The sequence below is a fragment of the Lolium perenne genome, chromosome 2 (genome assembly GCF_019359855.2).
Source record: "Lolium perenne isolate Kyuss_39 chromosome 2, Kyuss_2.0, whole genome shotgun sequence".
In the NCBI taxonomy this organism is placed as follows: Eukaryota; Viridiplantae; Streptophyta; class Magnoliopsida; order Poales; family Poaceae; genus Lolium; species Lolium perenne.
Genome location: NC_067245.2, coordinates 316,619,749 through 316,691,837, shown reverse-complemented (window position 1 = coordinate 316,691,837; position 72,089 = coordinate 316,619,749). Strand labels below are relative to the sequence as shown.

Here is a 72,089-nt window from a genome sequence, read left to right as displayed (position 1 = left end):
ATATAACACCTTGGCCTTTTGGTGCTTATCATGTTTTGCTCACGGGAGAGGTTTCAGTCAACGAATCTGACACGCTCAGAAACGTATGTATTTTGCAATTCATTTGCGTCTTCACGCATCACTCATTTTCCAAATGAGTCGGCATTAATCGTATATGTTCGGTCTTCTGGTGGAACCTTAATTCCGTGGTCTGAAATATGTCACTAATATTGTCACATACAATATAGCTTCAAAGTTTTGACACTATCGGAACTACACCAAGTTCTCAAAGAACTTCTCGACTTTAACATCCTTAGTCATTGTCAAAACAATGACATACTCTGCCTTCGTTTGTAGAATCCATCACAATATTTAGAACACATCTAAATCTAGCATTGTGCTACCTTTTAATGAACACTTAGCCTAACTGAGATTTGAAATTCATTTTTATATGTGACCAAACTAATATCGGTGTAACACTTTACAACGATTCGTTTTGTCATTACCCCATATAAAACTATATATATATCCTCGGCTCTGACAAAGCACTCAGGGATATTTTTATTGTTGTCGAATGATCATGATATGAATCATATCACTCATGTGTTTTTACTCATTGAGTGTCAAATACACTCAAGTCTTGTTTAAACCTCCAGATGGAAAAGAACACCTTCTTAACATTTTCATATTGAACTACTTCAATATTCATTCTATGTACTTTGACTTAAACTTATTATGCGTTTCAATCTATCTTCATAGATCTTGACGCTAAATATGTTTTTAGTCCATATCCTTTCATTGAAGTTAATTTTCAATGAAACCTTCTAATTACATCAAGTACATGATTATATTATTTATAATCAACGATATGTCATCTACATAAAGTATTATAAACATGTCTCAGCGCTCCCACTTAATTTCTTGCAAATGCAAGTATCTTCATCATTTCTGATGAAATACAAACTCTTTGATTATTTCATCCAGGGAAGATTCCAACTCCGTGATACTCACTTCATCCCGTGAAGTTTGTATACCTTTCTAGTATTCTACGGACTAGCAAAACTCACAGCTGTATCTTGTATACACCTTTAATACACACTTCTGTTAAGGAATGTATTTTGCCATCCTACTAACATATCTCATAAAAGAAATATGTAGTGACTACTAGAACAATCCGTATAGACTATAAGCATCGCTGCTGAAGATCTAATCTTATCGCAGTCAACTCTTTGAACTTTGTCGTAAACAAACTTTCGACAAGTCGAGCTTGTTCAAGGATATTCCATCCAAGTCCATCAATTTTATAGATTCATTTACTTTCAAAAAGTATTCACCTATTTTGGATTTAATGGCGCTTAGCCATTTTAACGGAGTCAGGGCCCATCATAACTTCTTTGTATGTAGTTGGTTCATTATTGTTCAAAATCAATCCTTTGTCCACAAATCATTTATTTGATCACAAAGTAAACCATACCTACAAGGTTCAATGGGTACTTCGATCTCCATGACTAGAACTCTTTGTAGACATGGGAGCTATGATCTTCGTGGCCGCTTCCGGAACCATTTCCGATGCTGCGCTACTCTGATCATCATGCTCAGGTTCATAAACCTTATCAAGTTACATTGTCCTCCCACTCAAATACTTCGCTAGAAACAATTTCTTGGAAATAAGTAAGAAACATCGACAAACACTTTTGTCTTTGTCTCCATAGTGGAAAGAATTTCCAATAAATTTTCTGGGATAACCAACAAAGACATTCATCCGATTTTGGTTGTAAACTTATTTACTTATGCTATGCATACCAAAATTTAAGAAATGACTATTAGGGTTTATACCCATGCCATAACTCGTATGGTGTCATTTCAACGGATTATGATGATGCTCTATTTAGTGTAAAAGCGGTAGTCTCTAAAGCATAATCCACAAAAATATAATGACATCATTTTATTTTATCTCATCATTAATCCAACAAGGTTTGGATACGTCTCTCGGATACTCCATCATCACTATGATACTCCAAGAAACGTGAGTTGTAGAACAATTTCATAACTCTCTTAGATGTTCGCTAAAACTCATAATTCAAATATTTCCACCATGATCCAATCATAGATATTTGACTTTTCTATTACGATGATTTCCACTTCATGCTGAAATTTATTTGAATCTATTCAAATGTTTCAAACTTCTTCCTTATTGAATAAATATATCCTTATATATACACTCAATTCATTGTTGGAAGTTTTCATGAAGTAGAAGAATCCCCCGCACACAACTATGCTCAGTGAACCACATACATCATCATGTATGTTTCCACTAAGTTAGTTGCTCGTTCAACTTTTGGCCTATGAACGGTATTTCAGTCATTCTCTTTAGAAGAGATTTGCAAGCGCCAAACAATTCAAAAATCAAGTGACTCCAAAAATCCATTTGCATGGAGTTCCTTCATGCGTTTCTTTCTAACATGACCTAAATGGTGGTTCCACAAATGAGTGAAATTCACATCATTTGCCTTATGGAATATTAGCGTCAGTGTTATGCATGTGTGCTTCACCATAAATATTTATAATAACTTATCCATCGTACATGGAATACTGTCATAATTTGAACAACTCATTGTTTTCATTTGACTAGAACAAAACAACAATTATAAAGTTCTTTATTATAAATCTGAAGGGCTAGGTAGAATGCCAACGACGAACACAATAACACTTTATTTTGTTCCAGACGTGCATTCCTACCATAATTCTTGTCAATCACTTAGGCCATTGCATTCTTGTATTGCGTTGTTTTGTATGACACCTCATACCAACCAATATGGTACAAATACCCAAGAATTTCATTGTGTGACCAATCAAAGAATACATTCATAACATGTATATCATCTATATACACCTGAGCTAAACTTTCTAGTCTTTTCTTTCTTTCTGCCAAAAACTTTTGTAGTTTCTCTTTTGGCTTTCCTCATATTTCAGAAAACACTTCAACATCAATAACTTTTAGGTTTGTTGGTCAATTACCAATAACCTTGAGGTTCTTACTTTGAATTTGATCATCTCATGACAAGTGTTCTGGATTTCACTATTAGTAACCTTTTAATGTGATGAACAATTTCACTCATAATTTTTTTTTATCCATCAAATCATGACGTCTTTCCGAGACCATGTCTGTACATGCTAGGCTCGTAAAGTTTAACCTCAGTATTCGCATGTGCAAATCTGGCTTGCACCCGTTGTATGCACACGTAGAATCTATAACACCCGATCATCACGTGATGCTTCGAAACGACAAGTCTTAGCAACGGTGCATACTAAGGACGATCACTTCATGGATATGCGAATATTGTTAGTGCCCAACTAGTTGGAGGATTGGGACGCCTAGCATCTTCAACCTTCGTACATTCCCATAAAACTGATGAGTTTATGTAGTCTCACTAAATTATATTCTATCATCTTGTAATAAGGTCTTAGATATCACATATATCTCACACCTTGCTTATTTCTGAAAACAAACTTTCCAGCTGCTTTCTTTTCAAACGGATTTGAACTTCAAGTTTCATGGAGACAAGATGATTTTAGGTACTAATTGAAACCATTGCTCTAATGTGAGTTTTACCAAAAGTTTGCAATAGGACTTAATCATTATTTGATTCTTTAACAATACGGTACCAGTCCATAAAGTTACTTGTCAGATTTTAACAGTATTTCTATCTCAATTATAAGACTAGCGCATGGTAGATAACGGATGCCAATTCTACAAATTTAATTCAAAATAGTATTCAGACTATGTTCATGATAATTAGTTCATGTTTTAATCTAATTACTAATGAACTCCCACTTAATACAACATCCCTCATAGTTGTTTAGTGGCACACGATCCATATCCACTACACCAAAACCGATCATCACGTGAGATGATGTAGCTTCAATGGTGAACATCAACATGTTGATAATATCATCCATATGACTCGTGTTCAACCTTTCGGTTTCCTGTGTTCCGAGGCTATGTCTGTACATGCTAGGCTCGTCAAGCAAACCCAAGTATTTCCGCGTGTGCAACATGGCTTACACCCGTTGTATGTGAACGTAGAATCTATCATATCCGATCATCACGAGATGCTTCAAAACGACGAACTGTAGCAATGGTGCATACGAGGGGAGAACACTTTATTATCTTGATATTAATGTGAGGGATCATCTTATAATGCTACCGTCGCAATCTAAGCAAGATAAGATGCATAAAGGATTAACATCACATGCAATTCATAATGTGATATGATATGGCCCTTTAGTCTTTGCGCCTTTGATCTTCATCTCCAAAGCACGGACATGATCTCCATCATCAACGGGCATGATCTCCATCATCGTCGGTGTAGCGTCAAGGTCCATGGCGTCATCTTCATGGTTGTTCACCACGTGTAGCAACTATTACAACTACTTTGAAATAATACTACAACATGAAATATAAAGACAACCATAAGGCTCCTGCCGGTTGCCACAATACAATAATGATCATCTCATACATATTCATCATCACATCATGGCCATATCACATCACCAAACCCTGCAAAAACAAGTTAGACGCCTCTAATATGGTTTGCATATTTTACGTGGTTTAGGGTTTTCGAGTAAGATCCAATCTACCTACGAACATGAACCACAACGCTGATACTAGTGTTGTCAATTGAAATAGTAAATTGAATCTTAACTATGGTGAGAGAGACAGACACCCGCAAAGCCACTTATGCAATACAAGTTGCATGTCAAGCGTGGAGCAGGTCTCATGAACGCAGTCATGTAAAGTTAGCTCGGGCTGCTTCATCCCACCATCCCGCAAGATGCAAAGTACACATAGCAAGAGACAACAAAAACATCAACGCCCACTGCTGACGTGCGACAGGGATTGCAACGGCGCAAGAAAGTAGCTTCTGTAACACCCCAAATTTCAATAAAAAGAAAGTTAGAGAATTCCAGAAAGCAAATTTTCAAACCAACAAAAACTTTTCTTTTTGCATATAGTACCATGCATAGGACTTGTGCATTTGAGTGATATGCCATGATGATTGCTTTTACTTGTATTTGCTATACTCTAAAACCCTAGTGTGATCATATGAAGATCACCAACCAAATAAAAAAAGAGGATGAAAATCCATAAAATGCAAAACCCTAAAAACCCTCACATATGCCCTATGGCATTTTTATAAATTTTGACCCTAGACCTATTTGGTCTTCACCATTAGTTGAATAAGGTTATTAAACACTTATTACAACCTTTGGAATCAAAGTTTCACAATTCAAATGAAATTCAAACACAATTCCCACTCACATATGATAATGGTCAAAACTGAAATTTATAGTCTGATCACCACTTTGAGCCCCTGCAATCCAATTTTCCCAAACCAATTCTTGCTAACTCTTTGCACCATTTCAAAGTCAACATCAAGGTGAACAACTTTGATGAAGATCACCCTGCCAAATTCATCTTGGATCAATAGCTATGCTCATCCAAAGTTGCAACATTTTAACAAGTGGAACAATCTCACACTTGTCAATTTTTGCAATTCTTGAATTCTACTTTTTCCACCACCACCTCAAATCACCTCTGGTCATTTACAACTAATACCAACACTCACATTTCAAAAACTTTCACCTTTTGAATTAATCCAAATTTGGACAAATTTGCCATTTTCCAAATATGGCACTATTTGCACTATTTGCAAATAGTGAATCTACTCAACCCCATCTACCCTAACCTACCCCATTTGGTTCCCTGGTCCCCTTAAACCCTAATTGGTGTATAGTAAGGCTAAGGAGAGGAGGAGAGCAACTAGGGCATGGCCATGCCGGCCATGTCCCGAGCCCGACCACCTCCCCCTCTCTCCATTGCTTCTCTGCCCTGGCCCCCTCGCCACCATGCGCCAACAAGACCCCTACGCCACCCTAGCATCGCCGTTGTCAAGCTCGATGACGACACACGCCGGAGACAGCGCGCCCAAACTCGCCCTGCATGCCGTGGACGTCGCACGAGAGCGCGCCCTGGACACGCGCCGCGCCACTACCTCGAGCACGCCCTGGTCCCTCCCTCGACAGGTTGAGCACCGCCGTGACACCTCAGCCCCGCCAGACACGTGCCCAGTCCCAACCCGTGACCGCCGGCGCCGGAGACGATGAATTGTTCCCGTACGCGCCGCGGCCGTCGTGGAAGCAATGCGACCAATCCAGGAGCCGCCCGACCAAGCCAACACCACTCCTAGCTTCGCCTGGGAGAGGAGAACCCGACAGCACCCTCGCCTAGCCCAACCGCTCGCCGGAATCGCCGCGAGCATGTTGACCTCGCCGCAGCCCTCACGGTCACTCGCTCGCCTATAAAAGGAGAGCTCCGTTCGTCGAATTGAGCACACCAGCACACTCCCCTCTTCTCACTCGACCGCCTGAGCCACTCCACCATCAACATTCGCCGCCGTAGCCACCCAATCGCCACCTCACTGCCGACGGACGCCGCGGAAGCTCGCCGCCGATTGAAGCCGATCCAGGAGTTGCCGCCGGTACCAGTCGACTCGCCGTCGTCTACACCTTCACCGCGCACACTGCCAACCCTAGCTGGAGCCGCGGTGAGCTCTCCGACCCCCTACCCTCGCCGCCAACCTCTCTGCCTCTCGCCGGAGAAGACGATGCACCAGCGCCGTCCGATCTCAGTCTAATCCTACGTCCCACGTTGAAACTTACCGATTCGGGTTTTAAGAGAGACTGACGGGTGGCTCCCACCCTGTCAGCAGGCCCGCGCACACTGGATGCGTTGCTGGGCCGTTTCTCCATTTTTCAAACCGTTTCGGCCCAGTTAGTTTCCCGCCGGCCTTTTTAGTTCAAACTGAGTTTAATTAATTCAAATGAATTTCAATACTGCCCAAACTTTGAAATTCAGTATTTTCAAATTGGCTAAACCAAATTTAGTGAATTTTATATTGTTAGAAAGCCACTGAAATTCTCTACAACATGCCACTGGCCCCATGGTCAGATTCTTTGTAGAATAAATATGATAAAAATAACAAGACAGGGACTTTTCCCTATTCAAATAATTCTTAAAAATCAACCAAAATAGATATTAAGTTATTTCCAACTCTAATAGCTCACATTTGACTTACACTAATTGTTTATGCAATAAAATGGTGTGGTCACTTTGCATGATCATGCCATGGTTTAATGAATGGATATTTTGACTAGTTTAACTAGTTGATATTGTCCAAAACTATTAAAGTTAAATTGTGTGAAGTCTTACACTTCATTTAAACTTGTCTCACATGGATTCATGGGATGTTTGGACCCCTGGTCCCAAACTCTCTTATATGAATTACTTGAGATTTAAATCAAAGGTAGTGTTATTTAAATGGTATGAGGTGACCCACCTCTTTTAAATCATTTTCCCAAATGATGATGATGATGAACATTTGACTTAGGTCAATATGAGTTCATGCATGATTGTTGGAGAAATTAAATCTTAAGAAGATTTCAATGAGAGGAAATTATTTCTCAAGAACCCTATGGAAACTATCATTTACATATGGAATACAAAGAAGTGAATTCTACTTAAACCCCACCACCCATGCAACCTAGTTTATTTACTTGTGTGCATAGAGTAGTTTGTGTGTTCTATGTGATGTATGGAATAGCCATTGAATTAGTGAGTAATTATACTCGTATTCAAATTTAGACGGTAGCACCGGAGAGTACGCCGAAGAAGAAGGTTGCTACCAAGAGGAGGAGGAGGAACAGTTGGAGAACTACCAAGGCAAGCTAATATTCTTGCAAAGTGCAAAGCCCCTTGGGGCAAGGCACCATGTTTCTTACCTTTTCGTATATGAACCCATCCCAAGTTCTTACTTTACAAGTTTTTACTTGTTTTCTAAATGAGTTACTTTTATAGTTAACTTTGGTCAAAGTACAAGTTGGTTACTAGAGTAGGGAGTTAGTCTTCTCCAAGCAAAGCAAGTTAGCACCCCTCATGAATTAGAGCTAGTGCCAATGAATTAAAACTTGACTAATCTAGATGGGAACAAGGTGAATTTGAAGGATTTTTGAAACCTTGGAATGAAGATGCATTCCATTGACTGATTTTTGAAGGTGAATATGAACAAGAGAAGATGGTGATTTTTGATAAAACAATGATGTTGGTTTGAATGCGATACCTTTCCAATTATTAAGTACCCCCACAATACCTGATTATGGGTAGGGCTTAACTGGAAGTTTATGCGTCTTAGTATGGGTTCCCTCTAAACAAGCGTCATCGGGGTTATGCCGAAAGCTGCCTCTACAACAAAAGAAACGATATGATATGATGCGAAATGAGGTGAATGTCTGGCCCAAGCCCTGTGCAGTTCCCAGGCTGACTGTCTGTCTTCACTGGGAGGCCAAGCTCCTCTGCAGAGTGTAAACCTATTCGAATAGCCGCGTCCACGGTTACGGACGGTTGGAAAGGCCATACAGTTTCCGATGTCATATCTTTGAAAATGATGTTGAAAAGGATGATGGTGAAATGACTTGTGGTGGATTGAGTTGAAATCACCACTTGAATGGTGGGAATGACACTAATGTTCCCATTTGAGTTAGTTAGCACTTGAGTAAGCCTTTCTCAAACTTTGTGAACTAAAACTAGCTTTATGCAAATAAACTAGAGCTTAGCAAACCATACCAGAATGTCTAGCACTTACATTAGTATTAGTTTGCGAGTACTCAATGTACTCACGGCTTTGTCCCTGGCTATTCAAATGGCCAGAGTATGAAGATGACCAAGGAGATGACCAGCAGGATGCCTACGACAACTAAGCGCCTTCCGACGTCAAGCGTTGGCCTGTGGACTAGAGAGTCCTTGTATCTTACGCTTCCGCTATGTTGAACTATGAACTTGTGTTTGTTCGTTGATCAATAGATCAACTATTCGTGTAATATGGATCATGTGATTCCAAATTTGTAAGACTTATGGTTTGTAATGAATGATGACTGTGATACTTAACTATTATGCCTCGCAACAACAATATTCCTGGGATTGCGATGTATGACATAATAGGCATTCGGACTTAAAAATCCGGGTGTTGACAAGTTGGTATCAGAGCCATTGTTTGACCTTAGAAGACCTTAGTTAGAATGGGCGTTCTGAAAAACTTAACTTTGAAATCAAATGAAAGAAAATATTTGTGAAAAGTTCCTACACTCTTGTCTTTGAGACTTTGCCAAAATTTGATGAATCATGTTCTATCTTATTTGAATCAACTTAAAATTTGGCCACACTTTGCACTCTCTAACTTACTCATCCAATTCTCTTTCAGATGGCACTGAATGAAGCCATCAACACCAAGTTTTACCAGCTTGGGAACGGAGGAAGCTTGATCTTCGAGCACGACCTCAACGCCCTCTCTGACTTCCTTGGGCGCCCACACCCCGAGTTTCACGGGGTTCAGCTGGACGACACGCCCGGAGGAGAGTTGCAGTGGGTGATCACTGCCGACTTGAGGGGCAAGATGGAGCCTCCCACTTCGGAGAGGATCCTCTTCTCCTTCCGCGAGAGCAACTGGCTCGACGGACTCGCACGTGGCCTACAGGAGGCACTTGCGCGCCTCTGTGGACAGAACGTGGTGAGCATCCTCGCCTCTCGCTACGCCCACCTTGTGAGGCGTGATGCCGCGGGAGTGCCCATGGAGCTGCAGCCGCACCCTGAGTTGAGGCACCATGCTGAGCACCTGGACTTCATGCTCTACCAGACTCAGAGGGACCTCGACGCCACTCGCGCTTACGCGAACCAGACCCATGCTCACATCACCGAGCAGGGTGAGGCGATCAAGCTACTCAACAACGACCGCAGGAGCCTTCGCCAGCAGCGTGCCAAGAAGGACGCTACGATTCGCCGCCTTCGCGCCCGGATCGCGTCACTTGAGGCCACTGTCAAGGCCCAGGAGGATCAGATTCGTCAGCTGGAGGATGACGATGGAGGCATCGACATTCAGGGAGGAGACGCCTTTCTGAGCGATGACAACGACTTTGAGGAGGACGAGAACACCGAGGAGGAGGACTACGAGTTCCTGGAGGCAGGACCTGACGACTACGTCCCGATCGATGTCGATGATGAGGAGTAGTTGGACTAGTTCACTTATAGTAGGTGTGAGTTGTATCCCGTCCTTTGTATCGTAGCATGAGAATGGTTCTTAAAACCATTGGAGTATGTGTGTAGTTTGTACTATGTGTTGCATGAATGAATGAATGTTATGTTTGTCATGAAAATATTACAAGTTTTCAAATATTTTTCAAACTTAACCAAACTGAACCATAGAATGTTCCCTCTTATCTCATAATCTTCTACATCTTCAGATGGCCCCTCCGAATCGCACCAACGACGCGATGCTGCAACTTCTGCAAACCATGCTTGCCGACCGGGAAACCGAAAGAGCCGAGCGCCAAGCCAACCTCATCGCCTTGCAGAACATCGCCAACCAAGGCCATGGAAATCATGACCACCCCGGATCCAAGCTCAAGAACTTCCAAAACACCAACCCTCCGGTGTTTAGCAAGACCGAGGAGCCCCTCGACGCCGACGATTGGCTCCAGACTATGGAGAACAATCTTGAGGTAGCCGGAGTGGAAGCCAACGAGAAGGTGTTGTTCGCCACTCACTATCTCGCTGGACCAGCCCGCGCTTGGTGGACAAGCACCCGTGCCATGAACGGAGGTCAATTCATGACTTGGGAGGATTTCAAACTCAAGTTCAGCAAGTACCATGTACCCCCGGGTCTTATCAAGAAGATGAGGGATGAATTCCGTGAGCTGAAACAAGGTCGCATGACGGTGGTTGAATACCGCGACAAGTTTCTCACCTTGTCAAGGTATGCCCCTGATGAGACCGACACCGTTGAGAAGAGGAAGGAGAGATTCCTGAACGGACTGCATGATGAGATGCAGACTGTCCTCGTCAACATCCCCTTCGCCGACCTCGAAGCCCTTGTTGACTCCGCCATCCAGATGGAGGGCAAGTTAAACCAAGCCAATGAGAACCGCAAGCGCCGCATGGCGAATCAGAGTGGATCAAGCCACCCCCAGAAGTTTCGCCCTAGCTCAAGCGGAGGTTTCACTCCGAGAAACAACAAACCCCAGATGCAGAACTCTCGCCCCGGTTATCAGAACCGGAGTGGAGGAAACTCCAAGCCAGGAGGCTACAACCACAACTACAACAACAACAACTACAACCGCGCTCCACCCCGAGCCCCTAACAACAACAACACCAACACCAACACCGCTCCCAGAACCGGAAGCAATGCCATTCCCGTTGCGAACAAGCAGGACAAGACCACTATCACTTGTTATGAGTGTGGTGTAGTGGGGCACTACTCCAACGAGTGTCCCAAGCGTCTTGCCAAGCTCGCCGGCAACACCGCTGCACCTGCTCAGCAGCAACGCCGTGTCTCCACCGGCAAGAAGTTCGCCCCCAACAACCCCAACAACCGCAACGGCCGCCTCTACCACATGAACGCCGAAGAAGCCCATGAAGCACCAGATGTGGTACTGGGTATGTTTTCTGTCAACCACATCCCTGCCAGAGTGTTGTTTGATTCCGGAGCATCTCATTCTTTTGTCACCGAAGACTTTGCATCAACAAGTAAAATTCAACCTCTCAGTTTGAAACATGTTATGATAGTTCAAATCCCCGGATCAACCACCAAAGCCAGAAAATTTTGCAAAAATGTACCAATCAAAATCCATGATGTAGATTTCTTTGCAAATCTAATCATACTTGGAACCAAAGGTTTGGAAGTTGTCCTAGGAATGGACTGGATGTCCAAGCACAATGGATTGATAGACTGCGCCAAGAAAGCCATAACCATGACTAGCAGCACCGGTATCGTAGTTGAGCACGTCTCTGAAAAACTACCCAGAAAATTTACCTGCAACCAAAGTGTATCCAAGCCAACTCTGGATCAAATCAGGGTCGTTTGTCGCTACCCTGATGTGTTTCCGGATGATCTACCTGGTATGCCCCCGGATCGGGATATCGAGTTTATCATAGAGTTAATCCCCGGAACTGGACCCATCGCCCAGAGAGCTTACAGCATGAACGCAACCGAGCTTGTGGAGCTGAAGAAGCAAATAGATGACATGTTAGCCAAAGGTTTGATTAGACCAAGTGCATCCCCCTGGAGATCCCCCGTCTTGTTTGTCGACAAGAAGGATGGTGCAAATCGTTTATGCACGGACTATCGTAAGCTTAACGATGTCACCATCAAAAACAAATACCCCTTACCCAAGATCGAAGACTTGTTTGACCAACTCACCGGATCCCGAGTTTTCTCCAAGATAGATCTTAGAACTGGATACCACCAACTGAAGATCCGAGCCACCGACATTCCAAAAACTGCCTTTACCACCAGATATGGGTTGTATGAGTACAACGTCATGTCATTTGGACTGACCAATGCCCCCGCTTATTTCATGAATCTCATGAATAAGATCTTCATGAACTTTTTGGACAAGTTTGTCGTTGTATTCATCGACGACATCCTCGTCTACTCCAAGTCCGAAGAGGAACATGAACAGCATTTGGAGATTGTCCTAGAAACCCTTAGACAGCACAAGTTGTATGCCAAGTTTAGCAAGTGTGAGTTTTGGCTGGAAGAAGTTGGATTCCTCGGACACATCTTGTCTGCAGGAGGAATTGCCGTAGATCCCGCCAAAATCAAAACTGTTATGGAATGGAAAGCCCCAACCACACAAACCGAGGTCCGCGCTTTTCTTGGATTAGCCGGATACTACCGCAGATTTGTAGAAGGTTTTTCGAGCATCGCTCGACCAATGACCCAACTGCTGAAAAAGGACAGAAAGTTTGAGTGGACCGACAAGTGCGAAGAGAGCTTTCAACAGCTCAAGAGTAGACTGACAACAGCCCCAATCCTGATCATGCCAGATATCGCAAAGCCCTTTGACGTATATTGCGACGCCTCCAAGACTGGACTTGGATGCGTGCTTATGCAAGAAGGCAAGGTTGTGTCCTACCTTTCAAGACAACTCAAGCAACATGAACAGAATTACCCAACCCATGACCTCGAGCTTGCAGCCGTGGTCTTAGCCTTGAAAGTTTGGCGTCATTACCTCATGGGTAATCGATGCGAGATCTACTCCGACCACAAAAGCCTCAAATACATATTCACCCAGAAAGAGTTGAACATGAGACAATGTCGATGGATCGAATTGATCAAGGATTACGACATGGAGATTCACTACCACCCCGGCAAGGCCAATGTGGTAGCGGATGCTTTGAGTCGACTGCCGTGTCAGTTGAACTCCATGCTCGCAACCGAACAGCCCAGCTTGCACCAAGAGTTTGAACAGTTCAGACTTGAACTTGTTAGTGAAGGATTCCTAGCCAGCATAGAACTGCAACCCACCTTGATTGGTCAGATCAAGGAAGCCCAGAAGGACAACGCTAGCATTGAGGGAATCAAGAAACAGATAGCCGCAGGAAAAGCCCCCGGATTCACCATAGACGAAGCCGGAGTGCTTTGGTACAAGGAACGTCTCTGCGTACCATCGGACTCTGACTTGAAACAAGTCATTTTGCAAGAAGCCCATGACACCCTTTATTCAATCCATCCCGGAGGTACCAAGATGTACCAGGACCTGAAAGAACAATTTTGGTGGCACGGGATGAAGAGAGAGATCGGTAGCTATATCGCTAAGTGTGACATCTGTCAGAGAGTCAAGGCAAAACATCAACGACCCGCCGGACTGTTACAACCCCTCCAGATTCCGGAATGGAAATGGGACTCCGTAGGAATGGACTTTATCACCGGACTGCCCAAATCCAGCAAAGGCAATGATTCAATATGGGTAGTGGTCGATAGATTGACCAAAGTCGCCCATTTCATCGCCGTCAAAACCACCTATCAAGGCCCCAAGTTAGCTGAACTTTACATCTCCAGAATAGTCGCTCTGCACGGAACCCCCAAATCGATAGTATCAGATAGAGGATCACAGTTCACCTCAAGGTTCTGGCAGAAAGTGCATGAAGGACTAGGCACTCGCCTAAATTTCAGCACTGCCTATCACCCTCAGACCGATGGACAGACTGAGAGAGTAAACCAGATACTGGAAGACATGCTTAGAGCATGCGTACTGGAATACGGATCCAAGTGGGAAGACTGCCTACCTTACGCAGAATTCTCTTACAACAATAGCTATCAAGCCAGCCTACAGATGGCCCCCTTTGAAGCCTTGTACGGAAGGAAGTGCCGTACCCCCCTGAACTGGTCAGAAGTCGGGGAGAGCCAAGTTTTTGGCCCTGATGTTCTTCGTGAAGCCGAAGAGAAAGTCCACAAGATCCGAGAGTACCTCAAGACTGCGCAATCCAGACAGAAGAGCTACGCCGACAAGAGACGTCGGGAGATGACCTTTGAGATCGGAGACTTCGTCTATCTCAAAGTATCCCCCTTGAAAGGCATGCAAAGGTTCCAACTGAAAGGAAAGCTTGCACCCCGCTATGTCAGACCTTTCCAAGTCCTTAGCCGCCGAGGTGAAGTATCTTATCAACTGGAGTTGCCTGAAGAAATGTCGGCTGTGCACGACGTGTTTCACATCTCACTTCTCCGGAAGTGCCTCGAAGTCCCTGAGAAGACCGAAGTGTTCAAAAACATCGATCACAGATCGGTGGATATCAACAAGGATCTGACTTACCGCGAAGTGCCGATTCGCATATTGGAAGAGGCTTACCGAACCACCCGCACCCGAAGCATCAAGTTTCTGAAGATCCAATGGAGCAATCATACCGAGGATGAAGCCACATGGGAACGCGAAGACTTCATGAAGAAGGAGTACCCAGATCTCTTTAGTACCTAACTTTCTTTTCGATCTCGGGACGAGATCTTTTGTAAGGGGGAAGGGTTTGTAACACCCCAAATTTCAATAAAAAGAAAGTTAGAGAATTCCAGAAAGCAAATTTTCAAACCAACAAAAACTTTTCTTTTTGCATATAGTACCATGCATAGGACTTGTGCATTTGAGTGATATGCCATGATGATTGCTTTTACTTGTATTTGCTATACTCTAAAACCCTAGTGTGATCATATGAAGATCACCAACCAAATAAAAAAAGAGGATGAAAATCCATAAAATGCAAAACCCTAAAAACCCTCACATATGCCCTATGGCATTTTTATAAATTTTGACCCTAGACCTATTTGGTCTTCACCATTAGTTGAATAAGGTTATTAAACACTTATTACAACCTTTGGAATCAAAGTTTCACAATTCAAATGAAATTCAAACACAATTCCCACTCACATATGATAATGGTCAAAACTGAAATTTATAGTCTGATCACCACTTTGAGCCCCTGCAATCCAATTTTCCCAAACCAATTCTTGCTAACTCTTTGCACCATTTCAAAGTCAACATCAAGGTGAACAACTTTGATGAAGATCACCCTGCCAAATTCATCTTGGATCAATAGCTATGCTCATCCAAAGTTGCAACATTTTAACAAGTGGAACAATCTCACACTTGTCAATTTTTGCAATTCTTGAATTCTACTTTTTCCACCACCACCTCAAATCACCTCTGGTCATTTACAACTAATACCAACACTCACATTTCAAAAACTTTCACCTTTTGAATTAATCCAAATTTGGACAAATTTGCCATTTTCCAAATATGGCACTATTTGCACTATTTGCAAATAGTGAATCTACTCAACCCCATCTACCCTAACCTACCCCATTTGGTTCCCTGGTCCCCTTAAACCCTAATTGGTGTATAGTAAGGCTAAGGAGAGGAGGAGAGCAACTAGGGCATGGCCATGCCGGCCATGTCCCGAGCCCGACCACCTCCCCCTCTCTCCATTGCTTCTCTGCCCTGGCCTCCTCGCCACCATGCGCCAACAAGACCCCTACGCCACCCTAGCATCGCCGTTGTCGAGCTCGATGACGACACACGCCAGAGACAGCGCGCCCAAACTCGCCCTGCATGCCGTGGACGTCGCACGAGAGCGCGCCCTGGACACGCGCCGCGCCACTACCTCGAGCACGCCCTGGTCCCTCCCTCGACAGGTTGAGCACCGCCGTGACACCTCAGCCCCGCCAGACACGCGCCCAGCCCCAACCCGTGACCACCGGCGCCGGAGACGATGAATTGTTCCCGTACGCGCCGCGGCCGTCGTGGAAGCAATGCGACCAATCCAGGAGCCGCCCGACCAAGCCAACACCACTCCTAGCTTCGCCTGGGAGAGGAGAACCCGACAGCACCCTCGCCTAGCCCAACCGCTCGCCGGAATCGCCGCGAGCATGTCGACCTCGCCGCAGCCCTCACGGTCACTCGCTCGCCTATAAAAGGAGAGCTCCGTTCGTCGAATTGAGCACACCAGCACACTCCCCTCTTCTCACTCGACCGCCTGAGCCACTCCACCATCAACATTCGCCGCCATAGCCACCCAATCGCCACCTCACTGCCGACGGACGCCGCGGAAGCTCGCCGCCGATTGAAGCCGATCCAGGAGTTGCCGCCGGTACCAGTCGACTCGCCGTCGTCTACACCTTCACCGCGCACACTGCCAACCCTAGATGGAGCCGCGGTGAGCTCTCCGACCCCCTACCCTCGCCGCCAACCTCTCTGCCTCTCGCCGGAGAAGACGACGCACCAGCGCCGTCCGATCTCAGTCTAATCCTACGTCCCACGTTGAAACTTACCGATTCGGGTTTTAAGAGAGACTGACGGGTGGCTCCCACCCTGTCAGCAGGCCCGCGCGCACTGGATGCGTTGCTGGGCCGTTTCTCCATTTTTCAAACCATTTCGGCCCTGTTAGTTTCCCGCCGGCCTTTTTAGTTCAAACTGAGTTTAATTAATTCAAATGAATTTCAATACTGCCCAAACTTTGAAATTCAATATTTTCAAATTGGCTAAACCAAATTTAGTGAATTTTATATTGTTAGAAAGCCACTGAAATTATCTACAACATGCCACTGGCCCCATGGTCAGATTCTTTGTAGAATAAATATGATAAAAATAACAAGACAGGGACTTTTCCCTATTCAAATAATTCTTAAAAATCAACCAAAATAGATATTAAGTTATTTCCAACTCTAATAGCTCACATTTGACTTACACTAATTGTTTATGCAATAAAATGGTGTGGTCACTTTGCATGATCATGCCATGGTTTAATGAATGGATATTTTGACTAGTTTAACTAGTTGATATTGTCCAAAACTATTAAAGTTAAATTGTGTGAAGTCTTACACTTCATTTAAACTTGTCTCACATGGATTCATGGGATGTTTGGACCCCTGGTCCCAAACTCTCTTATATGAATTACTTGAGATTTAAATCAAAGGTAGTGTTATTTAAATGGTATGAGGTGACCCACCTCTTTTAAATCATTTTCCCAAATGATGATGATGATGAACATTTGACTTAGGTCAATATGAGTTCATGCATGATTGTTGGAGAAATTAAATCTTAAGAAGATTTCAATGAGAGGAAATTATTTCTCAAGAACCCTATGGAAACTATCATTTACATATGGAATACAAAGAAGTGAATTCTACTTAAACCCCACCACCCATGCAACCTAGTTTATTTACTTGTGTGCATAGAGTAGTTTGTGTGTTCTATGTGATGTATGGAATAGCCATTGAATTAGTGAGTAATTATACTCGTATTCAAATTTAGACGGTAGCACCGGAGAGTACGCCGAAGAAGAAGGTTGCTACCAAGAGGAGGAGGAGGAACAGTTGGAGAACTACCAAGGCAAGCTAATATTCTTGCAAAGTGCAAAGCCCCTTGGGGCAAGGCACCATGTTTCTTACCTTTTCATATATGAACCCATCCCAAGTTCTTACTTTACAAGTTTTTACTTGTTTTCTAAATGAGTTACTTTTATAGTTAACTTTGGTCAAAGTACAAGTTGGTTACTAGAGTAGGGAGTTAGTCTTCTCCAAGCAAAGCAAGTTAGCACCCCTCATGAATTAGAGCTAGTGCTAATGAATTAAAACTTGACTAATCTAGATGGGAACAAGGTGAATTTGAAGGATTTTTGAAACCTTGGAATGAAGATGCATTCCATTGAATGATTTTTGAAGGTGAATATGAACAAGAGAAGATGGTGATTTTTGATAAAACAATGATGTTGGTTTGAATGCGATACCTTTCCAATTATTAAGTACCCCCACAATACCTGATTATGGGTAGGGCTTAACTGGAAGTTTATGCGTCTTAGTATGGGTTCCCTCTAAACAAGCGTCATCGGGGTTATGCCGAAAGTTGCCTCTACAACAAAAGAAACGATATGATATGATGCGAAATTTGGTGAATGTCCGGCCCAAGCCCTGTGCAGTTCCCAGGCTGACTGTCTGTCTTCACTGGGAGGCCAAGCTCATGGGGAGAGGTGCTCATACTAGGATTCGTAAGTGAAAGGTTATGGTTGATGATCCGCGTACTGTGTTACGATGATTCGGGGAAATCCCGACGGATGAAATCAAATGTTGTGGCACAAGTGTGCAACCTCTGCAGAGTGTAAACCTATTCGAATAGCCGCGTCCACGGTTACGGACGGTTGGAAAGGCCATACAGTTTCCGATGTCATATCTTTGAAAATGATGTTGAAAAGGATGATGGTGAAATGACTTGTGGTGGATTGAGTTGAAATCACCACTTGAATGGTGGGAATGACACTAATGTTCCCATTTGAGTTAGTTAGCACTTGAGTAAGCCTTTCTCAAACTTTGTGAACTAAAACTAGCTTTATGCAAATAAACTAGAGCTTAGCAAACCATACCAGAATGTCTAGCACTTACATTAGTATTTGTTTGCGAGTACTCAATGTACTCACGGCTTTGTCCCTGGCTATTCAAATGGCCAGAGTATGAAGATGACCAAGGAGATGACCAGCAGGATGCCTACGACAACTAAGCGCCTTCCGACGTCAAGCGTTGGCCTGTGGACTAGAGAGTCCTTGTATCTTATGCTTCCGCTATGTTGAACTATGAACTTGTGTTTGTTCGTTGATCAATAGATCAACTATTCGTGTAATATGGATCATGTGATTCCAAATTTGTAAGACTTATGGTTTGTAATGAATGATGACTGTGATACTTAACTATTATGCCTCGCAACAACAATATTCCTGGGATTGCGATGTATGACATAATAGGCATTCGGACTTAAAAATCCGGGTGTTGACAGCTTCCTTGTGACGGTAAAGCACTCGTCCATTGGGAACCCCAAGAGGAAGGTGTGATGCGTACAGCAGCAAGTTTTCCCTCAGTAAGAAACCAAGGTTTATCGAACCAGTAGGAGATGAAGGCCATGTGAAGGTTGTTGGTGAAGGAGTGTAGTGCGGCGCAACACCAGGGATTCCGGCGCCAACGTGGAACCTGCACAACACAATCAAAATACTTTGCCCCAACTTAACAGTGAGGTTGTCAATCTCACCGGCTTGCTGTAAACAAAGGATTAAACGTATGGTGTGGAGAATGATGTTTGTTTGCAAAGAACAGCAGAGAACAATGATTGCAGTAGATTGTATTTCAGATGTAAAAGAATGGACCGGGGTCCACAGTTCACTAGTGATGTCTCTCCAATAAGATAAATAGCATGTTGGGTGAACAAATTACAGTTGGGCAATTGACAAATAGAGAGGGCATAACAATGCACATACATATCATGATGACTAATATGAGATTTACTTAGGGCATTACGACAAAGAACATAGACCGCTATCCAGCATGCATCTATGCCTAAAAAGTCCACCTTCGGGTTAGCATCTGCACCCCTTCCAGTATTAAGTTGCAAACAACAGACAATTGCATTAAGTACTGTGCGTAATGTAAACAATACAAATATCCTTAGACAAAGCATTGATGTTTTATCCCTAGTGGCAACAAAGACATCCACAACCTTAGAACTTTCTCACATCGTCCCTGCATTCAATGGAGGCATGAACCCACTATCGAGCATAAATACCCCCTCTTGGAGTTACAAGTATCAACTTGGCCAGAGCCTCTACTAGCAACGGAGAGCATGCAAGATCATAAACAACACATATATGATAGATCGATAATCAACTTGACATAGTATTCCATATTCATCGGATCCCAACAAACACAACATGTAGCATTACAAATAGATGATCTTGATCATGATAGGCAGCTCACAAGATCTAAACATGATAGCACAAGAGGAGAAGACAACCATCTAGCTACTGCTATGGACCCATAGTCCAAGGATGAACTACTCACGCATCAGTCCGGAGGCGGGCATGGTGATGTAGAGCCCTCCGGTGATGATTCCCCTCTCCGGCAGGGTGCCGGAGGCGATCTTCAGAATCCCCCGAGATGGGATTGACGGCGGCAGCGTCTCCGTAACTTTTCTCGTATCGTGGCTCTCGGTACTAGGGTTTTCGCGACGGAGAGAATAAATAGGCGAAGGGGCAGAGTCGGGGGACGCTCGAGGGGCCCACCCCATAGGGCGGCGCGGCCAGGGGTGGGGCCGCGCCCCCCTAGGGTGTGGCCGCCTCATCGCCCCTCTTCGTCTCCTCTTCGGACTTCTGGAAGGCTTCGTGGAAAATAAGACCGTGGGCTTTTGTTTCGTCCAATTCCGAGAATATTTCCTGTGTAGGATTTCTGAAACCAAAAACAGCAGAAAACAGGAACTGGCGCTTCGGCATCTTGTTAATAGGTTAGTGCCGAAAAATGCATCAAAATGATATAAAGTGTATATAAAACATGTGAGTATTGTCATAAAACTAGCATGGAACATAAGAAATTATAGATACGTTTGAGACGTATCAAGCATCCCCAAGCTTAGTTCCTACTCGCCCTCGAGTCGGTAAACGATAACAAGGATAATTTCTGAAGTGACATGCTACTATCATAATCTTGATCAATACTATTGTAAAGCATATGAGATGAATGAAGTGATTCAAAGCAATGGTAAAGATAATGACTAAACAACTGAATCATATAGCAAAGACTTTTCATAAATAGTACTTTCAAGACAAGCATCAATAAGTCTTGCATAAGAGTTAACTCATAAAGCAATAAATTCTTAATAGAAGGTTTTAAAGCAACACAAAGGAAGATATAAGTTTCAGCAGTTGCTTTCAACTTTAACATGTATATCTCATGGATAATTGTCAACACAAAGTAATATGATGAGTGCAAATAAGCAAGTATGTAAGAATCAATGCACACAGTTGACACAAGTGTTTGCTTCTAAGATGGAAAGAGGTAGGTAAACTGACTCAACATAAAGTAAAAGAAAGGCCCTTCGCAGAGGGAAGCAGGGATTACTCATGTGCTAGAGCTTTTTATTTTGAAAACATGGAAACAATTTTGTCAACGGTAGTAATAATTCATATGTGTTATGCATAAAACATCCTATAAGTTGCAAGCCTCATGCATCGAATACCAATAGTGCTCGCACCTTGTCCTAATTAGCTCGGATTTCCATGGATTATCATTGCATTACATATGTTTCAACCAAGTGTCACAAAGGGGTACCTCTATGTCACCTGTACAAAGGTCCAAGGAGATAGATCGCATTTGATTTCTCGTTTTTGATAAATCTCAACTTGGGGACATCCATACCGGGACAACATAGAAAACAGATAATGGACTCCTCTTTAATGCTTAAGCATTCAACAACAGATAATATTCTCATAAGAGACTGAGGATTAGTGTCCAAGCTGAAACTTCCACCATGATACATGGCTTTGGTTAGCGGCCCAATGTTCTTCTCTAGCAATATGCATACTCAAACCATTCAACTCATGGCAAATCACCCTTACTTCAGACAAGACGAACATGCATAGCAACTCACATGATATTCAACAAAAGAACAGTTGATGGCGTCCCCAGAAACATGGTTACCGCTCAACAAGCAACTTATAAGAAATAAGATACATAAGCGACATATTCTTTACCACAATAGTTTTTAAGCTACTTTCCCATGAGCTATATATTGCAAAGACAAGGAATGAAATTTTTAAAGGTAGCACGGAAGCAATTTACTTGGAATGGCAGAGAAATACAACATAGTAGGTAGTTATGGTGGACACAAATGGCATAAGTTTTGGCTCAAGGTTTTGGATGCACGAGAAGCATTCCCTCTCAGTACAAGGCTTTGGCTAGCAAGGTTGTTTGAAGCAAACACAAGTATGAACCGGTACAGAAAAACTTACATAAGAACATATTGCAAGCATTATAAGACTCTACACTGTCTTCCTTGTTGTTCAAACACCTTTACCAGAAAATATCTAGACTTTAGAGAGACCAATCATGCAAACCAAATTTCAACAAGCTCTACAGTAATTCTCCACTAATAGGTTCAAACAACATGATGCAAGAGCTTAAACATGATCTATTTGAGAGCTCAAAACAATTGCCAAGTATCAAATTATTCAAGATAATATGCCAATTACCACATGAAGCATTTTCTGTTTCCAACCAAATAGCAATAAACGAAGCGGTTTTCAACCTTCGCCATGAACATTAAAAGTAAAGCTAAGAACACCAGTGTTCATATGAAACAGCGGAGCGTGTCTTTCTCCCACACAAGGAATGCTAGGATCCGAATTTATTCAAACAAAAACAAAAATAAAAGCGTACAGACGCTCCAAGTAAAGCACATAAGATGTGACGGAATAAAAATATAGTTTCACTAGAGGTGACCTGATAAGTTGTCGATGAAGAAGGGGATGCCTTGGGCATCCCCAAGCTTAGATGCTTGAGTCTTCTTGAAATATGCAGGGATGAACCACGGGGGCATCCCCAAGCTTAGACTTTTCACTCTTCTTGATCATATTATATCATCCTCCTCTCTTGACCCTTGAAAACTTCCTTCACACCAAACTCAAAACAATCTCATTAGAGGGTTAGTGCATAATCAAAAATTCACATGTTCAGAGAGGACACAATCATTCCCAACACTTCTGGACATTACCCAAGGCTACTGAAAGTTAATGGAGCAAAGAAATCCACTCAACACAGTAAAAGAGGCAATGTGAAATAAAAGGCAGAATCTGTCAAAACAGAACAGTCCGTAAAGATGAATTTTTTCGAGGCACTTAACATGCTCAGATGAAGAAGCTCAAATTGAATGAAAGTTGCGTACATATCTGAGGATTACTCACGAATTGTTTCAGAATTTTTAGATTCACCTACAGAGAGAACAGCTCAAATTCGTGACAGCTAAAAATCTGTTTCTGCGCAGAAATCCAAATCTAGTATCAACCTTACTATCAAAGACTTTACTTGGCACAACAATGCAATAAAGTAAAGATACAAAAGTATTGCTACAGTAGTAACAAGCACCCTGACTCAAATATAAAACAAAAATTGCAGAAATAAAATAATGGGTTGTCTCCCATAAGCGCTTTTCTTTAACGCCTTTCAGCTAGGCGCAGAAAGTGTAAATCAAGTAACATCAAGAGAAGAAGCATCAACATCATAATTTGTTCTAATAATAGAATCAAAAGGCAACTTCATTCTCTTTCTAGGGAAGTGTTCCATACCTTTCTTAAGAGGGAATTGATATTTAATATTTCCTTCTTTCATATCAATAATAGCACCAACAGTTCGAAGAAAGGGTCTTCCCAAAATAATAGGACAAGATGCATTGCATTCAATATCCAAGACAACAAAATCAACGGGGACAAGGTTATTGTTAACCGTAATGTGAACATTATCAATCCTCCCCAAAGGTTTCTTTATAGAATTATCAGCGAGATTAACATCCAAATAACAATATTTCAATCGTGGCAAGTCAAGCATATCATAAAGTTTCTTAGGCATAACAGAAATACTTGCACCAAGATCACATAAAGCATTACAATCAAAATCATTGACCTTCATTTTAATGATGGGCTCCCAACCATCTTCTAACTTCCTAGGAATAGAAGTTTTAAGTTTTAATTTCTCTTCTCTAGCTTTAATGAGAGCATTTGTAATATGTTTTGTAAAGGCCAAGTTTATAGAACTAGCATTATGACTTCTAGCAAGTTTTTGCAAGAATTTAATAACTTCAGAGATATGACAATTATCAAAATCAAAACCATTATGATCTAAAGCAATGGGATCATTGTCCCCAATACTCTGAAAAATTTCAGCACTTTTATCACAAACAGTTTCAGCAGTTTCAGGCAATTTTGCATGCTTTGTATTAGAAGTAGAAACATTGCCAACACCAATTATTTTACCATTGATAGTAGGAGGTTTAGCAACATGTGAAGCATCAACATTACTAGTGGTAGTAATAGTCCAAACTTTAGCTACATTATTCTCTTTAGCAAGTTTTTCTTCTCTTTCCCACCTAGCATGCAATTCAGCCATCATTCTAATATTGTCATTAATTCGAACTTGGATAGCGTTTGCTATAGCAAATGACTTAATATCTTTAGTTTCATTAGGCATAACTTTCAGTTTTAAAAGATCAACATCAGCAGCAAGACTATCAACCTTAGAAGTAAGAACATCAATTTTACCAAGCTTTTCCTCAACAGATTTGTTGAAAGCAGTTTGTGTACTAATAAATTCTTCAAGCATGACTTCAAGACCAGAGGGTACACTCCTATTATTGTTGTAAGAATTACCATAAGAGTTACCATAACCATTACCATTATTAGAAGGATATGGCCTATAGTTGTTACCAAAATTATTCCTATAAGCATTGTTGTTGAAATTATTACTTTTAATGAAGTTCACATCAACATGCTCTTCTTGAGCAACCAATGAAGCTAAAGGAACATTATTAGGATCAACATTAGATCTACCATTAACAAGCATAGACATAATAACATCAATCTTATCACTCAAGGAGGAGGTTTCTTCAACAGAATTTACCTTCTTACCTTGTGGAGTCCTTTCAGTGTGCCATTCAGAGTAGTTGATCATCATATCATCAAGAAGTTTTGTTGCGGCACCCAAAGTGATGGACATAAAAGTACCTCCAGCAGCTGAATCCAACAGGTTCCTTGAAGAAAAATCCAATCCTGCATAAAAGGTTTGGATGATCATCCAAGTAGTCAGTCCATGGGTACGGCAATTCTTTACCAAAGATTTCATTCTTTCCCATGCTTGGGCAACATGTTCATTATCCAATTGCTTAAAATTCATAATGCTACTTCTCAAAGATATAATTTTAGCAGGAGGATAATATCTACCAATGAAAGCATCTTTACATTTAGTCCATGAATCAATACTATTCTTAGGCAAAGATAGCAACCAATCTTTAGCTCTTCCTCTTAAGGAGAAAGGAAACAATTTCAGTTTTATAATATCGCCATCTACATCCTTATACTTTTGCATTTCACAAAGTTCAACAAAATTATTAAGATGGGCAGCAGCATCATCAGTACTAACACCAGAAAATTGCTCTCTCATAACAAGATTTAGTAAAGCAGGTTTAATTTCATAAAATTCTGCTGTAGTAGCAGGTGGAGCAATAGGAGTGCATATAAAATCATTATTATTGGTGCTAGTGAAATCACACAACTTAGTGTTCACAGGAGTATTCATTTTAATAGTAATAAAAATAAGTAAAGCAAATAGAATTAAATAAAGTAAATGCAAGTAACTAAATTTTTTTGTGTTTTTGATATAAAGAAAGCAAACAAGACAGAAAATAAAATAAAGTAAAGCAAGACAATAAACAAAGTAAAGAGATTGGATGTGAGAGACTCCCCTTGCAGCGTGTCTTGATCTCCCCGGCAACGGCGCCAGAAAATATAGCTGCTGACGTGCGACAGGGATTGCAACGGCGCAAGAAAGTAGCTTCCTTGTGACGGTAAAGCACTCGTCCATTGGGAACCCCAAGAGGAAGGTGTGATGCGTACAGCAGCAAGTTTTCCCTCAGTAAGAAACCAAGGTTTATCGAACCAGTAGGAGATGAAGGCCACGTGAAGGTTGTTGGTGAAGGAGTGTAGTGCGGCGCAACACCAGGGATTCCGGCGCCAACGTGGAACCTGCACAACACAATCAAAATACTTTGCCCCAACTTAACAGTGAGGTTGTCAATCTCACCGGCTTGCTGTAAACAAAGGATTAAACGTATGGTGTGGAGAATGATGTTTGTTTGCAAAGAACAGCAGAGAACAATGATTGCAGTAGATTGTATTTCAGATGTAAAAGAATGGACCGGGGTCCACAGTTCACTAGTGGTGTCTCTCCAATAAGATAAATAGCATGTTGGGTGAACAAATTACAGTTGGGCAATTGACAAATAGAGAGGGCATAACAATGCACATACATATCATAATGACTAATATGAGATTTACTTAGGGCATTACGACAAAGAACATAGACCGCTATCCAGCATGCATCTATGCCTAAAAAGTCCACCTTCGGGTTAGCATCCGCACCCCTTCCAGTATTAAGTTGCAAACAACAGACAATTGCATTAAGTACTGTGCGTAATATAAACAATACAAATATCCTTAGACAAAGCATTGATGTTTTATCCCTAGTGGCAACAGCACATCCACAACCTTAGAACTTTCGTCACATCGTCCCGCATTCAATGGATGCATGAACCCACTATCGAGCATAAATACCCCCTCTTGGAGTTACAAGTATCAACTTGGCCAGAGCCTCTACTAGCAACGGAGAGCATGCAAGATCATAAACAACACATATATGATAGATCGATAATCAACTTGACATAGTATTCCATATTCATCGGATCCCAACAAACACAACATGTAGCATTACAAATAGATGATCTTGATCATGATAGGCAGCTCACAAGATCTAAACATGATAGCACAAGAGGAGAAGACAACCATCTAGCTACTGCTATGGACCCATAGTCCAAGGATGAACTACTCACGCATCAGTCCGGAGGCGGGCATGGTGATGTAGAGCCCTCCGGTGATGATTCCCCTCTCCGGCAGGGTGCCGGAGGCGATCTTCAGAATCCCCCGAGATGGGATTGACGGCGGCGGCGTCTCCGTAACTTTGCTCGTATCGTGGCTCTCGGTACTAGGGTTTTCGCGACGGAGAGAATAAATAGGCGAAGGGGCAGAGTCGGGGGACGCTCGAGGGGCCCACCCCATATGGCCGCCTCGTCGCCCCTCTTCGTCTCCTCCTCGGACTTCTGGAAGGCTCCGTGGAAAATAAGACTGTGGGCTTTTGTTTCGTCCAATTCCGAGAATATTTCCTGTGTAGGATTTCTAAAACCAAAAACAGCAGAAAACAGGAACTGGCACTTCGGCATCTTGTTAATAGGTTAGTGCCGGAAAATGCATCAAAATGATATAAAGTGTATATAAAACATGTGAGTATTGTCATAAAACTAGCATGGAACATAAGAAATTATAGATACGTTTGAGACGTATCACCCACAAAACCATTGTATTCTACTCGTGCAACCAATCTATGCATAGACCTGGCTCTGATACCATTATTGGGATTCGTAGCATGGAAAACAAAAATATTCCTACCGCAAGAATGAATAACAAGCCAAGATCTAATCTAGTAGATGGTAGCAACGAGGTGAAGATCAACATACCCTCGAAGATCGCTAAACGTTAACGAGATAAATCTCGTGGTGGATGTAGTCGATCACTTGCTGCTTTCAAAAGCGCGTAGAAGATCTTGACGGTGCCACAAACGGGCAGCACCTCCGCACTCGGTCACACGTACGGTGTTGATGACGACGTCATTCTCCCCGTTCCAGCGGGCAGTGGATGTAGTAGATCCTCCTCGGAATCCCGCCAGCACGACGGCGTGGTGACAGTGGTGGTGGAGATCTCCGATAGAGCTTCGCCGTAAGCGCTGTGGGAGAAGAAGGAGGAGGGAGTAGCTAGGGTTTGGGAGAGAGGGGGGCTTGGTGCGCCGGCCAGGGAGCCCCTTTGGTGGTGCGGCCAACTTGTGGCAGCCCCCTCCCTCTCCCCCTCATTATATAGGTGGAATCCCTAAGGGTTTGCCCAAGATTCGAATAAGACCCCAATTCAAAACTTTCCATATGGGCGAAACCTAGGGGAAGTGGGACTCCTCCCTTTCCTTCTCCCTATGGCCGGCCAAGGAGGTGGAGTCCACCATGGACTCCACCTTCCCTCTTGGTTGGCTGGTTAGGGTTGGTGGAGTCCTTCCGGGACTCCACCTTCCATGGTGATTTCTTCCGGAAGGTTCTAGAACATTCTAGCGCCTTCCATAAATACACCGGATCATTTCCAAACTTGGAAAGTGACTTCCTATATATGAATCTTATTCTCCGGACCATTCCAGAACTCCTCGTGATGTCCTGGATCCCATCCGAGACTCCGAACAACATTCGAACTCCATTCCATATTCCATATCTACTTAAAACGACATCAAACCTTAAGTGTGTCACCCTACGGTTCGAGAACTATACGGACATGATCGAGACTCCTCTCCGACCAATAACTAATAGCGGGACCTGGAGATCCATAATAGCTCCCACATATTCAACGATGACTTCGTGATCGAAAGAACCATTCACATACGATACCGATTCCCTTTGTCACGCGATACTTTACTTGTCCGAGGTTCGATCATCGGTATCTCCATACCTAGTTCAACCTCGTTACTGACAAGTACTCTTTACTCGTACTGTGATATGATATCTCTTGTGAACCAGTCACATGCTTGCAAGCTAATTAGATATCATTCCACCGAGAGGGCCTAGAGTATATCTATCCGTCATCGGGATGGACAAATCCCACTCTTGATCCATATGCCTCAACTCATACTTTCCGAATACTTAATCCCATCTTTATAACCACCCATTTACGCAGTGGTGTTTGATGTAATCAAAGTACCCTTCTGGTATAAGTGATTTACATGATCGCATGGTCAAAGGACTAGGTTACTATGTATCTGAAAGCTTATAGCAAGTTGAACTTGATGACTTGATCTCATGCTATGCTTACTATGGGTGTGTGTCCATCACATCATTCACCTAATGATATGATCTTGTTATTAATAACATCCAATGTTCATGATCAGGAAACCATGATCATCCATTAATCAACAAGCAAGTTAAACGAGAGGCTTACTAGGGACTCTGGTTGTTTATACAACACACATGTATTAATGTTTCCAGTTAATACAATTATAGCATGGGGTGTAAACATTTATCATGAACACTAAGATATAACAATAACTACTTTATTATTGCCTCTCGGGCATATCTCCAACATTTTTGTAGTCTCCGGATACGGTAATCATACCGTTAGGACCCGGAATCTTGAGCTTATTGTAGATGTAGCACGCCCTTGCGTGAAACTTGTGGTAGGTGGGCCTGCCGAAGATGACGTGATAGGAGCTCTTGAAAGGCACAACTTTGAACGTGATCATTTCTTTTCGGAAATTATTAACATCGCCGAAGGCCACGGGAAGTCTGATGCTGCCAAGGGAATTAGCTTTTTTACCCGGAACCACACCGTGAAACTCAGTGTTGCTGTGCTTGAGCTGTTCCTTGGTAAGCTGCATCTTCTCCAGAGTCTCCAGGTACATGATATTCAAGCTGGCTCCGCCATCCATAAGGCACTTGGAGAAATCAAACCCATCAATGCGGGGACTCACAACCAAGGCGTAACACTCTTTTGGAATGATGGTTGGATGATCCGCCCTGTCAAACGTGCAAGGATTTTCCGACCACCTGACATATCATGCACACGCCCGGAACTGTGGCGTTCAGGATCCGGAGAGCTGATTTGCTTGCACGGACTGTGGGCGTTCCGAGGAAAATGTGGTATGCGCCAGCACTCTTTTTGACGAAGGGGTTGGATTTGTTTGCTGTGGAAGCCTCTTTAGGATCCGGCGAAGCATCATCCCCATCCATTGCCTCGGAACTATCATCGTCCTTTTCCTTGTTCTTGCCCTTGCCTCCTTTGCCGCGTGGGCGGTGCTTCCAGGCTCGCTTGTATCCTGCTTCAACGTCGCCTTTTAGGTCATTGATCCATTTGCAGTTGCGGTTAGTGTGGGAGGACTTGCCAGTAGCCGGATCCATATGAGCCAGGCATGGCATGTCCCGATACTCCTCATACGTTTGGGGAGCGCGGAATCCAGCAGCTGTGACTTCGTCACTGCGCTGTTGACCCCTGCCGGTTCCGCCTCCACGTCTGCGGCCTCTTCCGCCTCCTTGACCTCCGCGTTGGAACGCCATGGCGACCATGTCGGATCCGCCGCTCTTCTGGTCATCGGGGGGATTTTTCCGCTTGTTGTTGTTGCTGCTGCCGCCATTATCACGGTTTTTCTTCTGTTGGTGGAGGGGTATGGCTATAGCGGCAAGTTCTCCTCCTGCGTCGTCATCGGCGGTGGAGTGCGTACTTGCAATGCCGATCATGTCATCCAGCGTTAACTTGTTTTCATTGTTCAGGCAAGTAAGCTTGTGCTGGAGCAGTCCTCCTCTTTGCAGTCCACCGATGAAGGCGTGTATAGCTGTGCGATTATCCACATTCTCACACTCGTTCCTGGTTGCTAACCATCGTGTGAGGAAACTCCGTGATGTTTCGCCTTTCTTCTGGATACAGGCTTGCAAGTCACTTGTTGTGGTGGGTCTTTTGTAGGTGCCCCTGAAGTGCTTCTCAAAGGCTATCTTCATGTCAAACCAACAAAAGATGGTGTTTTCTGGGAGGTCGCTGAGCCAGGTACGAGCTGGACCAATAAGGTACAACTGGAGCATGCGGCAAGCGATTCTCGGGTTCCCTCCGGTGAAGCTTACTGCATTGAAGTAGTCTTCGATCCAGGTGTCGGGCCTTTCGCTGCCATCATAGTGCTTCAGATTTCCGGGTAACTTAAGGTTCAAGCCTTTTGGATATGGCTCCTCTCGTATCATCCTGCCAAAGCATTTTGGGCCAATGTATTCAGATCTGTACTCGTTGAGACGTTCCCTTGCGTCGCGTGGGCCGGAGCGGGGGGACTTCGAGCGAGAGCGAGATCTCCGGCCTCCGCCTCCGCCTCCGCCTCCTCCACTGGGTGGTGGGGAGGGAGATTTGCGAGGGGGCCTGTGGGACCTTTTGCTTCTGCCTTCGGATTCGCCACGCCCGTCGCGCTGCTGACTCCGGCTTCGGTGGCTACCTTTCCCATGATGGCGGCCGCCTCCGTCGTTCCAGCTTCTGCGTGGCTCCGGCTCGCGTTCTTCATTCCGGCTCCGACGAGGTTCCGGCGCACGCTCCGTGTTCCAATTCCTCTGAGGGACCACGTTGTCGCGGATATTGATTCCGCCAGGCCCATGGGGCCTGGTGTTTCCGACTGGACTACGACGGCGAGGGGGCGGAGGAGGTGCCTGGTGTCATGGCGGAGGTGATGGGTTCCGGTACTTGTCTCTTCCAGTGTACATTGGATCCTTTCCCTTTCTTGGGTCCGTCGGAGGTGTTTTCGAAGGTACCGGGATTGGATTTGGATGTTCTCTGGTCCTCCTTCTGCGCTCCGTGGATTCGGTGCGCGATTCATCGTCACGATGCTGTCTTCCGGAGGCGTCCTTCTGCGTGGTGGATACACATAGATCCGGGTTGGACTCTAACCTGCGCGAAGTGTCTGCCTTACTCTGTTGCTTCATTGCTGAAGCTACCAGCGTGCGGAGGTGCGCGATGTCGATTTCCTCATCCTGCTTGGCCAGGATCTCCGCAGCTTTCTTCATATTGCCTTTGGAGTAGCAAGTGGCTGTTGATTTGTGGGAGTTGCAAAGTTGATCTTTCGAGGGCCAATGGCCTCCCGGTGGATTCTATCTGCCTCCTTACCAGCGTCCTCCATCATGGTTTCCCATTGCGCTCGGAGTTTCTTAGCTTCTTCCAAGCATTTTGCGGCTTCACGCTCTCTTTTGAGAAAACTTTTCATCACTGCTCCTGCCTCTTGCCTTTCCTCCAGCATTGCTGCTGCAGTGTTGGCAAATACTTGGGCGGTGCCAGCATCTCCTTTCTTTTCGCTTCTAGAACTTCAGGATTAGTAGCTTCGTCCGGAGTTTTGGGTTTGTTGAGGATTTCCGAGTGTGCGATAGCACCACGGCCGGCCTGTTCGACGAGCTCATCTGCGGTCATGTAATCCGTATGGCCGGAGATGTGTCCTTCTCCGGATTCCGGCGCGACGCGGAAACAAGGTCGCGAAGGCGGAGTTTCCGAAGTGGACTGGTCCAGGATTCCGTCGCCAGTCGGAGTTTCTTCGTCAGTTTCCTGCTCCAGCCCAGTTATGGTTGCAAGGACCTGTTTAGGCGGAGCGGATTCTGCCTCGGCTGCCTCCTCATCTTCGAACTCTTTCATGGCTCGATTGTATTCTTCTGTGTTCATGGTGGACACATCGTCTGATGTTGGGCTTAGGTTGCCCAAGATCGATTCCTCCTTTTCTCCGGCATCCTCTTGTCGGTCCGGAACTGCGCTATCTCCGGCAGCCTCCTGATGACCCACAAGTATAGGGGGTGTATCGTAGTATCTTCGATAAGTAAGAATGTCGATCCCAACGAGGAGCAGAAGGTGTTGACAAGCAGTTTCGATGAAGGATTCACTGTAAATGCTCACAGACAAGTATTCAGGGGGTTTTGATGTAACAGTTGAATAAAGTACGAGTAAGTAAAGTGCGAGAGTAATAATTGCAGCGAGTGGCCCAATCCTTTTTAGCACAAAGGACAAGCCGGTTTGTTTACTTATAATGACCAAACGTTCTCGAGGACACACGGGATTTTAGTCTAGTGCTTTCGCTACATACGGCTAAATAATCTTCATTGTTGTGATAAGTGTTGTGTGGGTGAACCTATGCTAATGTACCGCCCTTCCTAGGACTAATACATACTTGTGATTATACCCCTTGCAAGCATCCGCAACTACAAGAAAGTAATTAAGAATTAAATCTAACCACAGCCTTAAATTCTGAGATCCTGCGATCCCTCCTGCATCGATATACCAACGGGGGTTTAGGTTTCTGTCACTCCGGCAACCCCGCAATTGGCAAACGAATACAAGATGCATTCCCCTAGGCCCATAAATGGTGAAGTGTCATGTAGTCGACGTTCACATGACACCACTAGAAGAATAACACCACAACTTAAATATCACACCATTGAATATTACTCAACCATAATTCACTACTAACATTTAGACTTCACCCATGTCCTCAAGAACTAAACGAACTACTCACGAGACATCATACGGAACATGATCAGAGGTGATATGATGATGAATAACAATCTGAACATAAACTTGGTTCAATGGTTTCACTCAATAGCATCAACAACAAGTAGAAATCGATACCGGGAGAGTTTCCTCTATCAAACAATCAAGATCAAACCCAAATTGCTACGGCGGTGGCGGTGTCCAGCGGTGATGACGGCGGTGATGATGGTGGAGATGATGATGATGGTGATGGCGATGATGTCCAGCTCGATGACGGTGTCGATGGCGTCGATTTCCCCTCCCGGAGGGAATTTCCCCGGTGGATTCCTGCCCGCCGGAGAGCTCTTTTCTCTCTGGTGTTCTCCGCCCCGCAGAGGCGGCTGTAACTCTTCGCGAGGTACCCTCTGTGGCTTAGGTCTTCGGGACGAAGGGTTTGGCGAAGAAAAGGAGGCGAAAAGGGTCGTGGGCCCCCAGACCATAGGCCGGCGCGGCCAGGGCACAGGCCGCGCCGCCCTAGGGTGTGGGCCCACCCTGGCTGCTCCTGGCTCCTCCTTCGGCTTCCTTCGTCATCTTGAAAAATAGGATTTTTGGTATAATTTCCTTCCGTAGTTGATCTTCCGAAATATTGCGTTCTGACGGTGCTTTTTCCAGCAGAATCCTGGCTCCGGTGTTCGATCCTCCAATAATGATGAAACATGCAAAATAGATGAAATAACATAAGTATTGTGTCCCAATATGAAATATATCAATGAATAACAGCAAATTATGATATAAAATAGTGATGCAAATTGGACGTATCAACTCCCCCCAAGCTTAGACTTCGCTTGTCCCCAAGCGAAACTGAGCTCGATAGACATGACCACATGTTTATGGAGTGAAGAGTCGATAAATAAAATACGGACAAGAAGCATCATATTCATTCACACAGGACATTATAGTAAACAACCTCTTATAACTCATATTGAAACAAGTATAAGGTAATCACAAGTAAAGGTGCATGAGAAATCATGATTGGTGATGGCAAACTTCGTTCTTGGTCGAGAGAACAATTAACAGATTATATTTATCTCATTGAGCAGCGCTCTCATGTTAGAGTTTATAAGGCACAACTTGCATACTCAATCGTAATGGTCTACTCATAATCATTGATAACTTGCAAAGCTATATTCATTCAAATAAAACTTGTACTAAACAAAGAAGAATAAAAGACATGATGTAGCAAATCACAATATAATGGTTTGATCACAACTACTCAAATGCTTGCTTGAGATGGAGGGAAATAGGTTTACTGACTCAACATAAAGTAAAAGACAGGCCCTTCGCAGAGGGAAGCAGGGATTAAATCATGTGCTAGAGCTTTTTCAATTTTTGCAATCATATAAAGAGAATAAAAGTAACATTTTGAGAGGTGTTTGTTGTTGTCAACGATCGGTAGCGGGTACTCTAACCCCCTTGCCAGACAACCTCCTAAGAGCGGCTCCCATATTATTTTCATTTTGTGTGGCACCCCTTCCAACCTTTCTTTCACAAACCATGGCTAACCGAATCCTCGGGTGCCTGCCAACAATCTCATACCATGAAGGAGTGCCTTTTTATTTTAGCTTTATTATGATGATGACACTCCCCCAACCTTTACTTACACAAGCCATGGCTAACCGAATCCTTCGGGTGCCGTCCATCAATCACATACCATGGAGGAGTGTCTATTTAGTTTAATCAATTTGGGACTGGGAATCCCATTGCCACTCTTTTTGCAAAATTATTGGATAAGCGGGTGAAGCCACTAGTCCATTGGTGGAAGTTGCCCAACAAGATTGAAAGATAAAACACCACATACTTCCTCATGAGCTATGAAACATTGACACAAATAAGAGATACTAAGTTTTGAATTGTTTAAAGGTAGCACATGAAGTATTTACTTGGAATGGCAGAAAATACCATGTAGTAGGTAGGTATGGTGGACACAAATGGCATAGGTTTGGGTTAAGGTTTGGATGCACGAGAAGTATTCCCTCTCGGTACAGGTCTTTGGCTAGCAAGGTTAATTAGCAAGCATAAGAGTCGAGGGAAACAAACAAATATACATGTGATAGAAACAATCATGCATCTTCCTTGTAAGTACAAACAATTTTAACTTCAGAATAATAAGCTATGAGCTAACAAGAAAGACAATGAAACATCTACATGTATTTCTCTTTTCTATTTAAACCTCAAAGTGTTGTTGCTATTAACCAATGCTAAGTTTGCCAAAACCAAATAGATTTATTCAATGCTCCCAAAGTGATACCAATACTAACAACAAGGTGAATCATATAGTAGAGATTGCAAACTAAAATAAGATGTGCAATATGTAAATGATAAGACTTCTCATTAATATTCCATAACGATAACTCACACCAAGGGATACATAGATAACCAACTAAAGGAGAGATACTTCCAAACGCAACCCATCTTATATGATAACTTCCCTACTCATGATATGATACTACTTGACAATAAAAGTAAAAGGTAGTGATAATGTGATACCGCGGCACTCCCCCAAGCTTGGAACAAACCAAGGGGATGCCAATACCGATGATGAATTACTCCTGCGGTGATGGTGGTGATGAACTCCCGTCATCAAACTTCCAAGGAAGAGGCTCTCCATCAAGAAACGACATCTTGGTCTCGGGGATCCTGAAACTAGCAGCACGGCTTATGTATTTAAACCTGTTTTCATACTCACAGTTCTGATTCTGAAAATCATAGAGTTGTGCTTGGAGCTTGTTGGTGGTGTTGTGAAGTGAGAGGATATCGCCCCAAAGCTTTGCAGTTTCCTTCTCATGTTCAGCAATGAGTTCAGACACAATCCTGTGGAAAATATCCACCTCACGCTCGGCCATCTTCTTGTATTTGAAAACCTCTTGTTCTAGCTTCTCCATCCTGTCTTCCAGGCTTCCTTCTCCTTTAGGACCCTGGACATCCTTGACCTGCAGTTCTCCTTCAACGAGCGCAACTCCTTGGGGTGCATCCTCAGCTCCTCCATGTACAAGTTGCCAACAGCCTTGCTGGAGCTGCCCTTCGGAGTATCCGCCGCAGACATGATGGCTCTAGATCCGAAGCAAATCCTGCAGAAACAACTCGAAACAAAACACGTCGAGAAAACGATATACGGACCTCCGGGGGTCGGGAGATTATATAGCAAAATTTTTCACGACAAACGGAAAGTACCGGATCGAACCGTAGTCGGAAAGGGGCGACGAGGCGGCCAAACCATAGGCCGGCGCGGGCCCGGGTCAGGCCGCGCCGCCTATGGTGGCACCCCTCGTGCGTCCTTTCCACTCCGTTTCGAACTCGTAATTTCTCATATTTTCCAAAAACAGCAAAAATATAGTTCGGAAAGTAAATTGCGTACTTTTCATTACCAGTACTGTTACCTATTCGAAGTCGAGTTCTGGCGGACTGTCAATTTGCCCTTTGATGTAGGCCTCCGGTGTTTCCACTTGAATAATATCAACATCAACATTATAAGAATCACACGATATATAATGCTTGAGTCTTTGTCCATTCACCACTTGCGTAGCATTGCCTTGGAGAGAGCTAATTTTGATTGCTTCTGAACGATACACCTCCTCGACAACATATGGTCCTTCCCATTTCGAGAGTAATTTCCCTGCAAAGAATCTGAGACGAGACCGATACAATAGGACTTTATCCCCAATATTAAATTCTCTTTTGATAATCCTCCTATCATGCCATTTTTTAACTTTCTCTTTAAAGAGTTTAGCATTTTCATAAGCTTCACTTCTCCATTCATCTAGAGAACTCAATTGCAACAACCTCTTATCACCGGCAAGTTTAGGATCTTTATTTAATTCTCTAACAGCCCAATAAGCTTTGTGCTCTAGTTCTAAAGGTAAATGACAAGCTTTCCCATAAACCATTTTATAAGGTGACATTCCCATGGGATTTTTATAAGCAGTTCTATAAGCCCAAAGTGCATCCTTCAATTTACTAGCCCAATTCTTTCTAGTTTTATTAACGGTCTTTCCCAAAATAGATTTAATCTCTCTATTTGATAATTCTACTTGACCACTAGTTTGAGGATGATAAGCGAAGCAATTCTATGATTAATACCATACTTAGCAAGAGTTTTTCTAAAACCTCCATGAATAAAATGAGAACCTCCATCGGTCATAATATATCTAGGTACTCCAAATCTAGGAAAAATAATATCTAAGAGCATTCTTAAAGAGGTCTCACCATCAGCACTTTTTGTAGGTATAGCTTCCACCCATTTAGTAACATAATCAACAGCAACAAGTATATGAGTGTTACCTTCCGAAGACGGAAAAGGTCCCATGAAGTCAAATCCCCAACAATCAAACGGTTCAATAACAAGAGTATAATTCATAGGCATTTCATTGCGTCTGGAGATATTACCAACCCTTTGGCATTCATCACAAGATAAAATAAACTTTCTCGCATCCTTGAAGAGAGTTGGCCAATAAAAACCTGATTGTAAAACCTTTTGCGCGGTTCTTTCTCCAAATAAGTGATGTCCTCCATAAGCACTACCATGACATTTACTCAATATTTCTTGTTGTTCATACTCAGGAACACATCTTCGCATAATACCATCCACTCCTTCTTTATATAAGTGTGGGTCATCCCAGAAATAATGCCTCAAGTCATAAAAGAATTTCCTCCTTTCTTGAGCTGAAAAGGTTGGAGGCAAGTACTTGGAAACAATAAAATTAGCATAATCAAGATACCAAGGACTGTCTCGCGAGCTCACCTTTATTACAGCCAATTGTTCATTTGGAAAACTATCATTAACAGGAACGGGATCATAAGCAATATTTTCCAATCTAGACAAATTATCAAGAACGAGGATTATCAGCACCTTTCCTATCTACAATATGTAAATCAAATTCTTGCAAAAGAAGTACCCATCTAATAAGCCTCGGCTTAGCATCTTTCTTTGTCATTAGGTATCTAATTGCAGCATGATCAGTATGAATAGTAACTTTTGAATCAACAATATAAGATCTAAATTTATCACAAGCAAAGACTACACTAATAATTCCTTTTCAGTTGTAGCATAATTTCTTTGAGCAGCATCAAGAGTTTTACTAGCATAATGAATAACATTCAGTTTTTTATCTACTCGCTGTCCAAGAACAGCGCCTACAGAAAATCACTAGCATCACACATAATTTCAAAGGGTAAGTTCCAATCGGGGTTCAACTATAGGAGCGGTTGTTAAGGCTTTCTTAAGAGTTTCAAAAGCTTCCTTACAATCATCATCAAAAACAAATGGTACATCTTTTTGAAGAAGATTAGTAAGAGGCTTTGAAATCTTGGAGAAATCTTTAATAAATCTCCTATAAAACCCAGCATGACCAAGAACACTACGAATACCTTTAACATCCCTCGGATAGGGCATCTTCTCAATTGCTTCAACTTTAGCTCTATCAACTTCAATACCTCTCTCGGAAATTTTATGTCCCAATACAATTCCTTCATTAACCATAAAGTGGCATTTCTCCCAATTAAGAACAAGGTTAGTTTCTTCACATCTCTGCAAAACTTTATCAAGGTTTCGCAAGCAACTATCAAAAGAATTCCCATAGACGGAAAAATCATCCATGAATACCTCTACAATACTTTCACAAAAACCATGAAAAATAGCAGACATGCATCTTTGAAAAGTAGCAGGAGCATTACATAAACCAAAAGGCATGCGTCTATAAGCATAAGTTCCATAGGGACAGTAAAAGTGGTTTTCTCTTGATCTTTAGCTTTAACAATTTGTGAAAACCCAAAATAACCATCAAGAAAGCAAAAATGAGTATTTTTAGACAATCTTTCTAGCATTTGATCAATAAATGGTAAAGGGTAATGATCTTTCTTAGTAACTTTATTAACTTTTCGAAAATCAATGCACATTCTATACCCTACAACTACTCTTTGAGGAATGAGCTCATCATTATCATTAGGCACAACAGTCATACCTCCTTTCTTGGGAACGCATAATGCACGGGACTAACCCATCTACTATCGGCAATAGGATATATAATACCAGCTTCAAGAAGTCGTAATACCTCATTCCTTACCACTTCCTTCATCTTCGGAATTAGACAACGCTGAGGTTCAACAACAGGCTTTGCATCATCTTCCATATTAATAGCATGTTGGCATATAGACGGAGAAATCCCCTTCAAATCATCAAGAGTGTAGCCAATAGCGCCTCGATGCTTCTTCAATATTTCCAATAACCTTTCTTCCTCAATCTCTGAAAGCTTAGAACTAATAATAACAGGATATATTTTCTTATCATCAATATGAGCATATTTAAGATTATCGAGGTAAAGGCTTTAAATCAAAAACAGGATCTTCCTTTGGTGGCGGTGTTGTACCCAAATCTTCCACCGGTAAATCATGCTTGAGAATAGGTTGGCGAAGAAAAATTTCCTCAAGCTCATCTCTTTCTTTCCTAAAAATTTCGCTCTCGCTATCCTCCAAATGTTGCTGCAAAGGATTATTAGGAACAAGAACAATAGATGCACATTGCTCCATTTTAAAATCATTACTAGGCAAATCAGCTTTATAAGGAGTTTTAGTAAATTTAGAGAAGTTAAACTCATAAGATTCACCAGCGAATTTAGTCAAAATTTTCTCTTTCTTGCAATCTATAATAGCTCCACAAGTATTTAGAAAAGGTCTACCAAAAATAATAGGACAATAATCACTAGCAAGCAGAACCAAGTACCAAAAAGTCACAGGATATTTAATCTTACCGCATAAAACTTCCACATCTCGAACAATACCAATTGGAGAAATAGTTTCTCTATTAGCCAGCTGAATAACCACATCAATATCTTCAAGTTCACAAGAATCAATTTCGTGCATAATCTCCGTGTAAAGCTCATACGGAATAGCACTAACACTTGCACCAATATCACATAATCCATAATAACAATGATCACCAATTTTAACAGATAGCATAGGAACATTAGCTTGTTTGGGTTTATTAGGATGTGAAACAATATTAGAAGCATCTTCACAGAAAATAATATGACCATCCTCCACACTTTCAGTCACAAGATCTTTAATTATTGCAACAAAGAAAGTTCAACTTTTATTTGTTCTTCAGGTTCTACAGGTTTCTTTTCACTTTTATGAACCGCACTATTTATAACAGAGTACTCTTTCATTTTAGCAGGGAAAGGAGTTTTTCAATATAAGCTTCAGGAATAACACGATCAGCAGTTTCAACTACAACGCATTTATTAATAGATGAATCAATTTTATCTTTATACGGTTCATGATACTTATCAAAATTCTTCTTTGGCAATTCATAATGAGAGGCAAAAGCTTTATAAAGATTTACAACAACTTGAGAATCAAGACCATATATAGCACTCATATTACGAAATTTATCAGTATCCATAAAAGCTTCAATGCATTTATAATCATAAATTATACGATTCTCTATCCTTATCGTTCTCCCAACCTTCGGTATTTTCTTGGATCCGATCAAGAAGGTCCCTTTTAAACTCTTCTTTGTTGCGTGTAAATGATCCGAACAAGAAGTATCCAGCAAGGTCTTGTCTTGAAAAGAAAGTCTTGCATAGAAATTATCAATAATAACATTACCAGGAAGCTCATGAATGGGGCATTTGAGCATTAAAGACTTCAATCTCCCCCAAGCTTGGGCAATACTCTCTCCATCATGAGGCCAAAAATTATATATGCGATTCCGATCCTTATGAATTTCACTTGGAGGATAGAACTTAGAATAAAACCGGGGCACAATATCATTCCATTCAAGAGAATCCCCATTATCCAGTAATTTATACCAATGCGCCGCTTTCTGGGACAGCGACAAAGAGAATAGTTTCTTCCTCACTTCATCCATAGCAATACCTGCACATTTGAATAACCCGCATAATTCATGCAAAAACAGTAAATGATCACCGGGATGGACAGTTCCATCCCCTTCATAGCGGTTATCCATAACACGTTCAATAATTTTCATAGGTATTTTATATGGTATTACTTCCTCACCTGGCGCCTCATCCACTACCGTTGCAGTAGTAGTAGATTTCCCAAATAGAAATTGAAGAGAAGATCTCTCCATAATGACTTATAGCAGCAGCGAAATAAAATCAGCACTACAGTAAAGGTTTTCCTTACCAATTCCTCTTACCAATAGCGCTTGTTTTCCCGGCAACGGCGCCGGAAAATAGTCTTGATGACCCACAAGTATAGGGGGTGTATCGTAGTATTTTCGATAAGTAAGAATGTCGATCCCAACGAGGAGCGAGAAGGTGTTGACAAGCGGTTTCGATGAAGGATTCACGTAAATGCTCACGGACAAGTATTCGGGGGTTTTGATGTAACAGTTGAATAAAGTACGAGTAAGTAAAGTGCGAGAGTAATAATTGCAGCGAGTGGCCCAATCCTTTTTAGCACAAAGGACAAGCCGGTTTGTTTACTTATAATGACCAAACGTTCTCGAGGACACACGGGATTTTAGTCTAGTGCTTTCGCTACATACGGCTAAATAATCTTCATTGTTGTGATAAGTGTTGTGTGGGTGAACCTATGCTAATGTACCGCCCTTCCTAGGACTAATACATACTTGTGATTATACCCCTTGCAAGCATCCGCAACTACAAGAAAGTAATTAAGAATTAAATCTAACCACAGCCTTAAATTCTGAGATCCTGCGATCCCTCCTGCATCGATATACCAACGGGGGTTTAGGTTTCTGTCACTCCGGCAACCCCGCAATTGGCAAACGAATACAAGATGCATTCCCCTAGGCCCATAAATGGTGAAGTGTCATGTAGTCGACGTTCACATGACACCACTAGAAGAATAACACCACAACTTAAATATCACACCATTGAATATTACTCAACCATAATTCACTACTAACATTTAGACTTCACCCATGTCCTCAAGAACTAAACGAACTACTCACGAGACATCATACGGAACATGATCAGAGGTGATATGATGATGAATAACAATCTGAACATAAACTTGGTTCAATGGTTTCACTCAATAGCATCAACAACAAGTAGAAATCGATACCGGGAGAGTTTCCTCTATCAAACAATCAAGATCAAACCCAAATTGCTACGGCGGTGGCGGTGTCCAGCGGTGATGACGGCGGTGATGATGGTGGAGATGATGATGATGGTGATGGCGATGATGTCCAGCTCGATGACGGTGTCGATGGCGTCGATTTCCCCCTCCCGGAGGGAATTTCCCCGGCGGATTCCTGCCCGCCGGAGAGCTCTTTTCTCTCTGGTGTTCTCCGCCCCGCAGAGGCGGCTGTAACTCTTCGCGAGGTACCCTCTGTGGCTTCGGTCTTCGGGACGAAGGGTTTGGCGAAGAAAAGGAGGCAAAAAGGGTCGTGGGCCCCCCAGACCATAGGCCGGCGCGGCCAGGGCCTGGGCCGCGCCGCCCTAGGGTGTGGGCCCACCCTGGCTGCTCCTGGCTCCTCCTTCTGGCTTCCTTCGTCATCTTGAAAAATAGGATTTTTGGTATAATTTCCTTCCAGAGTTGATCTTCCGAAATATTGCGTTCTGACGGTGCTTTTTCCAGCAGAATCCTGGCTCCGGTGTTCGATCCTCCAATAATGATGAAACATGCAAAATAGATGAAATAACATAAGTATTGTGTCCCAATATGAAATATATCAATGAATAACAGCAAATTATGATATAAAATAGTGATGCAAATTGGACGTATCACCTCCTGCTGATCCGGGGCGTCACTATCTCCGGTAGCATCAACCTGCATGGGTCCAGCTTCTTCCTGGGGAGGAGCGGTTCCTGCGGTATGTGCGAGAAAGTGCACGAAGTGGGGCCTTTGCTTCTCTAACACCTGGGAGACCCAGGCGGATCTGCATTGGTCTTCCACCGTAATTTCCTGCTCAGGGGCGGATTGGGTGGGCTTTGAAAATTCCAGATCTAAGGCGGAACCTTCCTTAGGACGCTCCTGCATCTCAGATCGGATCTTCGCGACAACGTCCTGCTCAGCGGCGGTCGCGTCAGCGTGACTTACCAAAGTGTTTTCGTCGGAATCGGCGGTCTCGCCGATGAAGATGTGTATCCCGCCAATCAGGACTATGGAGGGCTTGACGGGGTTTGTCCTGGCCAGAATCCAGCACTCGTCTTGAGGGACGATCGGAAAATTGCCGGCGTACAAGACGCGCCCCACGGTGATGGTGTCGCCGATGCCTCCGAAGGTAGAACCCTCCCGGTTCCGGCCTCCAGACGTCGCAGGCCCCACGGTGGGCGCCAACTGTCGTTGCCTATTCGACGGTACCTCGGAGGAGGGATCCTCACGAGGGGGAGAAGAAGTAGGGGCCATTGGGCGGAGAGTCCTCGGGACGGTGGTACGCGATTTACCCAGCTTCGGAACACCTGCTCGAGGACAGGGCCTACTGCTACTTGTCTAGAATTATCTGGGCGCTTTCGCGTTGTTACAATGAGTTGTGGTCGTGCTCCTTAGGGCCCCCAGGATCCGGCTTATAAAGACGTCCGGATCTAGGGTTTACACAGAGAGTCCTAGCCGGAATACAAGTTGCCTAACTACGGAATATTACATTGCCGTGTACGTCAAGGATCCGCCTTCCACCAATACTGTCCTGGATCCGGATACTTCATGGGCCATCACGGATCCGGCCTTCTTCGTAGGTCGGTTAAGATCCGGCTCCTTGCTCCTGGGCTGGACTTCATCCTCTCTGATCTACAGCAACTGGGCCGCCCGATGGGCCACATGCCACATCACCATCTGTGGGCCACCTGGGCTTGCCGGATCTAGGCCATGCCGTTGATATACCCATAAAGTATACCCACAACACAACCTGAAGGAGTAGTCGACTAGGACTCTTGTAAGACCCTAGGCTGGTTATATATATAAAGCCGGCCAGGGCACCCAATAGATGAGGGCCAATAGATAGACAACATAGTTCCGCCTACGGCGGCCCCCTGTAAAAACATATTTATGATCATATACTGGATTGCTAGCAGCACGTAGGGATCCTCCACCAAGGGGACCTGAAGCTGGGTATATCGTGTGCCCAATCTCGCTCCCGGAATCTCCATCGTCGCTCTTTTCCGAAACCCAAGTCTACAATCTATAGGCATTGGCGAGGTGATCCCTCGTCAATTGGCGCCGTCTATGGGAATTGCGACGACTGGATTTTGTCATCCGGGTGGGATCCGTCGAGTTCATCATCAACAACGTTCAGATCGCATCCGAGAAGAAAATTGTCGAGTTCATCATCAGCTACTTCAACGGCCAGCCGGTAGGATTTTTCGCGCAGATCCGTCAGACGGAAGTCCAGCGATCAGTAGTCGAAATCTGGCGAGTCGTTTCATCGGCTCATTCACGTGGGACACGGCCATCACCAATGTTTCTCCTTCATGGCTGATCTGCACGTGCGGGGGTATCAAGTACCAAGTAAATAAAGGAACGATCTAATCCATTGCATGTCTTTTTGCACGTATGCACCACCTGGAAAATCTTCATGACTGACAAAACAAGCCGAGGATTATGGGGGCTCGCGACACTACAAATTGATCTTCTTCATCGCGACTTCGTCCGATACCGGAACCATCAGGTGCTATTTTTCTAATTGATTACTCTTTGTAGATTAATTGGGTCAAAAAAAAATTTGCGGCTCGTATTGTTATTTGCGCGCAGATTTTGGCATTTTAAATACAATTGCAGATAAGAATAAGATCTGACTACTTCACCATCGCACCCTCGCCACATTCAGGGGTTCACCTGTCACGGATCCGCCACATCGACTGCGTCCTCTTCATCGACTACTTCCGGCCGGGCGCGGCGTGACTACATCGACTGTGTCCGCCGCACGACCTGATTTCACGTCGGCTTCGCCGCAGCCGACAAAAAAGCTGAGTGCTCTTTTTCGTCTTCGCGCGACCACCTTCGACATCCATCTACTACATCGACCACTTTCGGTGGTTTTATTTTCTATGGTTATTACTGGAGCTATTTTCTTCGGGTCAGTGGATTTATCTTCGGTTCCGTGGATTTATCATCTATGGTATATAATACTACCCGGTGCACTTTCGGGTGAGTGGATTCATCTTATAAGGGTATCATTGGTTTCCTCTAATATAATACTACCCGACGCATTTCCGGGTTAGTGGATTTATCATCTATTATTATTGCTGGATTTATTTTCTTCGGGTCAATGGATTCATCCTCTATGATATCGGCGGATTCATCTTCAATATATGCTTCATATTTAATGGCGTAATCTTCAATGTGGATTCATCTCAAATACTTCATCTTGGATTCATCTTCAGTACTTCATCTTTAATGATGTAATCTTCAATGGTTTAATATTCAAACGATTTCATCTCCAATGTCGTAAATTTTCAGTGGATTCATATTATATTATTGTCAATGGCTTCATCCTAAATGGCTTCACCTTATATGACGCTGCGACTCCGTCAACTTCTTCCGACGTCACGGCAAACACTCGGGGGCTCGACAACGACTTCACCCAGGGTCACAACTGCGACACGACGTCTAAGCAAGAATCATGACATCCCCCCAGCAACGCTCGGGGGCTCGGCTATTTCTTCATCAACAATTTGGCGGCATCCATTTTTACTATTTGGTGGTTTCTACTTTGGCTCTACTTCTTCGCTGCACTCAAAGACTTCATCGACTCAGCTGCACGACCTGCCTCCATGTCGACTCCGTCGTACCCAATAAGCTAAATGTTCCTTTTCATTTACACAAAGTTGATTATCATTTACTTTCGCCGCACCCGACACTCGGGGGCTGCACTGTATAAATTCACTCTACATCTCAGGTCAACAAAAGAAGAACTGCGCCTAGGAAAAACTACATCAAGGAGGAACCCGAAGAAAAAGAGGAACCCGAAGAAAATTTCTCCAAGAACGAACCCGACAGAAAATTTCTCCAAAGAGGAACCCGAAGAAAATTTCTCCAAAGAGGAACCTGAAGAAAATTTCTCCAAGGAGGAACCCGAAGAAAATTTTCTTCAAGGAGGACTCGACAAAAAATTCTTCAGGAGGAACTCGACAAAAAATTCTTCAGGAGGAACTCGATAAACAATTCTTCAGCCGGAACTCGACGAAAATTTTCTTCAAAGAGGAACCCGACGAAAATTTTCTTCAAGGAGGAACCAAAAAAAAAGGTGGAAAAATCTTCGGGTCCATTGACTCGTCATTTATTCCGATCGAGAGCATCGGCGGTGTACCCGACGTCAATATAGAGGAACACGATACATTCGGCTATCGCATCATGCCCGAGAAAAATATAGAAGAACCCGAAAAATGGGTCGTTTCATCAGCCGAACAAAGGCACTCAACAATATATTCTCAGAGCGCGTCCGCCGCGGTGAAAACTCTGAATGCCGTGAGTTGTAAAAGGGTCACGAAGGTAAGACCCCAGGATCCGTCTTGTGTGGCGTGGCATCGCACACGAATGCGTTCTTCCACTTTATCCACATCAACAGATGTGAAGAAAATCCCAGCGGACGCGTTGGGTACCCGATAACTTAGCTGGACTTCAGTTTTCGATAAGTCCAAAAGCGGCACGTCCTGAATTACGCCAGTATCCCAGGTTCGAGTCCAGGGACTCGAACTTGAAGTAGGTTTATGCGGATTTGTCACAAGAGCAATTAACTGGTTCCTGATCCGTCAGAAGCACCAGCCGCATTTACCAATATCCCTGTGCAATATAGATGTCAAATAAAAATAGCAATGGCCTGGAGTCGATAAAAAGAATGGCTACGTCCAGCAATATAGTTCTTCGACGAGTAGTACAACTTGAGTCTATGCCCAGGTGCAAGCACCAGCCCATAGACTCGGGGGCTACTCTTATCGAGAGCATTGTTCATCCTCCCGATAAGATACAAGAGATGAAAAATTGTGGAGTCGATTAAAAGCAAGTTGAGCCTACACCCAAGTGCAAACACTTGGCTGTAGCCTCGGGGGCTACTCCCATCGGGAGCGCTGGTCGCGCACCCGATAGAAAAATAACTTCGAAAATCGTTGACAGCATCTACGCTATACATGATCTACGACATTGACTTGATATATTTCTGAATAAGTAAATCAAGGTTTGTAGACTCAACTCGAGTCTGCGACTCAAGTGGAGCCTACTCCCATCGGGAGCACATGGATTTCATCAAGTCCTCCAATAGGAGTCAACGATTTCAGCAAGTCCTCCAACAGGAGTCGACGATTTCATTAAATCTTCCAGCAGGAGTCAATAAAAGAAGGGTTACTCTCAAAAATCAAGTCCAGATTCTTCGTCGAGTAGTACAACTTGAGTCTATGCCCAGGAGCAAGCACCTGCCCATAAACTCGGGGGCTACTCCCATCGGGAGCGCTGGTCGCGCACCCGATAGAAAAAATATCTTCGCAAGTTGTCGAATGCATCTACGCTACTCGTGATTTATGATGTTGACTTGATGTACCTTTCGGGTCAATGGCCTCGCCTTTGAAGATGATCATGTCTTTGAGTCTCTACGCAAGTCTTTGACTTCCCTAGACACTCGGGGGCTACTATCATGGGCATACCTTTCGGGTACCCATTATTACCATACCCGGCTCGGCCCAATATGGAAAAGGCCCAAGAAGGAAACCCGAAGGAGTAGTCGACTAGGACTCTTGTAAGACCCTAGGCTGGTTGTATATATAAAGCCGGCCAGGGCACCCAATAGATGAGGGCCAATAGATAGACAACATAGTTCCGCCTACGGCGGCCCCCTGTAAAAACATACTTATGATCATATACTGGATTGCTAGTAGCACATAGGGATCCTCCACCGAGGGGACCTGAAGCTGGGTATATCGTGTGCCCAATCTCGATCCTGGAATCTCCATCGTCGCTCTTTCCCGAAACCCAAGTCTACAATCTGTAGGCATTGGCGAGGTGATCCCTCGTCAATGGTAGCAACGAGGTTGAGATCAATGTACCCTCGAAGATCGCTAAGCGTTTAACGAGATGAGATCTCGTGGATGATGTAGTCGATCACTTGCCGCTCTCAAGAGCGAGTAGAAGATCTTGCCGGTGCCGCAATCGGGCAGCACCTCCGCACTCGGTCACACGTACGGTGTTGATGAAGACGTCCTTCTCCCCGTTCCAGCGGGCAGCGGAAGTAGTAGATCGTCCTCGAAATCCTGGCAGCACGACGGCGTGGTGACGTTGGTGGTGGAGATCTCCTGCAGGGCTTTTCCGTCGCCGTGCGGGAGAGAGGTGGAGGAGGGTGGCGCTAGGGTTTGGGGTGAGTGGGGTTGGGGCGCCGGCCTTGGTGCCCTAGGTTGGTGCGGCCAAGGTTGTGGCCGGCCAGCCCCCTCTCCCCTCTTTATATAGGTGGAACACCCAAGGGTCCAAACCTACTCCTCCTAGGAGTCCTAGTGCAAACCTTCCATAAAATCAAATAGTCAAACCTAGTCAAAGGTGGACTAAAGGTGGGACTTTCCCCCTTTCCTTTTGGTGTGGCCGGCCAAGGAGGTGGAGTCCACCATGGACTCCACCTTCCCACCTTGTGGGTCGGCTAGGCTGCCATAGTGAAATTTTCTGGGTAGTTCTAGAACCTTCCAAAAAATCACCGGACTATTCCCAAACTTGGAATTTGACTTCCCATATATGAATCTTATTCTCCGGACCATTTTGAACCTCCTCGTGATGTCCTGGATCCCATCCGAGACTCCGAACGACATTCGAACTCCAAACCATATTCCATATCTACTTAAAACGACATCAACCCTTAAGTGTGTCACCCTACGGTTTGCGAACTATGCAAACATGATTGAGACACCTCTCCGATCAATAACCAATAGCGGGACCTGGAGATCCATAATGGCTCCCACATATTCAACGATGACTTCGTCATCGAAAGAACCATTAACATACGATAGCGATTCCCTTTGTCGCGCGATACTTTACTTATCCGAGGTTCGATCATCGGTATCTCCATACCTAGTTCAACCTCGTTACCGATAAGTACTCTTTACTCGTACCGTGATATGACATCCCTTGTGACCTAGTCACATACTTGCAAGCTAATTGGATGACATTCCACCGAGAGGGTCCAGAGTATATCTATCCGTCATTTGGATGGACAAATCTCACTCTTGATCCATGCGTTTCAACTCATACTTTCAGAACACTTAATGCCACCTTTATAACCACCCAATTACGAAGCGGTGTTTGATGTCATCAAAGCATCCATCCGGTGCAAGTGATTAACACGATCTCATGGTCGAAGGATTAGGAAACTATGTATTTGAAAGCTTGTAGCAAAACGAACTTAATGACTTGATCTTATGCTATGCTTACTTTGGGTGTGTGTCCATCACATCATTCTCCTAGTGATATGATCTTGTTATTAATAACATCCAATGTTCATAATCAGGAAACCATGATCATCTATTAATCAACAAGCTAGTTTAATAAGAGGCTTACTAGGGACTCTTTTATGTTTACAAAACACACAAATATTAATGTTTCCGGTTAATACAATTATAGCATGGGATGCAAACATTTATCATAAACACAAAGATATAATAATAACCACTTTATTATTGGCTCTTGGCCATCTAATTGCTGTGTCAACGGAGGCTAATCAAGTATTATGTGTTTTTTGCAAAGATTACCAAGAAATCTGGTGTTCTGTGCAAAACAAACTGCAACCTATGGTTTTGTGCAAAAGATTCACCAACAACTGGTGTTATGTGCTATTTCCTCCAACAGCAAACCAGGAGACGAAATATACCATCATCGTGGCGTCAGGCAAGGCGACCCCATTGCTCCAATGCTCTTTGTCTTGGTCATGGAAGTCTTTCACCGCCTTGTTGACATTGTTGCACGCCTCGGCCTGCTTTCCAATCTCCACGGCAGCAAAGGAGCATGCCGCACCTCTCTCTACGCCGACGATACGGTCGATTTTCTGAAGCCAACACAGCAGGATTGTGACCATTCGAGAACTGCTGCGTCTCTTCGATGAAGCTACAGGTTTGCACACCAACATTCTGAAGAGCACTGCCACGCCCATCGGGTGCAGTGACCAACAACGTGCCCTTGTCACCCAGCACCTACAATGCCCAATCAAGGACTTCGCAATCCCTTACCTTGGTGTCCCTCTGTCCATCTGGAGGCTCAAAGCCGAAGACTTGCAGCCTTTGATTGACAAGCTGCACGATCAGCTTTCTGGGTGGCGAGCTGGTCTCCACTCCAAGGGCGATAGATTGGTCTTAGGGCCTGTTTGTTTGGGCTGTGACTGGCTGGCTGTGCAGGAAAGCAGCTGATGTTCCCAGTTTCACCGTTTGGCAACTTGGTTGGCTGTCTGTTTGTAAATGGATGAGTTGTCTAAAATACCCTTCAAGATCGCGAGAACATATATTTTTGCTGATTTATTTGTAATACTTCCTCCGGGCAAAAATATTTATAATGAATCTAGATAAAATTTTATTAACCTGTATCTATACCTAATAATAAAGGAGCTAAGGTTTCTGCCAAAATTTTCGTCCAACTATTTTTATGACCGTTTTGCCCTCCCACAAAATCGCATAATACAGCATAATGCCACGATACCGGTTCGTTTGGTTCGATTTTTCTTTTCTCTCCTCTCCTTCGCATAGTCGCGGGCCTCCCGCCGCCGGCCAGGCTCGCTGTATTCATGCTTCGTTCTTTTTCTGATCCCAATCCGACCGCCTCCTCCCTCTCCCACGGGATAAAAACTAGAGCCCGCGGCTCTTTCCTTGGAAGTTCAGCATCGCGGATGGCTTACGGATCAAGGTGACGGCGACGGAACGGGTGGATCCGGCAAGCCTCAGGAGTGGCCGGAGGCGCAGCGCTCCGTCTTATTTTCCGTCCTCACCGCCGAGAGCTTCCAAAACACGGCACAGAGCCAACGAACATGATCCCCGGCCGCCCGGCGCTGGATTGGTACCAGAGGCTCCTGTTTCGTTTCGGGGCGGACAACGAGTACACGCGTATCTCCACCGGTTTTGCTTCGCCTCACCCCCACCACGGCCATGACCGGGCCTCTATAGCAGCGGATCTCTCAGCCGGAGAACCTTCTCTCGAAGAAAACTTCCTCCTCCACGCCGTCGGCATCCTCCCATCCGGCCGATGTCCTTCGGTCGATGAGGACCTGGCGAGCGGTAGCTCAAAGCAGGCGGGAGAGGAGAATCAGCATCCTCCCAGCCGGCCGATGTCAGGGGTCGCGTTCACGGCCACCATGGCCGAGCTCCACGGGCTACCCGCACGCAGCCGCGCCTGTTAGCCTTAGATGCGTGGACCCTCCAATTTCCCAAATTAGCATCGACTCTCCAATTTCCCCATTTTTTTTTGGAGGAGAGCAATCACGTGAGCTGAATCAGTTTTGCTGCTGATGCAATCTCGCATTGAGCAATGCTCACTTAAAAAAGCTAACTCAATACTGCCGATTGATTTTTCTGAGCTAGCAAGCTATGTACGGCTGCCAATACAAAGCTGGATTTGCTCGATTTCTTCAGGTGGCAATGACGCGGGGTCGCACGCGACACCAATGCGAGCTGAGGATGAGGAGCAATCCTCAGAAATTCAGTGATTTCATTAACGATCTTCAGAATTCGACTGTACACTTTTAATTCCTATCTCTTTCTCAAGCCATATCTAGCCTCGTGAAGTCAGGACTGCCTTATCTCGATGCTACTCTTCTGGCTGCAGCTGCTACCCGCGGTATGTATGGCGTAGGAAGCAGCTTGGCAATGTGGAGCAGCGGAGCGATTGGTTATGTTTAAGTTTTGCAGTATTACGATTTTGGGGTCATTCAACGAAGCAAGCTTACAACCAAAATGCAACTAGGAGTACTACCGATTAATAGATTTTTTTCATGGTGTGACCCTGTCGATCTTTTATTCTAAGAGGAAATCCACTATTTAACTAATACTATCTTCATCCGAAGGCTTAAGGCTTATATTTTTTTTAGAAAAGTCAAAACAAGTAAAGTCAAAGCAAGTAAAGCTGGATATAATATTTTGTAGATAGCATATTAAAATATATTTTATTATCTATTTAATAATATTAATTTTATATTTTACATGTTAATGATTTTTATAAAAACTTAATCAAACTTAACGTAGTTTAACTTGCTGAAAAAAATATAGGCCTTAAGCCTTGGGATGGAGGTAGGTTCGGAACTTGCCCTCTATTGATTGAATATTTCCTTTTTATAACATCAGTTTAACGAATAAACTTTTTTTTGTGTTCTTTTTTTGCACAAACTAAACATTTTATTTTTAGTTGGATCAACAAATCAATATTTATTAAGGTCACCTCACATAAACAGGGTTAGAAGAAAGAACAAGAGTTATATGTTCATTTGGTTCTTTCAACCGATTGTTCTTGTTTGATATTCTTATAAATCTTAGACTCTTGATAAGTTTGGTCAGATTGTGCAAAATATTTTTATCACTCTTGTTTCGTTGCCATAACTCTTTTCTCAACCAAGTGTCATTGCAATTTTTTATATTTTTTCACCCGTTGCAACGCACGGGCACATTTCCTAGTTTTGCCTAAAGGTACGATCGGTATCTAGAAAAAGTATGTACTGGTCTAAATATTGTCATAACTACATATGAATGTGCACACTAAATAATACAAAAAAAAATCATATTTTTGATGATCATGTACAGTACCAAACATGAGAATGACAGATCGAGATGCTTTTTTTGCGGGGAAATAGATCGAGATGCTAACGGAAGCTGACAAAACTAGTACTAGTACGCACTACCAGATCGAGTGCTACTACTCTGGACCATGGCGAGTAGCGCTACTACAACTAGAAGCAGCGCGAGCTCGGACGGACGGACGGACGGACTCGGAGAAGATCCGACGCAGCTCGGGCGTACCGCGCGGAGGAAAGGGAGACTGGCGGCGTGGACTGCGGGAAGGCGCCGGGACTTGGCCGCGGACGCTGGGAATCAGTCGGAGGGAGTGGTGGCGGCGGCCTACCCAGCGGTGTCGGGGGCAATCTCCTCTCCTCTCGTTACTGTCGCGCGATGAGGTGGAATGGTCTGTGGTATTTTGATCGCTGTTGGACTGCTCAGCGTAGAATGCATCACGGCCTCGTCGTCGACGATGATACATGTGCCTTTTGCAACCAGGAGTCTGAAACCATTGCCCCATATGCACAGCTAAATCTGCTAAACCTGATTCTCTTTTCAGCAAGTATACTATTCATGTATATCAGAACAAAATTTCCTGCAATTTTTGGCATGCACTTATCTGTTGACAATTGCAAGCTCATAGCAAATCCTGACTTAGCATGCCAATAAATCATGGTGAGCATTGACTGCAGTAACATACAAACTCTTAAGCGTTGTTCAGATCAAGGTGTGCTTATCCTTGAGGTGAAACCTGAATCTTTATCAATTATCTAGGAATGCTTTGCAGCCAGCTCGGTCAGACAATTTTTCCGGTTACATGGCATTCACCATTTTGCCGAAGCAATGTTCTGCAAAGTCAATAGTAGTCTCGCACATAAAGTTGAAATGGCCAACAGTTTTAATACCAGCAGTCAATTAGGATTCATAAATATATATGGCCTACGAAGCACCGATACGGCAAGACGGATACGGCGATACGGAGCTTATTATAAAGCTTGATGATTTAGAAGAGAAGCAAGTTGGTTCTAGTAAACACGTGTACAGAATCAGGAGACAAATTTTTGTGACCCGATGTGCAGCTTCATATTCTTTCGGTTTATTGCAAAAGAACAGTGAATTCTCTTTGTGGGATTTGTCACTAGAAATGAGAACCAGTTGGTAGTGGGAACCTGGTACTGTAACCTCCTCTCATGCATTCCCGAAACAGAGTATCTGGGCCATGGACATTCATCTTGAGTTTTACCAAAATATCTTGACTCCTCAGAAAGAGTATCTTTGGCAGTCTGCAGCTTTGAGTTCTTGTCATTCATGAGCACATGTGCACATCGATATCTGCTTGGTGGAATTTATCACTTGAAATGAAAATTTGATGGCAGCGGGATCCTGGCATATTAGCTCCCTCTCAAGCTGTACTGGAAGTGAATATTTGTTCAGAGGTGAGTTATCTTGAGGCAAGCTAATCGCAAGGAACAAAATCATGGCTTGCAGGATTTATTTACTGCCAGGAGAGGTTGTTTATGATTAATGTCTCGTTGTGGAGTATTGCTTGTGTGGCAGCTGAGCTCATGCAACTTAATTTAACAATGATTTTTTTTGCTTTTGCTGTTGCCAACAACTTTTTTTTTTCTTTTACTTTTTACCGTAAAAAAAACCATTGTTGGCAACAGCAAAAGCAAAAAAAATCATTGTGTGTGTGCGTTGTGCGTATTCCTTATAAGTACCACATGCACCTCAGTTGTTTTTGACGTGCAAAGACGTCAACAGCCACAAAGGGACTACAGAAATAATAAACGGAAAACTTAACAGAAAACAGATCAACAGGTATTGGCGGATCTGGACGGTAGGATAACACTTGTCCTCAAGGTTAAGATGAGAACTCCAGAATCAGTGACACAGCTGATTGACTGCATGAGAAAACCTAGCAACCCTTGAGGTGCTACGGGAGCTATACCCTCTCATCCCAATTATCTAATTTCCCACCTCATGCTTTGCTGTTTCTCACTCTCAAATTCTAAATTATCCTCGATTACTTACTTTTGCTAATCCCCAATTCGCTAGGTTGTGATAGGGAGACGGCGAGGCCGGATCGCGAGCTGAACATGGAGCTGGAGGGAAAAGGGCCCGCAGGCGCGGTGCACGGACGCTCGCGCTGATCGTGGTGGGCGGATCACGAGCTGGATCTCGGGTGGGCAGAACGCGAGCTGATCGCGGATGGCGGGTGATCACGGCGGGCGTATCGCGAGCTAGGGGCCTGATTGGTTGCCCACAATCCTATTTCTCGCTTCCGGCAGGCCAAAAATCGTGCGTTTGGTAGGCCGGTCCATCTCAAAACCTTGGCCCGCACGCTCCTCAAAGCACCATTTTCGCTGCACGCGGAGGAACGCTCGATTCCTCCGTTTTCCGCGAGCCAAGCTCGGCGCGTCCGAAAAGGGGAAAAGCTGCGCCCCACCCGTGCAATCTGGGAGATGGTGCGAGCACGCGCGGAGCCACGAAAAGCCGGCGGGAGAAATTTTGTCACTTCCTGCCGAATTGAGCCCCTTATATCACCGCACGGCTCACCACCGAAAATGTCGTCTCCATTTCTCCCCATTCGAGCTCTGCATCCCGGCGCGGAGGTTCACCGACGGCCAGGTAAGAGGCGGCGACTACCCGTGTAGGAGCTCGACGGCGGTGGCAAGCGGACTTCTACATCTTCTCCGACCTTGGCAACCGGTTCTTCTCCGATGGCGGTGAGTCTCGTAACCCTAGCTCCGTAGGATCTGTGAGCTTTCCGTAGATGGGAGTGGTCGATTAGGTAGATATGTGACAGATTGTAGGCAGTGCATAGTAATCTTTACTCAATCTTGCTTGCTACATGCACATTATGCTCTCTGCTGGCTAGATTTCTTCTCATGTAGCCATTGATGTGTGCTTCAAGTTAGCTAGTCCATCTGTTATTTCACTACTTGCTATGTAGATCTGGACAAATTAAACCTCTTGTTTGTCATATTAGTAACCATTCGTGTTAGATCTAGTTTTAATGTTGGTAATGTACAAGGTTGTGATCTACATTTACATTTTCTCTTGCAACTGTGAACTGTATTAACATTGTACCTCGACTGATTGATGACGCCTTTGTACATGAGCACTACCTAGGTGTACACCCGCGATTAGTTCGAGCAGGCCCTCTTTGATACCCAGGACCATATGTCCTTAGTTCCTGAGACCCAGCTAGCACTCACTTACCCGCATGACGCGGAAGTGAGGCCGACGCCACCCTTGCGTTCGCTGGTTGTTGATGAACAACACCTGGCAGATGAAACCTTGAACGCCAAGCACAAGGCGAGCAAGGTTGGTAAAGCACACACCACAGGTGGGGGGCTTAAGTTGGGCAAGTCCACTATGAAGTGGCCACCTTACCTCTCCACCTTCGTCATGAACCAGATGTGCTCCATCCTCAAGAGTGGCGTCAGGACAGAGAAGGGGTTTAAGGAGGTGCATCTGAATGATTGTGCCAAGAAGATCTTTGAGTACTGCTAGCAGAAGGTGTCATCAACGCAGGTCTACAACCACCTGCATAAATGGAGATCGAGGTGGATCCATATCAGCAAGCTGAGAGACCTCAGCGGTGCTGGATGGGATGAGGACACTCACACCACCCTCCTGGACGACGAGCACTACATAGGCCATGTCTCGGTACTGACCTCTCAATTGCACACTAATTCAATTGCACACTAGTTCACTTGCACACTAATTCAGTTGCACATCTATAACATGTATCCTAACCACCTCTTTGTTCCATGTATTAGGCTCACCCAAAGGATAACGAGATCTTTGCCTTCAGCCTAGCCACCGGCAAGCACGCCATGGGCTCTAATGAGCCTCTGGGAACACCTTCTGTAGATGACCCTGACACTCGGGACTCTGATACGGTTGTGCTTGATGATGACTACCAGCCTGCCTCTCCTGGTGTTGGCGCTAGCGCTGCTCCTCGTACAGGAGCTGCAGCAGATGCTGAGAAGAAGAGGAAGAGGTCTGTCTTCGTTGAGGAGGACGTTGGCCACATGACCTTCATCACAGAAGCTGTCAAAGCGGTGGCGCAGGCCATCACCAATGCTTCCCCTCCCGACGTCCACCCTGCCCTCTACTCCGCCGTCATGGATGCCTCGCCTACCTTCAGCTCAGAGGCGAAGATGGTGGCTCTAAGCCACCTCTTCGACAACAGGGCCCAGGGCAACGAGTTTGTCCAGATGGGCGAGGACCACAGGGAGCTCTGGCTTAGGACCTTCCTGGGCAAGCACTACTACGTCTAGTGCTCCCTTGTGCTGGGGTGGTGGTGATGCATGCATGATGAAGACGACGACGATGTTGGTTGTACATTTTGAAGTAGCTAGGACTTGACGAACAATTATTCCAGGGCATGTACATTATGTGAGGTGGTACATACTAACCCCTCACATGATGCTAAAAACTTGCGGTGCTGTGGGTGGTAGGATTACATCCTATTTTGATGTGGTGGTAGGATGACACCATAGTAGCTAGTGTGATCGTTAGTCAGATCACTCTAGCTAGTAGATTGAACTTATGTGATGCTTTTGCCTATATGATCATGCATGCTTACATTGCTTAGCTTATGTTCTTCACTCGTCTTGCAATGCTATGTTCCTTGATATGTTTCTTATGCTCTGTCTTGGTAGAAGTTCAACTGGTATGTTGTCTACTATGGAATAGTGTCAGACGTGTACAGTTCGTGGAACGAGGTATGGCCTCTTGTGAATGGATACGAGAACAACTTCCACAAAGGGTACAAGACAAGGGAGGAGGCACAAGAAGCTTACTCGAAGTTCTTATCGTAGCAAGCAGGCTACTACATGCCTCCACAGGTCGAGATCCATGAAGCTCCACCAAAGATCGCTGGTCACGATGAAGGGAGCAGCCTCAAGAAATTCATCATCGTCGTCCTTGTGATCTGGATCATGTATCTAATGCGGTCATAAGCTTGTGTGATCACTTGTAATACCCTAAACCCTGGACTCGTCGATGGTAACCTCACCAACCGTGCGTGCAAGGTGACCCTATCGGGCCTTATGCCAGATGCCAAACATTGTGCGTTGCATCAACGGAGGCGAGAAACACGATTTGTGGCCTACCAAACACAAAGGCCTTTACTTCTCCCCTCATGCAGCTAGTAACATTGTTGGGATCCAAACGTAGTGCACAACATAGCACAAGCTTCGTTTCTCCTCATACGGCATCGAGCGGGCCAAATGAGAAAACACGAAAATTCCCATGCGAGCAACCAATCAGGCCCTAGATCTTGGGAGGGCGGAACGAGAGCTGATCGCGGATGGTGGACGAACGGATCGCGATCTGGTCTGACCATGGGTCTGTTTTGAAATCAAATCGAATACAAATGGTTTCTCTGTAAATTGGTTGTCAGTTTAAATTTTGTTAACCCGCGTAGATTATTTTGGGATGGAGGGAGTATTACAGCTCCACGATTTCATGGCCTCTTAATTCAAGTGTCTGTAGACTCGGCGATTTTGCCATTAGTACAAATTTGGGGCCGCGTGAATGTTTACATCTATGACACTTTGCAATTTATTTTTATTTTGTTCCTAACCATGTCCGAAACTTTCCTAACAATGTTGTCAGCAGTACAAGCCAGGGGGCACCCCAACATTGGACCAAGCTTTAAAGATTATGTCTTATTTGTATGTGATGTAGATTTTCTCGAGAACATATGCACCTGTCTAGAGTGGGGCTCGGCATACGTACAAGGTCCGTGGGTAGACATTCTGTTAACATTGTACGCACAGTCTCACAGATTGTTGTAAAACACACACACCCCGGTGCACGATTTTTCGGTAAATTAAACATACTCCCTTCGTTACACGAAGATTGTTTAAAATTTATCAAAATTTAGATGTATATATCACCTAGGTACATCTAATTTTTAACAAATCTCAAATAACCTTCACGGGACGAAGAGAGTCCATCCATATCCTCCATCCCTCCTAGAAAGATGGATAAATCAATTATTGGAGCATGTTCCGCACTCGCAAGCATCGTGGAAGCACCTACAGTCTACGTGGAAGCAATTTGGGCAAACCATACGCTTCCTCACCCCGTCACATACAATCCTACAAGATTTATCGGCGCACTTTTCTTCCATGGGGATAACTGTATAGTTACACCCCGCTTCTGCCAAATCTGGAAAAAAATGGAACCATGAAAAGAATATGTAATTAAATTGTCATACATCATGCCCTGACCTAGGATTGATAAAAATAATTAAGAACGTACGCACACAAGAATGGAAGAAATACTGAAGTACCTACCGGAAGAAAGCATGGCTAAGGTGACGGGCTGATCGACAGGAAATGTTGTTCTCCTATATGGTTGGTTATTTTACTTGTGGGTTGTGAAAGAGAATGACCTCTTATAATGGATGTGACATGAATATTAATTGCTCTAATATTAAAATCACATTAATGCAATATAATACTCCCTCCGTTCCTAGATATAGAGTGTATAGTTTTTGGCACGGAAATTAAGAAACACACATTGGGGGCAAGTTACACAAGTTTTGGGCAAGATTACCCCTGAATTAATGACGTGACAAAATAGAGGAGTTTGCATGAGCTAAGAAAATGCAATCGAATCCATAAAAAAATGTTCAAATGAGTGGTTCACCGCAATACACCTTATATTTTGGAGCTTTTTTCGAAAAAACTATACACCTTATATCAAGAAACGGAGGGAGTAGATAAGATATGCTAAAATAGGTAGCAATTAAGGGAATTAATTTATATATATATATATTATTTTGGGCAGTCAAAGATACTGAATATCTATTTCGGTCCAGCTCACTACTTGTGGATTGTGAAAGAGAATGACCTCTTATAATGGATGTGACATGAATATTAATTGCTCTAATATTAAAATCACAATAATGCAATATAATAGATAAGATGTGCTAAAATAGGTAGCAATTAAGGGAATTAATTTTGTGATATATATATATATTACGAATATCTATTTCGCTCCAGCTCACTGCATGCAATTTGTTTTATTTATCGTAGCCCATATATTAATTGGAGTAAAGTTTCTCTTTCCTTCATGTAGCGGTGGAATTAATCAAACGGAGGAGGATCCGTGATTAGGAAGGATATTATGTAGTCTCGAGGGCCCAACAAAAGTCGTATCGAAAAGAAGATACAGTCTCCTTCTTTTTCATAAGAATTATCTTTCCACGCGGAAAACTTCTCACAACTCAACTTTAGATTCCATCCTCGAGAGTTGTGACCGCCCTTTGGGCGGGGTCGCAATGCAGATACGACAGATTATATCTATTTTCGTCCAGCTCACTGCATGGAATCTTTTGTATGCACCTAAAAAAACGTTGGGTCTGCATTTTTCATGACGCAGTTATCTATGGCGTATTTTGTTTTTGCAATGCTAGCACGAGCGCGGCGATTACAGGCGTGCCTCGGTGTTTAAAAATGCTAAGGCCCACATGTCGTGTTGTAGTTGTCCCCATCCTTGAAAGCATGATACATATGCCGTCGGGTCGGACGCATTCATGGTAAATATATGGACGGACAAACGGAAGAAAAAGAGATTCATACCGCGTAAGAGGGCGAACCGGGTGGCACTGCCATTTCTTCGAACAAGTTGCGGGGAAGAAGGACATCGTCTGGTGCCAAACACTTCGGGGTCTTCCTTTGCATGCCTCCTGAGGAGCCGGTTACCGGGGTGGTGTTGAGGTCGATGTTACTTGCCGAAACGGTTAGGAAAGACTCGCCGACCTCCGACGACATGACCCTCGAGCCGGAGAACCGGGATGGCACCGTTGTGTGCCCTTGAGCATGAGATGAGAGTGGGGGCTTGTTCACGAACGAGCCAGAGCTCGTCGTACCTGCAGGGCGTTGGTCAGCGCCTGCCCGTTGAGAATGAGCACAACTTGGACGGTCATGGCCTCAGCGTTAGCGCGGGCCTTAACGGTGGCGGGGTGTTTCAAGGGCTTGGCCCTTTCTTGGGCCGCAGTGGTAGCGGCCAGCCAGTTCTTGATGTTGTCTCCGTGGACAACGCGCTTCTTCAACTGTACCTTCCTCTGCTCCAGCGGGTTCTCCTTCTTCGGCTTGACCACACCAGGCATGATGGCCTTTTTGGGGCGATCCATTTGACCCAGGTGTAGAGGCTCTCCCTGCGTACGGCGTGATCACTGATCAGTGGATTTAAATTTGTTGCGCTCATCGTGGGATCAACAGGTGTGCTGTCGTTAGTGTGCATATACGTCATACGTGTGTGAATGTGCATATACGGCATACGACTTTTTTTTTGACAGAGTAATAACCTTTATTATTCAAACATAGTCATATCTGTTACAAGCCTAGGCATAAGGAAACTGGGAGGATCATCTAACCAGGAACCCAAATTGGATCGGCTGGCTTGCCTAGCTAGTTCATCAGCTGCCTCGTTGGACTCTCTCGGGCAGTGGTGAAAGGTTACTATACTACAAACTCTTTAGCTAATTTTACACACTCATTTAAAACTGCAGCTTCTGGTCCCCGGAACTGGGCATTGCCGTTTAGAGCGTCCATGATCATCATGCTATCCGAGTTGACGACAATCCGATTGCAGCCCATATGTAGTGCTAGTTGGAGGCCATGTTGCACTGCTAGAGCTTCCGCAGTATCAACGCTATCAGCCGCAGTAATAACATGATTACTCGCTCCAACGAAGAACCCTTTGGAGTCACGCAAAATAGCTCCTGTATGTGTATCTATGTCAAATGCTGCATCAGTATTTAGCTTAATTAGCCCTTTGTTCGGTTTTACCCAACCATGCCTCTTCACTCCCTCCTTCCTCGTTGTCGCTGCTGCTACGTAGCATACGACTTTTATTGAGAGGATTTTTTTTTGATGGATTTTATTGAGAGGATTGAGAGAGAGGTAACCAGGTTTAGTAGAAAGGTGTGCGTTTCCCTCAAAGAAAAAAAAAGGAAGGCGTGTGTAGTCTGGCGACTCTCGGTAGTGTATCAGCAGGCCCAGAAGCTCATTGCATTACCCGGCCGCGGACGCCTGGGCCTTTTCCACCCACATGTGGCTGCGCACGCTCAAGCGGAGGTTCTCAGAGGAGGTTGATTATTAGTCCCATCCCGCTGCTTGGATAGCACACAGCGCCGCGAGGGAGATGTATATCAAGTGGTCCAAGGCCACCATTCAAAAGCACCCAGCTGCTCAGCGGGCACAAAGCAAACTATTCTTTCGCCTTTTACTAAAGAATACCGTGTGCACACTGCAATTACCAGCATACGTTAGTTTTTTGAAGGGAATTCTCCTTCATTGTTAGGCCCCACAGTTCAAATCCAAAAAATATTATTTCTGTTTCTCACTCCATTTTCAACTTTCTGAAATATACAAATTATAGATACGCAAGACATCCTAAGTGAGAAAAAAAAAGCATGGAGGTAAGGCTCGTTCTCATGGAGCCCAAACGAGGAGTTTGTGGCTTAAACAAGCTGCATGTACTGATGTACGGTTCTTAAGACGAGGCGAATCGACGAGCGAAGGCGCAATGCTCTGGGGCATGCGAGACTAGCTCGTGCGACACCTCTTCATACATTGGTGCATGCAGTCATATTATTTCTATGTTTATAAGACTTAAAACACAAAGGTTTGGGCTAAAATGTCATCCGTATTTGATGTAATTTTCAAATATAGACGTATGTGAGGATGAAGCACAAAATAACATAGGAATTCTGTAGCATATAATATTTTTTATTGCAACACATTGTCATTCAACTTGTACAATCAAAGAGCTTGACTTTAACATGTAGGTCATGGCTATTCGCAGTGACCCTCAGACTGAGGTGTTGAACATGTCGTTGTGGCCGTTTTCTTCCGCCACACAACGGTGTCTTTCTCGCCAGAATCCTTGGCTGGAGGAGGTGGTGCCACCGGGGTCTCTACAGCTTGTTCACTCTCCTCGTGCCTTATGCCTTGTATGTTTTGCTCCTCGGCTACAACATTTACTGTTTCCTTCTCTAACTCCTTAGCTCGGTCCTTGGTATTTTCATTATTCTTCTGTAACTTCTGAAGCTCACCATTCAAATCCTTGTGCAGTTTCTTTTTACGCTTCCTAGATTTGTTCGAAACCTTGTTATTTAATCTCTGAATCTGAGCATTCAGTTTCATGTCGTGAGCCACAACAATTTCCATTTCCTTCTTTGACTCCTTCGTTCGGTCCTCAGCCTCTCTATTCTTCCCCCTCAATTCATTCAACTCATTCTGCAAATCGATGTTTACAGCTGCAAGATTATCATAGTAGAACTTCAACTCCGCAGCTCGGTCCTCAGCCACCTCTTTATTTCTCTTTAACTCCCGAAGTTGATCATTCAGTTCACCGTTGACAGCAATAACACTTTCCATTTCCTTCTCTGACCCCTTAACCTGATCCTCGGCCTTTTCATTCTTCTCCTTTAATTTCCCTAGCTTATCATGCAAATAAATGTTTATGGCAAAGGTCAACTTCAAAATTCGATCGTCGGCCTTCTTTTTATTCTTTTTTGACTCCTCGAGCTGATCATTTAGTTTCGTGTAGTCAACCATAATGCTTTCCATTTCATTTTCTAACTCCTTAGCTCGTTCTTCGGCCTCCTTTTTATTTCTCTCCAACTCCAGGAGATGATCATTTAATTCCACGTTGTCAGCCACAATTTTTTCTAGCTTATTTTTCCACTCCTTACCAAGGGTCTCCATATCTTTACTTATCAGCCATGGTAGGGTTTCAATGCTCTCCTTGCCCTGGCTTTGCATTTTAACCTTCAAGAAATTGTGCAACAATCAAGTTGGACTATATATACAAGGGCCATTATTCACAAAAAGAAAATAATGCACATTTAACTTGACAAAGTATTGGCTAACTTAATATGTTCCCTACCTGCTGGTAATGCAGAACATGCTGGAAAAAAAATTCCCATACCCAAAATAGTACTTAAATTCCAATGCACATTTCACATGTAAAACCAACTTCAACCCATTAGTTTTACTTAACTGAGAAACCACCACCTTCCAAACCTGCTAGTTGAGATCAGTCTGTAGGGTGATTAGTTCATTTTTTGAGTTAATCCACACACTTATACTGACTTACGAGGCTGCTATATATTTGCGGACATTATCCATCTCAGGGTTCTAATGTCATCAAGATACAAGGAGGTCATATATATGCATGAAGCTCCTAGAGAACCTCGCTGCCAAAACCATGATTCTAGTATCATTCAAAAACTGGAAATTTAGCAGACTCGAATGTCATTTGCACTCACCTTTTTGTTGTTTTGTTTGCGCGGGTGATCCATCTTCCATTCCCAAGGTTTTTGAGGATTATCTGATGACCAAAGCCCTTGACGTGCCTCTCTCGCTTGTTTCTCCCACTGAACAAAATGATTAATCAAGATGTAAGAGAGAAAATTCCGCCCGTTGTGACTAAGGAAGGGGAAATCACATCATGTACCCATGCCTCGTGGAATTATGACTACTGATTAGTAATACCCCCTCCGTTTTTATATGTAAGATCACACTAAGATTACAAGTACCATGGCAAAAAAATAAAATGATCAATGTATGCTTAAGCCGTTTTTTTTTTGAGAAAGTATGCTTAGGCCCAGTTCTTTTGGCGGCTTCTCGGAGAAGCTGCTCTCCCCCCAGTTTCCTGGGGAAGCCGGTTCTAAAATTTTCCGAGGCTTCTAGAATAGCTAAGGCTAAACTAATTTGGAAGCCTCACAAAATTTTGTCACCGGCTTCCCCAGTAAGCTGGGGGGAGGGCAGCTTCTCGGAGAAGCCGCCAAAAGAACTGGGCCTTAAGCCGTTGGTAAAAAGCACTGCAAGCCAGCTTGTTTGCGCTGCGAACTCCAAATTTACGGGATTAATCACTGCGGTTGCAAGCCGGCTCGAGCGTGCATGAACATCAAATGCATGCATGCATGCATGGTTGGGTTGGAGTAATTAATGTCCATCGGCTCCTGGTTTGAGCTAGGTAGTTAACAAGGAAAACATCATCAATTTTGCCTTATTTAGTGTTAGTGGTCTTACACATATTGGCAAAATATATTTTTGATAGTGGCCTTACAGGCAAAAATGGAAGGAGTAACATGCATTATATGATAAGTTATGGAGTATCTTCAAATACATGTTGGTACGTACAAAAAATCCAAAAATATGTACATTAAGATGCAAAATATTTCCATTATCTAAAAAACAAATTTAAGATGCAATATCTCACTCTTGCCAATTCGGGACGTGTCTCGCCTGTTTTGAAATACCAGGCGAAGCCCCTTTTCAACATTTCTTCCTGAAGAATTTAGACACCAATCACAATAACTATCTCCAAAAACCAATAGAGAAAAATAAGATTGAAAAGATGTATGAGCTAGATTAGGAATTTCTGTCTCACTTGGATAAAGATTCCGTCACAGTAGATGTCGCCAAGATATCTTCCATATTGGTCCGTCCCATACACATTGATCGTAATACACTTCCCCCCAATAAGCTTCACCAACTCATTCCTTGCCTCATCCCCGTGTTCCATTTCTAGCTCCGGTGCATCAATTCCCCTGTTGATTCACAAAAGTTAATGCGCTACTATCTTTTCACGGCCCTTATAAAAGTCTATGACATGGGATCTAAGCATTAGTCAATTACTATATAAAAAAGTAGTTCATCGAATGTGTGCATGTTTTTTTAGTGACTAGAAAATATACAGTGCGTTGCTATGGGTTGATTTTTTACTGGATGTAACTATTTTATACTTCCTCCGTTTCTAGATATAAGCCATATAGTTTTTGGCATGAAAATTAAAGAATGGATATTAAGGGAAATTACACCAGGATTGGGCAGGATTATCACTCGACAATTGATGTGAGAAAATAGAGGACTTTGCTTAAGATAAGAAAATGTAAACTAATCCCTAAGAAAATTGTCCGGACAAGTGGCGCAACGCAATACACCTTATATCTAGGAACGGAGGAAGTAATGTTTATTCATAAACCTAACAATTATGGCGCCCGATCCGACCAAACCTAACCCCCGTTGGCCCATTTTTTGCCCCCCCCCCCCCCCCCCCCAAATGTGTGTATTATTTTATATTTATTTTGGAACACAACTGCACATCACATGAGAAAAATTTGAAAGCTCAATGTACACGCAAGTAATTGTTCGATCATTTAGAGTGTGTACACATGAATTGTATGATCTTTTGTTTGAAAAATAAGTTGCTTTTCAGATATTTAGGACAAGTACAATGCATAGACGCTTAATCGAACGCATAAGGAAAAATATTGGTGGGACAGCACGTAGCGCTCATGCAAATATGGTCCTCTTCACCGTGGATCGCTATCTGAAGGCGTTAACGGCTAGGTGACCATCTGCGATTTTGCTGCCTGCTCATGGTAAAAAAGCTAGCTAAGAGTCGACGCAAGGTTGAATCTCAACGTCGGACATGATTGTGGCTTAACTGCCAGGAAGTATATCCTAGCGCCTGGCACTAGCGCCGACATTGTACATGCCCTTAGCAGTTCTTGTTTTTACCCGTATCAATTGTAACCAGAAAAATGGGGATGTTTAGCGTCAGAAGTGCATACAGGCTGGGATTAGGGCTGGCCATGCAAGCAAAAGACAAAGGTGCAACTAGCTCCAGACCTGACAGAGCGCGGCCATTATGGAAGGTGATATGGCAATGTCAGGTACTGCCGCAGGTCAGAGTGCTAGCTTGGAAGATCTGTCGGAATACGCTATCTACTCAACTGAACCTGGCACACAGAGGTATGGCTACGTCAAGCCTCTACCCGATCTGTGGCCAGGAAGACAAGGATACTTTTCACGTGTTCCTCCGCTGTCCCCATGCACGCGATCTATGGCGAGCTATGGCTGAGTTCTGGGATATGCCACCTGATACCATGTTGACACCTACTGGACCTGAATGGCTCCTCCACCTGCTGTTGCTCATCCCGGACAGCCAACATGCACCGACACTCATGACAATATGGCGGATATGGCATGCCCACAATTAGCTAACTCATGACAAGCCATGCCCCTCCATTGAAGGCTCTGGACGTTTTCTGGTAAGTTATATAAATTCTCTAATGTTGATCAAACAGTTTCCTGATGCAGATGTGATCAAGGGGAAGATGGCAGTCAACCCAGACCTAGGGTTTAAGAGAGCAGGGACTACTAGTGATGGGCGAGACCAAGCTGAACACTGATGGCGCCTTCGCGAGCAATGGTGCAGCAACAAGGATGGTGCTCCGTGACCACAACGGTGAGGTGATCTTTGCAGCATGCCGAGAGTTGCACCAATGTAATGATCCTACTGAAGCTGAGATTGCTGCCATCGAGGAGGGAATACGCCTGGCCCTACAATGGACAACACTGAAGTTCACCGTCGAGTCTGATTGTGCAGAAGATGTGGAGCTGATTCGAGAGACCATGCCTAATACCTCAGCTTATGCGTTTAGAATTAATATAATCCGTGAGTTCCTTAGGAAAAGAGATGTAAAAATCGTGAAGATTTGCCGTGAGGCTAACACTGTGAGCCATGAATTAGCTAAACTAGGTAGGACTCAGGGGAGAACTGACTTTTGGTTGAGCAGTGTACCCTAGGAAATCGCCATGGCGATTACGAACGATTGTAACCTATCTGTGGCTTAATATATCTCTTATCCACGCAAAAAAAATATTTGTAACCGGTTCGTACATTCTCTGGTAGCAAACATTGTTCTTTGCATATGTCTTGTTCGTTTTTTTCCCACAAGCTATGTGGTGCAGGTCTGTGCCTACCGTTACTATTTTATAGTCTTTACTCTGTAGTATTTACATTCCCGATCGATAAAATTCATGTGGCCAAATTCAATATTCACAATATAAATATCTTTGAATATTTTATTTGCAGTATTTTTTAATTATATTTTTTTTACACTATATTACTTAATACTTCCTTCGTCTCACGAAAGTTATCTTAGATTTTTCAAAATTTAAATGTATCTAGACACTATTTAATACGTAGATATATCTAAATTTAGATAAATTTCAGATAAATTTCATGGGACGGAGGAAGTAATATATTTGTATTTTTGCAAAGATAGTACCGAGAATTCAAAGGTATTTTTCTAGTTTCGTAGAAGTTGTACACAATTATGTGGATTAGGTAATCGGTAAATTTTAATAACATTACCATTCGCTTAAAGATTTATAGAATACATACCTCATCCTAATGCGGTATTTCTGTGAAGCTCGGTTGTTTGTATCACCTTTCCTGCTCAGAGAAACGCTGAATGAGGCCGTGTTTCCATGCCATTCCAAATACTCCCACCGTCCCATGAAAGTCGTCTGAGATTCATGGGACGGAGGGAGTAATAAAATGAGATGAAATTATATTATTTGTTGGCCCATGTTTCGGTTTCGATAGCGAGTCCCAAATGACCGGGTGATATGGTGGATTATATCTCGAATCGATCATGTTATGGCAGACTACACAAGGACTAATAGGTACCCCTCTGTTCTGCAAGGCCGTAGCCTTTAACGCCCCTTAAAACCAGCGCGCGCACACAACTCGCTATTTTCAAATTTTCTTAATTCCCACTCGCCAGGGGCATGGCAAAGAGCAAGTATAATAACCAGTTTATAACTTAGGTGACACTTTTACTTATGTGGAGGAGATATATACAAAACTAGCCCACTCTACGCATGCTCCTAGACAAATGCAATAAGTGTGAAGAAAGAGATACGGAGAAGATTGTAGAATGTAATAATTTAATAGCTAAACTTATAATTAAGAGCAAGCCTACTTACATAATTGTTTTTTTACCTACGTGAAGGAGAGAAACAAGAAAAAAGTAAAAGAGTGAGCTGTCATGCAAAAAGGTAGCTACATCATGTGCTTCTAAACACTTTGTGAGAATGTGAAGTAAGTCACATATCAATAAAGTAGTAGATCTTCAAAGATACTAACTATTATACATATTGACTGTAGAGCTGACTATAAAGGATATGTCTACCTCCGTCCCGGTATATTGGACTCATTATGAAAACCTATATGTCCGAGAACTGACTAAGGCCTAATTTCTATTACGTAACATTTCTTTCTCCCTAATTTCTCACGGCGGTGGAGATCTACTTGCATGCAGCAGTGTGTAAAAGATTTGCCAATGGCCCCCGGCACATGTCAAGATAAAGGTTTGTAGAGTACTTGACATGTTATAACCATCAGCTGGAGGAAAGAGGTAGGAAATTAATTACGTCAATCAAATTTGCGTACTTATATGATCCGCTGACGGCCACACCCGCAGCCTTCTTCACATAAGCAGTGAAGCCATCACCGTCTCCAATGCACCCTTTGGCAACCTGCACAAATGACAGAAATAGTAAAACAGTGCAGAAAATTAGGTAAAATAGCGTATGAAAGATCTACTTTAGGGACTTGGATAGCAAAATCTAAATCATTGCATGTCGTAGACTATTTAACTATATTTTTTACTCGGTTTGCTACGGGCCGTGGAATAACTAGCTATTCTCCACTCTGTCATAGAATATATATATTCGTGTATGCTGTGTTTTTTTAAGTTGCATTGTTCAGCCTTTTGATTCCAAGAAATGTTACAAACAACAACTTACCTGAATTTCATGAAATCATATGTATATTGAAGGATTCTACACATCCACTCCAACCTCATTTTCAGATCCCATGAATCGAATGGGCACAAAGTCTCCCTTTTACATCCACATCTCTATTATTTTCATGTGTTTTTTCTATTAATGCTTATTTAGAATCATGCGAATCAAAGGGTTATTAATTATGACTTATTTGTCTCTGACCGGTAAACTGTGGAGCACAAACTGCACGCCGTCCGGCTCCGGCAGCGCAGCAGGCAGCAGAATATCTATCCTGCTGCTTCTGCCTCCTCCATCCGTAGCACATTTTTTCTCGCAATTTTTCAACTGCAAGCAGGCATTGGACACAGATCAATCACAGAATTAAAAATATTATAATAATACACGAGTTTGTAAGAAAAATCACTCAAAGAAGAAGAAAGTGAGTGCTTAGATGCTGGCATGCGCGTATAGAAACGAGAAGACACATGATGCGTGAATTTTGTTAGTTCCTTGCCCTTTTTTACTTCTTGAAGCCTTGGAGACACTACTGTTAATTCTTACATTTTATAATAAAAAATACTACATTAGTAAAATACTACAGTAGTTTTATAAAAAAAAAACAAGAATTTTAACGATGTACTAGTAGTACTAGAACTGAAGTAAAAAAAATAGAATGGACCTAGCAGTTCAAGACTGAGTAAGAAAGAGTGGTATCAGGTCCACTAAGAACTTAAACCACAGTGTATAATTGATCATGTCCAGAGCAGAAACTGAGAAACATATGCTAGCCTAGGACGTACCATGCAGGTGCTGGTCTCGACGTCATGCTCTCCGGTGAGAGGCTGCAGCTGGTTTCGTGCTCTATCTGCAGCGCCGGCCTGGAACTGATCAAGGTTGACCACGGAGACCACCCGTGGCTGCTGGTCGAGGCTGCAGCCGCCAGGATGATCTCCGTTGACGCCGGCCCGGAGCTGATCAGGGGCGACGGAGGCCGTCTGTGGATGCTGGTCGCAGCTGCCTCCATGATCATCTTTCTTGATGCCGGCCTGGTGTGTGTTCCCCATCTAGTCTAGGTATAATCAGTGTGGCTCCGTCCGTCCTCTGCTTTTGTTCTCTGTAATATACTTCGTTGGGATCGCAGCTGAAGAGACTAGGGCATCATATGGGAGTATGTGGTGGGCAAGGGTGAGGCCTAATCGATAAATTAACAAAGTGGAAAAAGCTATATAGCTAATTAGCATAATGGAGTGGTGACATCTTTTTGTAAAGAAGTGGTCACACGCGCCCCACTTCAAAAGGTGATGTTACGTGTCTCCTGTCATTTGTCCTTCACCGGACAAAGGAACCTCCGTACTAATAACATCACTTCTTAGCAACACTAATCTATGCATAGACCGACGACGACGACGACCTTGACTAGTAACAGTACTAAACATATTTTCTCCTTTGAACATACACACTAATCATGTCACCAAATGGAATAGGCTTGTGATTTCCTAGACCCCTCTCTCAAACTTAAACACATGAACGATTGAGAGAGGGAACTTAAACAGTACTAAACAATTTGCACTTTAAATGGAATAGGAGATTAATCAACAAAAATAAGAGAAGGTCATTATCAGAGCACATGAGGAGCATAGAAAGTGATTTTGAACTTCAAAAATTCATTTTTTTTTTGCAAATTCAGCTAAAAGTTCAAAACGTAAAGGAAAATGTCAACCCAAAAAGAAGACCCAAAATATGATTTAAGAAATTCTGAAACCACTTTTATATACCAGAAATCCGTGTTCCACTAGGAAAAGACGTTCAAATGGGTTCATACGGCTTAAATCGATGTTGTACGGGGGTGCGCATGCAGTGAACACCAAATTACCTCTCAACGGTTCAATTCTTGCTTCAAGCGGAAAAAAATTGTGCAAATAAAATCGGTCCTAGAGAGTGCACAAGCATATCATATATATGAGTCTTATGCAATTATTTTTGACTGGTTCAGGCCGTCAAATTTGAGAAAACACTTTATGAACAAAATTTCCATGAAGACATCATTTCATTCTAAATAAATATTGTGAATGAAAGTCTGGTTCGACAAATATTCCAAGTTGATCGGATTCCATGCCCTAGTCACATGGCTCTCTTTTCCTCGCTGAGTGTGGACTTCTGCTCTCAGGAGAATATGCTTCCATTTTCTCGAAAAATCTCAAAAAATGAGTTCAAAAAAATTCATAAAATCAAGAAAGATGGTGTGTAGATATTAGAGTGAGCTATGCCAGGAAATTTTTGGAAAAAAATCAGTCATTTGAGGTCTAGCAAAAAAATAAAGAGGGGAGCTAGAATATCATTTCTAAAGTCTGAAAAAGGTGTTTAAGTTTGTTGTTTTCGCACAGCTAGCAGATGAATTGGAATTTGCATGGAACTTGAAATATGTAAAGTATATATGACTGGAAAATCATTTTCTGAAAGAGGAGCATGTGCTCTCGAGCACACGTCATAGTTTTTTGCTGTTTTCCTTGTGGCTTCTGTTACTTCGTTACTAAGCAATATACATGTGTCGCCTTTTTTGTCACTAGACTAAACCTTAGCTGCGCCTAGTTAAAAAGGATCCTGCAAAGGAAGAGATGGGACACAAGGAGGTGTGGAGGGCCAATGCAAAAGAAAGAAAAGGCTGTGCTAGGCTAATAATGCCACAGAGTGAATTATCTTTATGCACGGGCTAATAGTTCC

At 43.6% G+C, this 72,089-nt stretch overlaps 1 protein-coding gene and 1 pseudogene across 2 annotated transcripts; one reads left to right on the top strand and one right to left on the bottom strand.

Annotated features, from left to right (window-relative positions):
• The first annotated feature begins 61,958 nt into the window (after window positions 1-61,958).
• On the top strand, window positions 61,959-62,071 carry LOC127337816 (U5 spliceosomal RNA; annotated as a pseudogene).
• Window positions 62,072-62,483: 412 nt separating this feature from the next.
• On the bottom strand, window positions 62,484-70,561 carry LOC127336734 (uncharacterized). Of its 2 annotated transcripts, XM_051363573.2 has the most exons (8): window positions 70,169-70,560; window positions 69,591-69,713; window positions 69,034-69,119; window positions 67,981-68,031; window positions 65,176-65,335; window positions 65,005-65,073; window positions 64,049-64,156; window positions 62,484-63,548 (listed from the first exon to the last, which is right to left on the bottom strand). In XM_051363573.2, the coding sequence occupies exons 1-8, from the start codon at window positions 70,430-70,432 to the stop codon at window positions 62,571-62,573; spliced, it is 1,839 nt and encodes a 612-aa protein (XP_051219533.1). In that variant the 5' UTR covers window positions 70,433-70,560; the 3' UTR covers window positions 62,484-62,570. The 2 variants fall into 2 exon arrangements, with proteins under 2 accessions (XP_051219533.1, XP_051219534.1); XM_051363574.2 differs by lacking the exon at window positions 67,981-68,031 and having other exon boundaries at window positions 70,169-70,561.
• Between the last annotated feature and the right edge of the window lie 1,528 nt (window positions 70,562-72,089).

Bases quoted from the DNA above. Each gene is read 5' to 3' on its own strand.
- LOC127336734 (XM_051363573.2), bottom strand. From the start codon at position 70,432: ATGGGGAACACACACCAGGCCGGCATCAAGAAAGATGATCATGGAGGC. The intron at 68,032-69,033 runs GTACGCAAATTT...TTCTCTGAGCAG, and splicing joins GCCGTCAGCGGATCATATAA to GAAAGGTGATACAAACAACC. The intron at 64,157-65,004 runs GTGAGATATTGC...CATTTTGTTCAG, and splicing joins CACGTCCCGAATTGGCAAGA to TGGGAGAAACAAGCGAGAGA.